Genomic DNA, 71,863 nt, shown 5'->3' with positions numbered 1-71,863 from the left:
AACCATATCTATGCCCGGACGAGCGACGACAGTGCTTGGGGCGTCGCATCCTCCCTGGAGGCGTCGCTTTGGAGGATCCAACGCCATGTTCTGGTGGCAGCTGTCTTAGTCGTGGCGGGTCCCTTCTTCGACAACAGCTGTGAAAACTTTGGGCCTCGAAAGGGGCAATAAAAGCGAGGCCTCTGCTCTTTTGATGCTACGCCGTTCTGTCTATAGTTGCGCTATGGTGGAATTAGAGCTGCTGCGTCAGAGCGTCCAACGAGCTTGGCAATGCTGATACGTGGTGGTCGTGGACGGGGATGTGAGGACTTCTAGACAGAGGCTGAGCTCTGTTTCAGGAAGTCAGAGTTGCTTCATTGCAGCATGCGACGAGATTGTCAATGATGACCCATTGGTAGACTCCGCGTGTGTTGTTTACGTGGTGTCATGCTTTTTGCCTTTTGTTTATTGGGATTCTCCTGTCGTCAGGTTTTTTCCGGTTAGCCCCAAATCAACCGCCAGTTATTAAGGTTTTTAAGTCTAATTTTTATCATAAATAAAATCAACTCTCTTCTATAATAATATCAGCATCACTGATACCATCCTTTCGGAAAAAAAATCACTGGGCCCAATCCACTTCGCAACAGATAGGAGGGAGGGCGGTCGAGTTGCTTCACTGACTTCTTCAGAATCTGTTTATTTCTTCTCCTCGACCTTTCTTGTGGCCTTTTAGTTTTTGCCGATTCTTTCTTGTAGCAAGGTAGCTAATCATGAATAGATTGTTCGATCGAAATTTTCCTTTGATTTGTTTTTATTTTCTGGATCTGCTAAGAGAGGCGCCGAACAGGGCTATGCTCTGCTCTGTATTAGAAAGTTGCTGCTCCAAATAATCAAGTGCTCTTTATTCCTCGTTTCTTTGTTTGCCATGTCACCGAATTACATTACATTTCTTTTTAAATATGTCACTGAGTTTTACAAACTTTTTTTTATTCAAACCTGCACCACGACGCAATGGTACGTATGAGCTTTTCTTCGGAGAATAAAGATGTTTAAATGGATCGTACCTATTGAATCGGTTCGAGATACGATATTGTAGGTATGATTCAGACACGGTACGGTCTGAGCCGAGATGGGTCGGGCCGGCATGGCACGAGGCCACGGGTCGTGCCTTCGAGTGCACGGCACAACACGGCCCAGCTGAGTCGGGCCGGCACAAGCACGATCCAGCCCGGGCTGATACGGTCCAGCTAGGCACGATCCAGCTCGGTACGTATGGACCTGATTATTTTATATTTTATTAATTTTATAGCTATTTTTTAATCTATTTTTTATATATATTTTAATTTTATAGATATATTTTTTTATTTTATTGGGCTAACTGTGCTAACAGACCGCACGTGTCGTTGGACTGTCTGTGCCTGGCATGCCCGTCGAACCGGCCGTACCGTCGGGCCGCAATCGTGCCCAGACCGACTCGAAAGGTATGGTGATAGACGGGCCGTACCGTGGATTGATGAGAGGCACACGGATTTACACGACATGACCCGTTATAGTAGTCAAGTTGTTCGAACCGTGCTGAGCCAGATCCGTACCGAGCCCATCGAAGTGGCCATTTGACCATCTGCAGAGGGGAAAATGAAAATAATAAAATAAAAAAATCCCACCTGCAGCCCACGCAATAGGAACATCTGCAGCGTGGGCCAGCCCACTAACTCGCACAACCCCCTGGACTTGGAGCCTCGAACCTTCCAGACCTCACGCGAAACACACAGTTTCCCCATCCTACCCTCAGCCGCAACTACACACCACGCACGCTATCCGGGGGCAAATCCGTAAAACCCTATGCCGCGCCGCTCGCTGTTCTCCAATTAAACCCTAAACCCTGCTGCTGCGAAGGAAGCCACCGGAGGCAGAAGCATCAAGCACGCCCCGCATCAACCTGCTCCCCAGGAAGAAGGAGAGGTGCTCGCGGGCTGCGATGGCGAAGAGGTTGATCCCGTCCCTGAACCGGGTGCTGGTGGAGAAGCTGGTGCAGCCCAAGAAGAGCCCCGCCGGCATCCTCCTTCCGGAGATCACCAAGCAGGTACCCATAGATCTTGCGCTTTTCCCCTTTTCGGTGGCGGGCGCGGGTTGGCTTTTGCCTGTACGCGAGCGGCCTTCGTGGCGTGGAATTTGGGTCTGTAGATCCGGGTGGGGGAGTTGAGATCGTGCGTGCCAGGGAAAGAAAATTGGTGCATCGCAGCTTCTTTGGTGGGGAAAGTTGTTGGTTTGCGTAGGTGGATGTTGTGAGCACTAGACACAACATTAATCAGTCTTGTCGATGCCCAAATTTGTGCCCTTTCTAGAAACACCTCTTGTATTGTTCCGTGATCATACCTTTAATCCGAAGGTAGCTTCAATGCATGAATCGGTTCCAAGATTAAATCTTTTGAACTGTGTATAGAAAATTTTAGGACGTCACTTCTGTTTCCATAACATGGGCTTACCTGCCCCCCAGGCATCCGTGGTAAGGCAGGTTTACAGGGCCGTTAAGAGGCTTCAAAATATTTTTCGGCTGAACAGATTAAGAAGTTTGGGCCACTAAATAAATGTTGTGATAACCTTTTTCGAACACATCGAGAAATAACATTTGTCTTGAGTTACTTTGCCTAGCTTCTGCTGCGTTCCTTTCGAAGCACAGCTTGATGATTTGTTCTTGTCCACGTGGGTTTTAGAAGTAACAAGATTTCATTCTTGTCATAGTAGGTCTGTTTTCTTATGATTTGGGGGGGGGGGGGGTCTAATACTCTAATATATCCCTTTATTTGAATGCAGCTGAACGCTGCTAAAGTCATAGCTGTTGGTCCCGGTGAGTGTGACAGGGATGGCAATCTGATCCCTGTATCTCTGAAGGATGGTGAAACTGTTCTACTTCCTGAGTATGGTGGAACAGAAGTGAAGCTCGCTGAGAAAGAGTGTGTAACATTTCTATAAGTATCATATTAACATGGCACTATGTTTTTACCCTTTTTGTTGCTTCTAATTTCATCCTAAATGAGAAAAATCAAGCACGATACCTTAGAAAAAACCGACTTGTAAACTTGCATTCTAGAAGGTAATATAGTAGTCTGAAGAAGCACCTGGTGAAGCACAAGTGAAATGCTAGCTGGGTTGCTTCAACCAAGACGTTCTAGAGCTTAAGCTTGCTTAAGCTGGCTTATATACATTCAGGTGCATATCAGTTGCTTAATTCCATAGGCATAGTTGAGCAGTTAAGAAAAATTGTTTGATTTTGCTTGTCTGTCCGTATTTTCTAGGTAGAGCTAAAGGTCTTGTAATTATTTTCCGCACTATGTTATGGTGCAAATTTAAACCTCTACATCAACACTGTATCATATACAGTTTCTCATGTTTGATTATATTGGTTGAATTTGTGTGGGTGGTCTAATCTGCTGGCCGCTTGAAACTTTCAGGTACCTTCTTTTCAGAGAGCACGACATACTGGGGAAGCTTGAGGAGTAACTCCAGACGGTCAAGATACCAAGGCTGGAGTTATTTCAGAGTGAGATGCTGGAGTGTCGCCACAACTTCTTTTGTGGGGGGACAAAACCCTTGTGAGAATTCGATGACATTGCCTAACATTATTTAAAATGATGCAATCGCTTCTTATTTAAAATGATGACATTTTCCGAATGAATCTGTTACACCAGTCCAAATCTCAGTTTACCATTCGATTGAGCTAGTGCATGCCACTGAGATATCGTCATGCTATGTTTTCTGCGTCATGAATATGCTTGCTAGAATGTCTTATTAAGGAATTAAGTTTCTTACGGTCGCACGATAATTATGCTGGCCTACTGGGTGCAGAACATGTGTATCGTTGCTAGTAGTATCGTGGTGTTGTAACGTGAAATATTACAAGTGTTTTTAGACTGGCATCTGCATGTGGACAGTTTGGATGGTGCGGCGTATGGTCTATCCAGCATGTCACTGGCCACAAACTGATACGCAGCTTTGGTGAGATATCCTGTCCCACGAGATGTGCTTGGACGGATCAGGGCAGAGATGGAGGTGGCGTCGCAGGAGGCAAACTAGTTGGAGTTGTAGTGGTCCCCATTTCCACAGCATGCGATCAGAGCAGCTTCCTAGGTGAACCCTGCGATCAGCAGCAGATAAAGAAAGATGGTCACTCATCGGTTCAAGTTCAATCTGTGCTTTGCACTTGCGAGATGAGGTTCAACTTGTGCTTTGCTCTATGGGGTTATGGTATGGTTTTTTTTTTTTAAAGTTGTGCCGTGAGTTTCTTCTTTGTGAGTTGTGGTAAGATATGATTTTGGATAAAAATTTTTTAGCCTCAAAGATAATATGTGTAGTCAAAACAGTCTTATTATTTTCCCACTATTTTGAAATCCAATCTCAGAGTTAAACATACCTCATCTGTGCATATTTTGATCTTAATCAAAATTAAGTTCATCTTGATCTAGACTTTAACTTCTTTATGCGTTTGTCTTTCGTATCAACATCCTTTATAAGCTTTTAAAAGAGTAGGGTAATTTCAAATCGACCAACGACTTGAGCATGCAAAGTTTGAAGTTTGGTAAACTTATTCATGATCACAAGATAATTATAACACTTCTCATCCCTAGCTCTAGACCTAAATAAGTCAAGTTTAGAAGATGAATATTTTAGTCTAGAGAGTTTCTAACTAATAAGAGCGTTATTCGAGGTATCAACCTGAATAGAAAGTTGGTCATAGAAAGGTGATATCTTAGAAGAATTAAGCTCAGGATCGTTGTCATTCTCGTCCGTCATGAAGCAAAAACCAATGAAGTTCTTATTCTTCCTCTTGTTCTTCACGGGTGGTTCCTCCTCCGAGCTTTCCTCATTGCTTGAGTAGGTGTCGACTTCGTTGAGCATTGCCACAAAAGCTTGAGATACCGTCTTGACGCCTTTTTGACCATCTTGTCGCGGTTTTTGTAGAAGGGTTTCTTGTTCATCTTGTGTTTGTTGTGGTCATAGCCGTGATCCTCATTCTTCTTGAGCCTTGGACAGTCTGCTTTGAATTGAGTGGTGTCATCATACTCAAATAGGCACCAGAATCACCTCTCATTCGGTCTCTTTTGTTGTTGTAGAAGCAGGTGAATTTCTTCACGATCAAAGCAAGATTCTCATCATCAAGTGTGTCCACCTGCTTCTCTATAATAAAAATCAATGAAGACAAAGTAAAGCTACAAGGTGAAGAGTTAGCACAAGAAAAGTCAACTCTGGCAGGACTACCATCACTAGGTCCTGAAATCAATGCTATGTTCTGAGATAGGAGGTTTCTTAGGACTATTCAATCCGTCTTTGCTATCTCGATTAATTTGAGCTTCCTGAAGAGTTCATTACATGTCAATGTGTCATAACTGGATGAATCTCCAATGCTCAAGATCTCCGCTTCCCTATGCTACAGTCAAGAGTATAGAGAAGTTTGATGACCCTCTCATAATTAGAGTACAGCAAAACTCCAGTTGATCTAAGATTGCTAATAATTCAATTAAATTGAGCAAATATGGCACCCAAAGACTCTCTGGAGGTTTGTACAAACATATGATATTCTTGGTTGTTCGTGTTTTGGCACCGAGCCTTGATTTGGTTAGTGCCCTCATGAAAGACACTAAGAGTAGTCCAAATCTCTCGAGCAGTACAGAGGTGATGAACCCTATCAAACTCATGTCAACTCAGACTAGTAAACATTATATTACTAACCTTATTGTTGGCCTCATATTGTTCAATTTGGAATCGAGAAGTACGGACAATAGGCCTCTCATATTGTACTTCTTTGGCTTAGAAGATAAGCCTCAATGCGCATATTCCAATAACAGAAGTCATGACCTTCAAAGAGTAGGATCTTCCCATGTCTTTCCATTGTCGCAGATGAATCACAAAGCCGGTTAAGATCAACAAGTAATCAAACCGGTTTTGATACTAATTATAGGACTAAGAATGATGACTAGAGGGGGGTGAATAGGTGCCTCATAAATTTCTTTGATGCCCTTCTCTTATTCTTATCACCCAACACACTCAAAACAAAGTGGAAGCAAAAACCAGAGAGAAACTGGTTGCTAAAAAAACTCCAAGTATGACTATCATGGGTGTAAATTAATTATAGGTTCCAGTGGCACATATCTCATAAGTCATCGTCATAAAAAGATAGCAACTTAAAGAAAGAAACCTTTTCTCCAAGGAAAAGATCACTGAAAGAAGTTCTCTAAGTTGATGATATAGAAGTAAGAGAATTCAAGACACACTTGTATATGTTTATATGTGAATTTTATATCTCTAACAATAAGAAGAGCAACTTCCTAAAGTGGGAAATCTCAGCTCATCAACAAAAACAAAAATCACAACAAAAAGGAAAAACTCGCAACAAAGTAAGGAAGCTAATAAAATGTAACTAGAAGGAGATGAACATAAGCATTGGAGGAAACATGCACTTCATTTCTTGCAAATGTCAGCCCTCTTTTTGGAAGATTACAAGATATTTTCCTCACAAAAAGTTCTCATTTATTACAAAAGCTACGCTCCCATCTCTTCTTTCTTCTAAAATCCTAGCATACAAACTCGAGTAGTGTCTAGCTCAAGCCTCCCACATAGCTCTACCTATCTATTTATAGGTTTAGGGAGGTTGCTTAGCCCTAAGTTTCATTTTTCCTGAAATACCCATCTCTTCTAATGGCATCCTACCTACCACCAGGGCATTTTAGTCCATTTTTCGTTCCGTCCATCAAATGGCTATGGTGCCTTCACAACTTAGTTTTGCCTCGACGCGAACTTCGCGATGATGCCACGTACTCTCCATCCTTCCATAATTTTGAGGCCAAACCACGAAACCACCTTGGACGCTTCTCAAAGTATGACCTACTGCTACTTACTTTCACCTCGAGCAAGCATCCTAATGTCAACATATGTACTTCGTCTTGCGATCTTAACCACCGGCATGTCTTTTCCCCTCCCAATCCCTCAGGCCACCTTGTCACTTACATTGGTATCTTCTTCACTTGACTTTGTCAACATGTCGTTTTTATCCTTCCTTCCATGATTTGCTTGACCTTTATGTGCACAGCTAAGACTACCCTTGACTCCGCCTAGCATCCTCAATCGTCTAGCACCAAGCACCCTACTTGACCCCGATCATCCCGCCATCGATCACTAAGTTGCATCCATCATCTCCACATCATAAAATAAGCACACACATATCTCCAAACCATATTCAGTTAGTTCCAAATCGAAATCTTCAGCTTAAGACACATCCTAGAAAAATTATGATGCCAGATGATCTGGTGTTTATAGCTTCTGAGAGTCGTACCATCCGGCGTGTACTTCTTCTCTAGACCAGCCATCTTGCAACCTCTCTGAAAGAAATGCTCCTGCGAAGCATCCTGTGTTCATCCCTTTGAACTCTAGACCATCCGGCGAGCACAAATCCACCAAATCCATTTTTCAACCTCTCTGCAAGAAAAGCTTAGATGTTCACTTTACTCCATCGTCGGACCATCCGGTATACACTTCAATCTTTGCCTCTAGGATGAAATACTCCGGCGTGTACATTCTTGCTAGAACGCATTTTGCGATCTCTCTGCAAAAAATAGTCTTGCGTTCTCTTCACTTCATCGCCGGATCATCCGGCGTGTACCTCTACTTTTACTTCTGAGCTAAAATGCTCCAACGTGAAGTCTTCCTGAGCGTCGGATCATCCAGCGTGTACAAATTTCCCAACGCCGGTCCATTCGACGTATGCAATTTTCCTGGCCTCAGAGACAAAATGCCAACTCTATTTTCTTCTCAATTTTGGTTAGTCATGATCATAGTTGCACTGCATAACCATGCTAATGCAATCCACAAATCAACAAACCAAAATAACAAAATTGTCAATCTCTCATTACATATAAATTAAGACACATTTCAACTTGATTTCTCAAATGACAAGATAAGACACTACCAACAATAATAGCATAATATAACCTTTTTTAGGTGAGTGACAAGTCCACACATACGAAACAATACCCCTGCCCCTGCTACTTAACTTTTTTTCCCTACACTCAGTCCATGCACCAACCTTGTTTCTACCTATTTAAAGAGATAACCCAGCAAAGAAGAGGGCACTCTTAAACCACAACAACTATTTGAAATTTCCCTCTATCCCCGACAATTTACAATCCCTAAGACATGTTAGGTCTACTTCTGGTACACGATTTGGTCACTCATGATGTGTATCATACATGCTATTGTAATTTGTGTTAGCTTGTTTAGGGTTAGGGTACATGGTCAATGGATGTTTCAAGTTGTACCGTAGGAGTAGGTAGCACTACTGCAGAGCCCCCTATCACTGTCAGCTCCAGAACCCCCTTCACCGTTGATTTTAGAGTCGATCTGGGTAACGGTCGTGGACTATCACTATCGGCGTGGAGGACCAGTAGTGAAAGATGTTTTCATTGCTGGCTGGAGCTTTCAGTTGGTAATGAAAATATCTTTCACAGCCAGTCCTCTATGCCGGCTGGTGGTTTCAGCTAGTAGTGATTCCTAAGGCATCACTTCCGGCTAGAGCCTTCAACTGGCAGTGTTCTACCTCTCCGGCCTCCCTCCCCTCTCCTCCCTGTCCTCTCTCTCTTTGTCCTCTCTGTCCTCCATCTCTCTCCTCGATCTCTCCATCTCTCTCTCTCACATACATGCATACAAGGAGACATATTTAATGTGAATCAATAATAAAGGCACCTTCATTAATACATAGTAATTCATATCATACAATGAAGATGCTAGACATCGACAAACACACATATATACATAGTAGTGCTCACAGGTCACCCCCCGAAAAATCGATCGAGTTGAGCCAGTCCAGTATCCCTCTACCTCTTCCGCAATGAGGACCACGTCTTCGCACAGACGGCTGATGGCATGTATACGTCCGCGGACACCGGGGGGAGGGGGCGATGGTGGTGGAGCGGAGGACCCAACCACGCCTGATTGACCGCAGCGTCGCATATGCCCTAAGCTCGCTGGAGTGTCAAAGACATTGAAGTCAGAAGCTTGAACGTCACTACAGTTTGAGCCTTCGGCCTCCTCTGTAGCGTACTGATGGGTCACCCTCTCGTGCTCATCCACAACACACTAATGGGCCAACATCTTGTCCTCCTCCTCCTGGGCACACTTGCGGGCACCGCTTCTGGCTCCTTTGCAGCGCACAGCTGATGGGTCAGTCTCTCATCCTCCTTCACCAGGGTATGCTTACAGGCCACTGCTTATTGCTCCTCCTTCGCATCATTGTTGCAAGGATCCTCCGGACCACGTGCACTAACAGTGTTTCTACCACGGCTCCTTCGAGATGATGGCTGGGGAGGTGGACTTCTTCTAGGAGATGGCTGAGGAGGAGATATTCGAGGTGACAGTGGCCCGGGGTGTTGTGGAGAGTAAAAGTTCTCAGTATCTATCCCGAGGGGAAACACTATGTAGGTCTTCTCCCACATGATGAATATGTGCTCGTTCTCTCCTATAGTATTTGTCCCCTCCTCTGTGTAGTAGTCCACCTCAACAAGACGGTATTGGTCAACTTCCTCATCTACTTTGACCACGGCGTAGCCCTCTGGTATCGGACGAGTAAGAAGCACTCATCCTAAGAAGGAAGCGCATTGATCATTTGCTCTAGCCCTCCATGTCAGGTGTGACACTCTCTCTAGTAGTTTATCTAGCTGTTGTTGCAATTGTCATTCTTTCCTCACGTACCCACGCCTGCCGACTTTGTGGGGGTAGACGTTATTCTTCGAGTTTTCTTTGATCACCTCACTCAACCTATGTGCTTCTTCCGACAACTTGCACTTCGCAAAGGCTTGCCTATGATCTTCTAGTTGTGGCTATTTGCTAAAATCTGGCGTTGTACCTTTCTGCACATAGGTTCTATTCCGTGTGCCCTTCCAATTCTTAAATGAAAGGCCCAGAATCATTAGCACCTAACACTTAACTATGTCAATATCTGTCTCTACAGGGAACTCGAACCTCTCTAATATCTTGGGCCATATGATGTCGTTCTTGATTGAATCAGGAACCACGTGTCGATCACCTCGTTTGCCAGTCCATAATCTGTAGCTGATGGGCACATGATCCTTAATAGCCATCCGTCTCTCTCAAGTGTAGCTGGCTCCCCTGCTGGGGGGACCTCCGTGATCACAAATCATCCCGTAGGAATCTTCGAGGGACCTCGAGCACGGTGCCGCTCCTGGGATTGCTCATTGTTGTGGCCCTCAAGAGCATCAGACATCTGAGATAAGCGAAAAAATTATTAAAAACCTATATGATAATATATTGAATAGATGCATTCTTCTACTTATGAATTACTTCATTGTCTCCATAGGTATCTGTTTGGTCTAGATTGAGGTAGTGGCTTGGGCTACCTTCTTCAAAGTTTGATGACAGCACTATAACTCATTCTGGCACCTAGGTCGGATCGGTGGTTGGTGATGCCATCCCTTTCTAAAAGTTCTGCATACGATGACAACGAGCGGTTTAGTATTTTACATATAGAGAGCTGAGGAAGGAGGGATATAGAGATAAAGCTGATGAGGGAGGGAGAGAGGCTATCAAAAGAGAGATAACCATGAAGGAGTTGATATGTAGAATGTATACACATACAATATTGTAACTGAGCACATTATGACCACATTTAACAAAAATAAGTCACATCTTATATAGCAAAATAAGAACAAAGGTATTGACAAGTGACACATTGATCTTACAAGTCACATAATCTTACATAGCAAAATAATGGTTACAACAAGAACTAGGATTATGATATCTTTTACACATGAAATCAAATTTCTCCTTATTTTCAAAGTTAGCCAATTTTAGCTCGGCATGGATGTTTTAATTGTTGTATGCCACAACAGCTTCCTGTTTGAACTTGTGTAATAACCATCCCACTCAAGCTTTGCATTCATATATATGGTCTCTAATTTCATCATTTGCAAAAAGAAAAACAAGTATAAAAATAGTGTAATTTTTAATACAACACATAACAAGAGTAAAAAAGAAATACGGCTTTAGTGTTCATAAAGAACTGGACAATAGTTGTATAAAAGTGCTCTCAGAAAATGAATAAAAATTGGTCCTAGGATAATCAAGGTCCTACCCCTAATTGTTCTATTGAGTACATCAACAACTGGATCATCAAGCAAAGGGAATATGTACTAGTACTATCGAGAACAGAAGAGGGGAAATACCCACAAGCATCATTTGAATACACAAAAAGACCATAAGCAGCATCTGTTCTTATCATTTGAACATACAAAAGGACCACAAGCAATATCCGTTCTTATCATTTGAATACACAAAAGGACCACAAGTAGCATCTGCTCTTATCATTTGAACATACAAAAGGACCGAGGCAGCCTATCTGTTCTTATCATTTGAACACACAAAAGGGCCACATGCAACATCTATTCTTATCATTTGAACACACAAAAGGACCACAAACAACATCTGTTCTTATCATTTGAACACACAAAAGAACCGATGCATCATATATGTTCTTATCATTTGAACACACAAAAGGACCACAAGTAGTATCTATTTTTATCATTTGAACACACAAAAGGACCACAAGTAGCATCTTTTCTTATCTTTTGAACACATAAAATGACCGAGGCAGCATATATGTTCTTATCATTTGAACACACAAAAGGACCACAAGCAGCATCTGTTCTTATCATTTCAACACACAAAAACATCATCACACAAGCATCTATTTTTATCATTTGAACACACAAGCACTGGCCATGAATCAACACGAACTTGTACTGAAACCCTAGGAATCAGAAGGGAGAAGGAGACGAAGGGGGAGCCAGGAGGCCTACCTCAATGTCAGGGTGGTTGTCCACGGTGGTGGTGGACAAGGACGCAAGGCACGACAAAGCAGGCTCCTCGGCATCAGGGTGCTCATTGGGATGGAGGTGGCGGGCTCCTCGGCGTGGTGAAGGTGGTCCTTAGCGACAACGGCAGTGGATGATGGCGCAGTGCACGGTAGCACGGGCTCCTCGGCGTCATGAAGGAGGCGTTGAGCTCCTCGGTGTCAGGGTGGCGGTCCTCGGCGACGGAGGTGGTGGACAACGATGCAGTGCATGACAATGTGGGCTCCTCGGCGTCGGGAGGCGATTTGGTGGAGGGCACATGCTAGGAAGGGAAAAATTATCTATGTGTTTGAGGGCACATGCTAGGAAGGGGAAAATTATCTACGTGTTTGAGGGCGCATGCATCGAGCACTTTTATAGGGGAGGACTTTCACTGCCGGCTCAAGATGAAGACCGACAATGAAAGGGGATCTTCACTGCCTGTTCAATAGGACAACCAACAATGAAACATATTTCACTCCTGGCCCAAGAAGTTCTTCGATTGTGAAACAACTCCCACTGTTGATTGAATATGTTCACTAGCAGCGAAATCCCTTTCACTGCAAGTTCAGGTACAAAAAAATTTGTTTTAGCTACGCACGTGTGCCCGCTGAGACTCGAACCCACTACCTGCCCCAAGTAAGACCAAACAATTAAACCGCTGCGCTACTCAAGTGTTTTTGAATTAGTTTGTACTATTTATGTTTATTAACATTCCGTTAGCCTGAAATCCTAATGCAAAAAATTTATTCAATTTTCTAATTCAATAAATAATTAAAATAAATATGTTCATACCTAAGTTTCTATATTGGGGCTTGCTATATACATTTTTCATCAATAAATATTTTAAATCATTAAAAAGTAAAAATAAATATGCTCATAACTGTAGCTAATGTAAATCATATAATATGCAAATAGCAATATGCTTGTGCTATTGCTAATTCATTAAAAATAAAAAATAGTAACACAAAGCAATAGTGCTTGTGCTATTGCTAATTCATTAAAAATAAAAAATCAATATGCTCAATAATAAAGACATATTCCACCATAAACTACAAATTGAAGCTTCCATAACATAAGTGAGGTATAATTGCATTTAAAATAAATTCATACATAGTAATTAATACAATTTAGCTACTTTGTCTTAATGATTCATCCTTCAGTATGATCACGGCGTACATATGGAGGTTCGTCGGTGTCTTCCATGGGACCTAGGTCGATGTCCTCTTCGAAAGGAGGTAGCACGTCGAATTGATTGTAGTCTTCGTTATCAACGACATTCTCTACTCCGATAATCCTTCTTTTTCCGTGAAGAACCACGTTGCGCTCCTCGTTAGCCGGGTTCGATGAGTTTTTGTTGTTGTCATTCCTAAATTTTTTCTTTATTATGCAACCCTTACATGCATGATATACATATAACGATAAATTATCAAAATTAAACAGCATATTCACCCTCGGGATCAACCTCATGACAATCCTGACGTCGTTCTCTAAAGAGCGATAAAGTGCATCGAAATGAGAATGAATGAAATGTCATAAGATGTGATCCAAACGACATGAAATATGGTAGAGATGTAGTACATAAGGTTATGAATGTAGTAGAGGAAGAATCACATGAATTGGAGCTCATTTGGCCACTTAATTAACCAACACATGCTTGTTGTTTTTAAATCCAAAATTATATGTGGTAGTTAAAACAAATTCACATGAGGGAAGTACTCAACATGGCAAAAGGTATTTTTACTGTGTAAGGTATACATAGAGAAGATATAAAAAATTAGTTTCACGTTTTATGATTTTTATTAGTTTCTATAGAAATTAATAAACTTTAAAAGGCTTAATCAAGATTAACAAAGAATTAGTCCTAAACAAGCATTTGATGATTGAAATATATTTTTCCTATACAAAGCATGAAAAAATAAGATTAAAAATCTAGATTGACCAATTTTGGATATTTCAAGATTTAATTATGGATTAACAAGTTACAACATATTTAATAAAATAGTGGTATTTCAGTGGACATTTCATGCATGCATGTATATTTATCATGTAGATCATGACAAAACAAAACTAACAAACTTGGTTTCATATTTTGTTTGAGCTCGAGATATTTTTCTACAAATTATAGATTATTTTAGCTGATTTATCTAATACTCCTTTCGGCATTTTCTGGATTTTTTTGACTTTGACCGGCTGCCGGCGGCGAACAGCGGTGGAGCTTGGCCAGGGAGGGCCAAAATGCTCAACGCACTGTGCCGAACTTGTTTAAGAGGTTGGTGGTGTCATGTACAGAGGCAAGCACAGCTGATGGAGACAATGGCGAGCGACGGAGCTAGGGTGACGGTGGTGGCGCGCTGCAGAGGGAGAGAGTGGAAGGGAAGGGAGCGGCGAGGTTCCCTAGACTGCGATGAAGCTCACTGTGTGTTTGGCTTGGGTAAAGGAGGCTCACGGGCCAAAGTTTGTTAGCGAGGTGGGTGAGCTTGCGGTGGTGGCTAGCGGAGCTCTGGGTCGATGACGGGCTACGATCGAACTAGAGCACACAAAAGATTAGGTATGACACTGTGAGGCTCAACGAGCAATGTAAGTGGACGGAGAGGGCTCAGAAGTGGTGATGCATCCGTGAGGGCAGCAAAGGTCGCCAGGGAGAATGCTGTGCTCGAGCTTGGGGTAGGGCCACTATTTTATACTGTACATATCACTACCGGCTCATCCCACCAGTCAGTAGTGATGTCCAGCTATCACTATCGGTCGGTGGCTTAAGCCGGTAGTGATGAGGCAGTTAGGCATCACTGTCAGTTCAAGCCATCAGAAGGCAGTGATTTCCCTTATCACTGCCAATTCATAAGCCACGATGGCTGGTTCTTCTCATGGGGCTTACCAACCGGCAGTGGTGGACTGACATATAAGCTCGGTTCTATAGTATGTAGGCAAACATTTGTACAATACCATACCCTACACGTGATATATTTCCCCGATCTATCATGTTAGTGCCAGGCCACAAGATTATTTCACATATTATCACTAGAGGAGGCAAAGTAAACAAAATTCAGACTTAATACCACTATTATTGCATGACTGGCACACATTGGATTCCTTAGGCGCATCACAGTAGTCTCTGCTGCACCACATTGCTACACTTTTAGAATGAAATGACAACTCATTGTTGCACATAAAATGACAATACACTGTTGCACTCAGTACCTGTCATCATTATTGCGTGATTGTTTCCCCTGATCAATACACCTACACTGCACCTCTCCTCTAAAAGGAGTCCCCCCTCCTTCAAACCATTCCAACAAACATATCCTACCGTAATCCACGAAGTTCCACACTGGCATGAGCATCTGTTATGCTCATGTGATCACCGTGCCAAGGTGGCAACATCTTTCGAAGTGGCCACCTACGGTACAAGTACTTCATGTCTCCCGACTTAGACCCTGATTTTATTGTGTTCCTTATTTCCCCTATTTCCAAACCTCAAATTTCATGCTCTCTAGGCTTTTATCAACTACAGATTTACTGCTTCAAGAAATGGATCGATATTGTGAGCCTGTCGTACAATAGTGACTGCATCAGAGAGGCCAAAATGAAAGGGGAGTATGCCCTCAGGATGGAGAAAGCATGCTAGAGACAAGACGCAAGTCGGGTGCAGCGTGAAGAATATCCGCAATGCGAACAGGAACACAAGTGGCAGGAGGAGGTCCTTCTCATACGGGAGATGGAACGCCAACACCATGAAGCTGAACATAAGAGGCAGAAGGACAAACTTCAAAGGTGAGAGGAGCTACTACTGAGGCGTGAGGCTATCCTTCATTCAAAACTAGAGAAAACATTTGTACAGACGGTTCAGAAACCCTGTACAAGATGCTTTTTTAAACCGTTTGTGGAAAAAAGTCTGTACAAATTAGATTTGTACAAACGGACTTTGAACCGTCTGTACTAAGGATTTTTACACACGGCTTATTACTGGAGCTGTTTGTACTAGGGTAATATTATAGATAACTCACAAGTAGAGCCGTCTGTGATATTCCAGGAACCAAACGGTAGGTTACACATTCTATCCCAGAAAGCAGTACAGCTGCAAGAGATGAGAATGTCTCCCCTCCAGACAACTCTCGGTTCAAAGATCTAAGAATCGAAGAAAAATTACCCTAAAGTAGTACATGAACCATTACACTGGAAATTTCACATTCACTTCCAGATTTCTGTCATGTAGTTTTTCACATCAATAAACTAACCACAAAGCACAGTGCAATCGCAGGAACAACATCATATAACATAAATGAGAATAATGGACCAGGCACTATTACTATTCTAGATTGATCGGGTCATTGTTCCAGAAGCACCACAATTTATATCGCAACCCAACTACAAACAAACCATTCATTCCATTTCACTACAACTACTGCCTTACCAGATAAACTAAGCCACAACTACCAACACCATCCAGCTACTACTAATATAGCTAGAGGCAACCTAAGACGAGGTGAACTTGGTGATGCCCTTGGTGCCCATGGAGACAGCATGCTTGGCGAGCTCCCCTGGGAGAACGAGGCAGACGGAGGTCTGGATCTCATGGGAGGTGATGGTGGGCTTCTTGTTGTAGCGGGCGAGCTTGGTGGAGCCGCTTCTCTGCCTTGGGCTTCTTCCCCGCTGGGCCTTCTCCGCAGCGAGCTCCTCCTCCACAGGCTTCTTTGCCGCCGGCTTCTTCTCCGCCTTGGGCGCCATGCGTGTGGCTCGGGTCCCACTCGGTCGGGTTTGGATCGCTGTGTGAAGGGAAGAGTAGAGGTGTGCAATACGTTTATAGACCAGGAGTGGTGGGTGTTGATTAGTGCAAGGGTAGCAACCGCGGATCACTGATGTGGCGGGGTGTGAGGCATTGGTTCTGCTTCAAGTGGACGACTGCGATGGGATTCGACGTTGATCGCTGACGTGGTCACAATGTGGGCAAGGCAGAGAGGTGAGGGCTCTCTTCTTTTTGGCGGTCTGTATTACATACGGCTTCATGTTTATTTTCTCATACGGCTCCAAACAAGGTCACAGTGTGTCCCACTTCTGCCTGGCTATTTTCTGAGACGGCTTATATTTGGAGCTATCTGTACTAATTTTACGGACAGGTCCTGTTGGAGTCGACTGTGATATTTTTTTTATTACAGATAGCTCCAAATATAAGCCGTCTGTATTAATATTATAGAAGGTTCCAAATGGGAGTCGTCTGTACTAAAAGCGTCCCACCACTTCTGAACGCGTATAGTCATCATTACATACTATTCATTTTTAGAGCCGTTTGTGATAATATTTGTACAGATGGCTCCATAGAACCATCTGAGCAGGGATGTCTCACTAAATCATTTATTTAGTAGTGGTTGCTAAGAAGAGAGGAGCATGAAGTGGAGTGTGCAAGAAGGGGGAAATATATATCCTCGCTCGACTCAGTAGAGTCTCTGTTGTATTTTCTTTTGCTTCATGAAATAAATCTCCTTATCTAAAAAAATAATTTCTTTTTAAAAATTACCATTTAAAAATTATATGGGGCTTGTGTGGTCACATTGTTTAAAGAAACAACCTATGTGGCCATGCGGTCGACACAAGGCCACAACAACATTGCCTTATGCGGTGGCGATACATAGTTTGTGTTGCAATTTCGTCAGTCGACGAAGCTTGTGTTGAGTAATCGTGTGCTAGTGTAACACCCTACTTTACAACTAAGTCTAATTATATGAAAATAGGAAATTTTGGCAGTATTTCCTCTATAGGGAGGTATAACTGACCAAAAAAAAGATCACAGACAGATAATATATGTATAACCAGCATATATAGCAAACTTCACGACGCTACCAGCGTCTTACCACAACATAAACAAAAAACAAACGACAGACCACCACAAACACAACTTATAACACCGGTTGAGCTATCGACATTATGATGAGTTAGTGTGTGCAGCTACCAAGACCCGTCCCCAACATGCACGTCAACATCTAAACATACCTGTAAAGATTTAATAGAGGGTGAGATGAGCTCAGTAAGTAACAGCTATGAATATAAACACATCTCACTTAGTTCAAAAGTATTTGGGAATTGAACATTCTTCTCCCATCAACAAGAAAAACACATGGTTTTAAAGAGAATATCATTTCAGAATATTTGTCGAGAAAGTAACGACAAACTTCAACCCGGTCTCCCACAAAAGTATGGCATTCAACTCCCAGAATTCTGTATTTTCCAGATATCATAAAAAAAATGTATGAATGCCATGATGCAACTCCATTTGAGAGCTGGATGATGCTAACATCTCATGCAACTCCATGTACCGGTACGAATCACGCACGATAGCAGTGATCGGCCTTTATCACCATATGAAGTGCATAAATGCATATGTATGCATGTGAATTGACGTCAATTCTTAATTTCCTTTTGAATGACTCATGATAAAAACCACAACTGATTCATGAAGACAAAGGTACAATCCAAATCTATAAGAAAAGCATAGATTTAAATAATCAAATACAACATCATCCATGATTTGAATGAATTAGAAAAATCCATATACTTCAATTTTATTTGCAAAAGAAGTAAGACATGAATATAAACATAGCACGGAATCACACCCCCCACGTTACATCCCTTTTACCAAAAGCGACGAAGAAAATTCGATCAAGAACGTCCGGAAGTGGTACCACCTGTACAGGTATATTATTAGCACTAAAACACATTTAAACACACATAAAATATGAAGCGTCAATCCTACGCCTGAAAACGTCGCATATACGCCTATATTTCGGAAAACCGAACAGAAAACTGTATCACATGAAATGATACACTATTTCCAATTCAGAGTCGAGCCAAAATTCTCACTAATTAGACTTTGCTCCATTGAAGGAAATGGATACTTCGACTCGGATGTCGTATCTTTGAATCAATAGCAATTATCGAAACGAATCAGGCTATTCATCACATGAAATGATACGATAGGAATTGATTGATTTGATTTAATCAGACCACAATCGTCTAGGAATTACCAAGGAATCACCTTCAAAGGATTGACGACGAATCCGACGAAATTACGAAATTTCCAACTTTTCCCTTTTTTCTGTTTTTTTTCTTCCCCTTTTTTCCTTTTCTCTTTTTTCTTTTTCTTCTCTTCTCTTTTCTTTTCTTTTCTCTTTCTTCCTTTCTCTTTCCTGGCTTCTTCTTCCTGGCTGTCTTCTTCGGCCGGCTGATGGCTACTTCTTCCTCGATCAGGCCACAGAGAGAGAGGGAGCGCGGCGGCCGACGGTGACGCACGGCAGGACGGCGTGCAGGCGGTGGCGCTGGTGGGCAGCAGCAGCGCAGCGGCACGCAGTGCACGGCACGGCGACGGCGGCGCGCAACGCAGCGCCCAGACGCGCGGTGAGCAGGAGCGGTGCGGCAGCGGCGCTCTGGCCGGCGACAGCGGGAGGTGTCGCGGCACAGGCGCGCGGCGATGGGGCTCGACGCGCGCGCGCGAGAGAGAAAGAGAGAGAGAGAGAACAGTAGAGACGTCTGGATGGATCGGGTTGAGGGCCAATCCATCCGGTACTTATCCCCCTTTTTTTAATTTTTTTTTAAAACAAGGAACGGTCTAAATTTATTGAGCTTGCTACGGGTCACAAAGTGCTCGGAACGGACATATGAATAGCAAAATGGGTTCATCTTGACGAGATGAACGCAACCACGGTCTCCGATCGTCCATACGAGCAACGGAACAAAAAGTCAAATTTTGGTCAAATCTCTCTCTTTTTTTCTCAAAAAAAATTCGGTATTATATTCTCCCCCCCTTAAAGGAATTCGTCCCCGAATTCTGTCGCTTCCATGGCAAGTAAGGAATAGAGGTAAAATATTTCAAAACTTATGACTCACTAGTCTCAAAGAGCTCAGGATACTCCTTGCGCATTCGTTCTTCAAGTTCCCAAGTTGCTTCTCGTTCTGATTGATTTGTCCAAAGGACTCTCACAAACTTGATAGTTCTCCTTCTTATGACTCGCTCTGAGGAATCCAGAATACGTACTGGGTGACACTTTACGGTTAGGTCTTTCTCTATCATGATTGTTTCAACATCAATTTTATGCTCAGGGTCTCTCAGATATTTTTTTAGCATAGAAACATGGAAGACATTATATACTCCACTCATTGAGTCTGGTTATTCAAGACAGTACGCCAAACTGCCTACTCGGGCTGTGATTAGAAATGGACCAATGTACCTCGGGTTAAGCTTTCCAGAGATACCAAAACGTACAACACCTTTGGTTGGCGACACTCTGAGAAGAACATAGTCACCAACTGTAAATTCTAGGTCTCGTCTCCGGATATCTGCATAGCTCTTCTGTCGACTTTGAGCAGCCAACAGGTTCTGACGTATTTGGTACACCTTTTCTGATGTTTGTTGAACCAAATCGGGACCAAGTAGTGATCTCTCTCCAACAGAATCCCAACACAAAGGGGAAACACACCTTCGACCATACAAGGCCTCAAAAGGAGCCATCCGGATACTTGCTTGATAGCTATTATTATAAGCAAATTCTGCTAAGGCTAGATGATCTTCCCAATTGCCTTTCCAAGATAAGACACAAGCACGAAGCATGTCCTCCAAAGTCTGAATAATCCGCTCAGACTGACCATCCGTCTGAGGGTGGAAGGCTGTGCTAAGAGAAAGTTTTGTGCCCAAGGCACTTTGCAAACTCTGCCAAAACTGAGATACAAATTTGGAATCCCGATCAGAAATGATCGATTTTGGCACACCATGCAACCTCACTATTTCTCTGATATACAAGGGAGCCAAATCATGTGCCGAACTGGTTGTCTTCATTGGGATGAAATGTGAGGATTTGGTAAGCCTATCCACGACAACCCAAATAGCATCTCTGCCTCGAGGTGAACGAGGCAACCCAACAACGAAGTCCATAGTGATATGTTCCCATTTCCATTCTGGGATTTCTAAGGATTGCATTAATCCTGCAGGTCTTTTATGCTCAGCCTTTACTTGTTGGCAGACACCACAAGCTGCAACGTACTTAGCAATATCCATTTTCATCCTTTTCCACCAAAAATTTTGTTTTAGGTCTCGATACATTTTGGTTTCACCTGGATGAATAGTATAAGGAGTCCGGTGAGCTTCTCTCAATATATCCATTTTCACATCTGCCTTCTGTGGTACACAAAGACGGCCTCCAAAGCATACCGCACCATGCTCATCCACACTAAACTCTTTTGATTTCCCCGCTGAAATTCTCTTTCAAACTTCTAAAAGAAGACGATCATGCTGTTGAGCTTCACGTACACGTTCAAGTATAGCAGATTGGATGATCATTTGAGTTTCTTTCTGCACAGTGCCAGGAAAGCAAAAAGATATCCCCATCCGATCCAAATCTGAATGTAAGGACATTATTGCTTTAGGTACACCTATTCTGCTAAGGGCGTCAGCTACCACATTTGCCTTTCCGGGATGATACTGAATTGTCAGATCATAGTCTTTGATTAATTCTAACCATCTTTGCTGTCTCAAATTCAGATCTCTTTGAGTGAAAATATACTTGAGACTCTTATGATCAGTGAAAATATCACATGACTCCCCATGCAGGTAATGCCTCCAACTCTTCAAGGTAAAAATCACTGCAGCCAATTCTAAGTCATGAGTGGGATAATTCTGTTCATGAGTTTTCAATTGTCTAGAAGCATATGCAATTACCCGACCTTCTTGCATAAGCACACAGCCAAGTCCGATCCGAGAAGCATCGGTGTAAACTGTGAAACGCTTACCACTCTCGGGCAAAGCCAAAATAGGAGCATTCACCAACTTATTCTTTAAGGTTTGGAAACTGACCTCACATTCATCAGTCCATACAAATGGAATGCCTTTTTGAGTAAGTCTAGTCATAGGTTTTGCAATAATGGAGAAATCTTGTACAAAGCGCCGGTAATAGCCAGCGAGTCCAAGAAAACTTCGAATCTCTGTCACATTAGATGGTCTTTGCCATTCTATTACTGCAGCAACATTCTTTGGGTCCACAGTAATACCATGTTGATTAATAACATGACCAAGAAATCTGACTTCTTCGAGCCAAAATGCACATTTCTTTAGCTTCGCATAAAATTTATTCTTTCGAAGAGCCTCCAACACTAAACTGAGGTGCACCTCATGTTCCTCTTTTGACTTGGAATAAATCAATATATCATCGATGAAAACCACCACAAAGACATCCAGATATTCATGGAGCATCCGGTTCATGGCTTCCATAAAAACAGCAGGGGCATTCGTTAGTCCAAAAGACATAACCACATATTCAAAATGCCCATACCTTGTATTGAAAGCCGTCTTCTCAATATCCTCATCTCGGATTCGCAATTGGTGATAACCCGATTGCAAATCAATCTTCGAAAATATCATAGCACCCCTCAACCGATCGAAAAGATCATCAATACGAGGTAGAGGATACTTGTTTTTGATTGTCACTTGATTAAGCGCCCGATAATCCACACAAAGCCTTTTAGTGCCATCTTTCTTTTCCACAAATAACACAGGGGCAGCCCAAGGCGACGTACTCAGTCTGATAAATCCCTTAGCAAGGAGTTCATCTAATTGCTTCTTCAATTCCATTTGTTCCATTGGAGCTATTCGGTACGGGTCTTATAAATAGGTTGTGTACCTAGAATCAACTCAATACGAAAGACTGGTCCTCGTTCAGGAGGTAATGCTGGAAGCTCACTGGGGAAAATATCAGGATAACGACACACTACTGGAATATCTTCCACGCGTAGAGTGACATCCTGCCTTTCAACCAGTGACCAAAGAGCACCAGATTTCCACATCCATCGGTTAGGGAAAATCCTGCACAACATGAAAAGTGCATATGGCAAGGCCTTCCCTTGGAAAGTAATCTCCCCTCCTGATGGAGCTCGCAAGGTGATGATTTTCAAAGAACAAGAGATAATGGCTTGGTATTGGGCAAGCCAATCCATACCAAGAATAACATCGAAGGACTCTAAATTGATTATCACCAAGTTAGTTGTGAATTCCTCATCTCAAATATTTATAACACACCCCGGGCAAACATAAGAACTGGATATAAGACCACTGGGGGAGTTAACTACCACAGATTGCCCAATTTGTTGTACTGATAGTCTCGCTCGTCTAACGAAGTCTACCGAGACAAAGGAAAAGCTAGCTCCAGAATCAAATAAAACATGTGCATCAAAGGAGTCCACGGCTAAGATACATGTCACTACGTCATTGTGACCTTCGGTCTCAGCACTAGGTAAAGTATATAACCCTGAAGGTGTCTGAGATGAAGAGGTTCCTGCAATGTGGGAAGAAGATGCCCCAACCACCGGCAATGTCGGTGTAGAAGTTCCCTGAGGAAGCATAGGTTGATGTGACCAGTAAGGTCCAGTGGGAACTGTAGAAGGAAGATAATACTGCATCGGTGGAGCCATCGGGCCAGTGATGACCGTAGGAGTAGGAGTAGCAGCCAATACATGTGCTGATCCCTTAGATGAAGAAGAACCCCAGAAGAAGAAGATACTGGTTCCCACCTGATACGACTGTTCGGGTTTCTGCGACACACCACATCCTTGTGGCCTGGACGACCACATACTGAACAGTTCCCCTTCCAAGAACATTCACTCTGCATATGTGAATCACCACACTTGAAGCACACCAAACCAAAACCGGGTTTAACCACTGTACGAAATTGGGTACTGGTGCCTGGAGGATGCATCTGAGAGGGTCCACCACGGTATGGTTGGTGATGTTGTTGTCCCTTATACTTCTTATGGATGGGACCACCAAAACGACTCTTCTTCTTTTCTGGTCCTTTACGCTAATCTGCTCCCAATGTCTTGCGAATATCATCAGTGTAAGATTGCTGCAACTCAACACCAGAAGCTTGTTCAACCATAGAGCAAAAATCTGTAACAGCAAAAGCACCAAGGACATGACGGATAAAAGGCTTCAAACCCTGTCTGAAACGTCTGGCCTTCTCTGCATCATCATGGGCTACATGAGGTACAAAGTGCACAATTTAATTAAAGCCCACTTCATACTCTGCCACTGATTTCTAACCTTGTGTATAGTTGTTTAAGTCAATTTGCATTTTGTCTAAAAAAGTAGCTGGATAAAATCTCCTTTCAAATTGCCTGACAAACTCAGACCAGGTAAGATCCCCATGGGCAACAGTTCTGGCTAATTGTACACCTCTCCACCAGATCTGGGCTTCTCCCTTCATCAACTGTATCACATATCTAACCTTGTCTCGAGGCAACACATCAAAAGCATCTAGCTGCATTTCTATATAAGCAAGCCAATCTGCAGCCTGAATTGGAGTTCCTGATCCATCAAAGGAGTCCAATTTCATACTGACCCATTCACGGAGCGTTACCCCACTAGTAGCACTCCCTTCAGGTATCTCACGCGCCACAGCTCTAGCAGCAGCAGGAGTATTTGGAACAGCCTGCCTCAATGCTCTTAGCTCTTCTTGTATCTCCTTCATAGTGGTCATTAGCTCTGCTTGACTGACACTTATTGGTTGAGAGGACTCAACCTCAGCGGCCGATAACTGCGCATCACCACGACCTGGGACTGTTGTACGACTACGACCTGCCTCGTTACCTCGACCAAGACCTCGCACCTTTGGCGGCATAGCTACAAACACCACAATGGATAAGTAAACAAGCACCAAACTGCAAACATACTTCAAACAAATGAACTAAAGGGAATATAGCGGAACAAGGCATATGAAAAGATATGCAAACCCTTTCCCATCCTACATGTGCACGTGTGTCAAGTTATTAACTTCTTATCCTAGAACCTAAAGCCTAGGCTCTGATACCAAACTGTAACACTCTACTTTACAACTAAGTCTAATTATATGAAAATAGGAAATTTTGGTAGCATTTCCTCTATAGGGAGGTATAACTGACCACAAAAAAGATCACAGGCAGACAATATATGATATAACCAGCATAGATAGCAAACTTCACGACGCTACCAGCGTCTTACCACAACATAAACAAAAAACAAACGACAGACCACCACAAACACAACTTATAACACCAGTTGAGCTATCGACATTGTGATGAGGTAGTGTGTGTAGCTACCAAGACCCGTCCCCAACATGCACATCAACATCTAAACATACCTGTAAAGATTTAACAGGGGGTGAGACGAGCTCAGCAAGTAACAGCTATGAATATAAACACATCTCACTTTGGGAATTGAACATTCTTCTCCTATCAACAAGAAAAACACATGGTTTTAAAGAGAATATCATTTCAGAATATTTGTAGAGAAAGTAACGACAAACTTCAACCCGGTCTCTCACAAAAGTATGGCATTAATCTCCCAGAATTCTGTATTCTCCATATATCATAAAAAAAATATGAATGCCATGATGCAACTCCATTTGAGAGCTGGACGATGCCAACATCTCATGCAACTCCATGTACCGGTACGAATCACGCACGATGGCAGTGATCGGCCTTTATCACCATATGAAGTGCATAAATGCATATGTATGCATGTGCATTGACGTTAATTCTTAATTTCCTTTTTAATGACTCATGATAAAAACAACAACTGATTCATGAATACAAAGGCACAATCCAAATCAATAAGAAAAACATAGATTTAAATAATCAAATACAACATCATCCATGATTTGAATGAATTAGAAAAATCCCTCTTTTTAGAAGTAGAACTCTAGACCCAAAACAAACGCGCTACCAAGCTGCGCTACATCCCTTTTCCAAATTGTTGTACAGTGTCTACTTCAATTTTATTTGCAAAAGAAGTAAGACATAAATATAAACATAGCACGGAATCACACCCCCCACGTTACTTGCCTTTTACCAAAAGCGACGAAGAAAATTCAATCAAGAATGTCCGGAAGTGGTACCACCTGTACAGGTATATTATTATCACTAAAACACATTTAAACACACATAAAATATGAAGCGTCAATCCTACGCCTGAAAACGTCGCATATACGCCTATATTTCGGAAAACCGAACAGAAAACTGTATCACATGAAATGATACACTATTTCCAATTCAGAGTCGAGCCAAAATTCTCACTAATTAGACTTTGTTCCGTTGAAGGAAATGAATACTTCGACTCGGATGTCGTATCTTTGAATCAATAGCAATTATCGAAACGAATCAGGCTATTCATCACATGAAATGATACGACAGGAATTGATTGATTTGATTTAATCAAACCACAATCGTCTAGGAATTACCAAGGAATCACCTTCGAAGGATTGATGACGAATCAGACAAAATTACGAAATTTCCAACTTTTCCCTTTTTTTTCTCTTTTTTTTTCTTCCCCTTTTTTCCTTTTCTGTTTTTTCTTTTTCTTCTCTTTTCTTTTCTCTTTCTTCCTTTCTCTTTCCTGGCTTCTTCTTCTTGGCTGTCTTCCTCGGCCGGCTGATGGCTGCTTCTTCCTCGGTCAGGCCACAGAGAGAGAGGGAGCACGGCGGCCGGCGGCGGCGCACGGCAGGACGGCGTGCAGGCGGTGGCGCCGGCGGGCAGCAACAGCGCAGCGCGCGGCGACGGAGCTCGGGGCGCAACAGAGAGAGAGAGAGAGAGAGAGAGAGAGAGAGAGAGAGAGAGAGAGAGAGAGAGACGTCTGGATGGATCGGGTTGAGGGCCGATCCATCCGATACTTATCCCTTTTTTTATTTTTTTTAAATAACGAACGGTGTAAAATTATTTGACTTGCTACGGGTCACAAAGTGCTCGGAATGGACATATGAATAGCAAAATGGGTTCGTCTCGATGAGATGAACGCAACCACGGTCTCCGATCATCTATACGAGCAACGGAACAAAAAGTCAAATTTTGGTCAAATCTCCCTCTCTTTTTTTCTCAAAAAAAATTCGGTATTACAGCCAGACACTGGTTTATTTTGAAAATTTTTAGGGCAGCATTTTATTTCTGCGAATACCGACCAAAAAATGATTATTGCAAAAAAATTCTCGTCTGGATCGGTTCTCTGGAAGACGGTGAGGTACCTTGGTGGAGTGCAACCCATTGTGAAATCTCCTGGAACGACGATCGTCTTGGCTCCTTGGTCGACCAAGACCTGGTTGTGCGTACGTGCGTGCATGGACACGATCACACGATCGATGTGAGACACCAGAATTGATTATGGGGATGTAGAAGAATTTGTGACTTTGTTAGGGTTCCGGTACGATGCTTCTTATCTACCTTGACGGTGTTTTCCATCTTCTCGACAACTCTTAGGACTAAGGACTTAATCTCGGCAGTGAAAGATCGGTTCTGCAGGATGAGGTAGCAGTAGTCGTTGTCTCCTAAGTCCCCACGACGAACAAAGAGCTGGACATGACGTCCCTACGTTCTGCAGCAGAAACGCAGTGCAGGGCCTGTGACTGTTCATGCGTATATATCACATCGTGCCACCGTTACGTTATTAAATATTCCCTCCGATCTCAAATATAAATCTATTTAGTTTTGTGCTATAAGTCAAATCTTTTTAACTTTTATTATCATAAAAAATCATATAGATTGACAATTTAAGATCGATGTTACTAAATTCATCATTAAAAATGCATTCATAATATAAAACTCTAGTTATTTAAAATAACATTTTTTATAAATATTATTAGTCAAAATGTAATATTAGAGACTGTATCGATGTGCTAATATACTTGTATTTGGGATCATAGGAAGTACTACCTTGTTCAATGGACACTACTACAAAACATGTCATCAGTGGCGGTTTAAAATTATCATCAGTGGCAGGTATTGAACTACCACTGATTACTCAGCTTTGATAGCCAGTGCCTATCAGTGCTAGTTTTGGAACCGGTACTGAAAGTTCCCATCACTATCGGTTTGTGGATCCAACCGGTAGTGATGGTATTTTTTAAAAAAAGAAAAAGAAAAAAGATGAGCTGTTGCGCTGCCGCACCCGCTCCTCGCCATGGCCGCTCCGCCGCGCGTGCCCTACAGAGAAAAATGCTGTGGCACGAAGGCCACCACTACAGACTCGCAACACCTAGGCTCGGGCTTAGCTGCACCCCTCGCCTCGCAGTAGCTGCGCCTCACCCCCGTCGCCTTGCGCTAGCCTCTAGTACTACTAATGACGATGGCGTGGGCTAGGGCGAAGGCACCCCCGGCCTGGATTCCTCTCACCTCCATGGATCTGGTGAGCTCGAGGTAGCAACGTGTGAATCCACCCACTACCAAGGCCACCTCCTCCATGGACCCCATTGCAGCCACCGTGTGCCTCCATGGATCCCGTCGTGGCCACCGTCTCCATGGATCCTGCCATAGTTGCTGCCTCCATGGATCCCACCGTGGCCATCGTGGAATGGTCCTCATCGACGTGGTCACGGGTGGAGCTAGCCTCCCACCTCGCCGCCAACTTCCCTATCCCCCACACATCTTCCAGACCTCGCCACCATCGCTCAGTGTGGAGGAGAACCAGAGAGAAGAGAGCCGAGAACGAGAGAGAGGATAGATAGAGACACTGGTGAAAGAGATAAGAAGGGGAGAGAGATATGGTTTGGCTCGGATGGGTGAGACATAGAAATATCTCGGCCTGAGTTGGTTTGGCTGGTTGGTACTAGTAATCATCAGTGCCAGTTCTTAGCGATTCCATCATAGTTTGGGCGTGGGAGGTTAAGAACTGGTAGTGATACATTTGCATTGTCGGTTCTTGCACAACCGATAATGATGAGCCACCATTTATGGACAATTCTGTAGTAGTGGGACCTGCAAGTGGAGCACATGTTTGAACCACTCCAGCTGCATGTCTAGTGAGTCGGGCGTTATATATGAACTGTACAACTGTATGAGGGCCGGGTCAAGCCTCATCTCCCTGAAGAAATTCATACTCACAGCCGTTGCGCCGACCACCGCGAAGTTCGCCCCATGCCGGATGCCCTCCACCTCCTGCCGCCGGCGAGGAATGGTGTCGAGAATGTCTGCCCCAGCGCCTCTGTTGTGTTCAATAGTAGCGATGCACATTTTAATTTGTATAGTACATATGTACATACGTATAGCGTGCGTATCAACTATGGAACCAACCAACATATGAGGTCGACGATGAGCCTTTTGTTGCAGAAGCGGCCAGTGGGGTGGTGGAAGAAGGTCTCACCGTATGGGTGTGTAGCGGCAGGCACTACTTCAAAACTAGTTATTACAGACGAATTTTAAACCATACCACAGGTTTCGTCTCTACAAAAGTGTATGTGATATTGACCTTGTTACACACGGTTTCAGCTTCGTCTATAACAAAGCTACACACAGACATGTTAGAGTCATAGATGGAGTTTTTTTTTAAACCATCTGTGTGACCCTTACCCCATATAAGCAAATTTGCTTCCTAGCTGCCCTCAAGTTAGGCATACACATTTTCATGATTCACAAATTAAATAACACATTGACACATTATTTAGAATACCGTTCACACATTGTTCATAACATCTATCACACATTATTCATTAAACAAAACACATGCATTTACATATCACAAGGGTTAAGAATATCAAGCAGATGCACATCACACATGGTTCATAACACATAAACCTACCTAGCTAAACACACTACCTAGCTATGCATCATGATCGATGTTGTCTTCCAAAAGTACAAAATGACAGATATTATGGTGATGCCACCTTCCAGAATGATGAAATGTGATCAATAAACTTAGGTCAATCGACACCGTCTTTCAAAAAGACGAGATGATAGACATCATCTTATCCTCTTGCACTTCAACACAATTTCAACCCAAGCGTCATCTTCAATGAGCAGCTCGCAGTCATCTTCAATAACAAGCAGGTTGTGTGTGTGGGAAGCCAAAAGAGCCTGGGGAGATGAGCGGTCAAATTTGAACAAGTTTGCAAGTCTTTAAATGCATATGGGTTTTGATAAAATCCATCTATGTCTATCATTCAGACACAGACGAATCTTACAAGAAACCATATATGATGATATCATAGATGGTTTTCGTGTAACGCCATCTGTGTCTATATGATAGTAACTTATGGATTTATAAAAACCGTCTGTGAGACGGCAGTTCTATTACATACATGTCTGTCTTAGCAATGTTCGAGGGTATTTTATTAGTGACTAGTCCTAACAAACCTTCTGTGACACATCGTCTACTTTCACTGATTATGTGGTAGTCGGGTGCGTTGGGGTAGAAGCTGATGAAGTTGCCGACGTTGTTGACAAAGTCATTGAAGCTGAACAGGCGCATGTAGCAAGAAGCATCACCACCAGCCGACACGGAGGCATACAGACCACTACTACAGGAAGGGTCATCCCTACCCTGCTTTCATTATCGGTTCAAAAATAACAGGTAGTGATAAGGTATCACTACCACTTCAAAAACCGAATCGACATATCTAACTATGAGCCATTAAAAACTAGTAGTGATAGTTGATATCACCGCTGGTTCACTGCTGGTTTGGAATAAGAAGGCAGGGATAGTCCTGATCACTACCAGTTCATAAACTCACTGATAGAATAATAAATGAGCAAATACGAACTGTATCACTACCAGTTCATAAGCTCATCGACAAAGCAATATTTGAGCCAATACAAGCCAGCAGTGACAATCCTTATCTCTGTTGGTTCGTATTCCAAACTGGTAGAGTTACTTTGCTGCCAGTTTGTATTCCAAACAGAAAGTAATACTATTGGTATCATTGCCGGTTCATATTTCGAACCGGCAGTGATAATCCTTCTATAAATCATGAGCCCACCTCCCTCACTCCACTCCCCATCTCACTTTGCTCCCATCTCCAGAATTCGATCCTGACGGGTAGTGGCGGTCGAAGTGGTGCGATGGTCACAATCACCACTTTGACTGTCTCTACCCCTCGGGTCCATCTTCCTTGTCCTCTGAGCCCATCGCTGACCTTGCGGCCTCCCTCATTTCCCCGAACCATCTCCCGGGCCCATGGCCGACCTTGCTGTCTCCCGAGCCTGTTGGCTCATCTCCCAAGCTCATCTCCCCATCTCCCCATCTTCGTCTCCTCCACTAAAAAAATGGCAAGTTGAGTGTCAAATATCATGTCAATAGGTAGATCTAAATGAGTGGCAGAAAACAAATTTGCTTCAAGATAATTATGTTTTCAACATTGTCACACCCTAATTTTCAGATTTCACAAATTTCTAAAATTTTCTAAGATTATTGAACAGCTTCACCAGTAGAATAGGTTTTAAACCTATTTTCATAAACAATCAATCAAAATAGGTTATTATTTTGTGTGCATTACATGCTGAGTTTTGTTAAGAGCCAGATAAATGCATTAATGTTCTTTTTCTTTTTCTTTCTCTTTGGTGTTTTGAGTGAAAAAGATTTTGAAAAGGTTTTTACAAAATTCTGTAGTAAACTAGTTAAGGATCTTAATGGATGGAATTCAAAATCTTTGAATTCATCACCAATTCAATCCTTGATCATACCCGATCCATCTCTAGTTCAATTCAAATCTTATCCAAATCTTTGTTTAAAGCCAATCTCTCCTCTTTCTCAAATTCTACCCAAATCCAAATTCAAATTCCTTATCTACTCCTATTCTTGTTCAACCTCATTTTTTGTTTCTCTTAAATTCACTCCAAGCTCAATTCAAATTCAAACCCTATTCAAATTTCTCTGCAAAAGTTTCTTTTTCTAAAACCCAAGATATGGTTTTAGTGTCATTGGGCCCAATCCTATCCACTCCCAAGCTCTTGGTTGGTACACAAGTCTTCCAGAAGCCCCAAACACAAAGGTTCCACGAAATCTGTAAATTTTCGCGGAGTCCTGGACAGCCTTATCTTCCCATGAAATTTCGGAGTTGAAAACGACCTCAAATACAAATCTTGACAATACCAAAGTTGTAGGTATCGTCGAGAGTTTTGATTTGAACCCATGTAAGTCCTCGTTTGGATAATGGAGCTAGGAGGTATGCCCCTCGAAATCAGTGTTACCCAGATAAGTCTGAGTTTAAACAATTTATCTTGTGGTGCATTTTTGAAAATTAAGATAGCGTTTCAAAATTTTCAATGAATACCAAAGTTGTAGATATTTTTGATTAATACAATTTAGAGTCTAGAAACGTCCAATTTGGGTCTGGACGATGGAGATACCATCCTTGAAATAGAGAGCTGCGTAAAAGGAAATCCTAACCGACTTGAACTCAAACCCGATTCGTGTTCGGCTTGGACTCCACCTCAACCAGCCACCCCTAGCTCTAAATAGGAGTTACACGTCCTCTCTTATCCCTATTCCATACCCTCAAACCCTAGACACTTCTGCTGCCCTGTCCGTGCACCGACGTTCGCCGGAGCTACCACCGCCGTCTGTGATGCGCTACCTCGTTGTCTTCTCCACGAATCCCCCTTCCTCGACCATTGAAGAAAGGTGAGGACCCCTTCTTATCCTCCCTTATTATTGTTTTATCATCATACTAAGTCACTAGCCAAGCCCTAGCCCGAGCTAAAGCCCGATCTACGCAGTCATGGTCGTCGCCGTCGTGGACAGCCGCGCCATCATCGATTGGCATCGATGTTCCCAGCTGACCAGAGGTCAAATTGCCATGCCCTTTCACCAGCGTATGACCCATGATGTTTCCCATAACCTCACCAACTAGGTCAGCCAGTAGAGCAGCCAAACCACCAGAATCAAGGTCGACATGCCATTGTCCGATTTCTAGACACGTTCTGCGCGCGCACCGGATTTGCATTCACGTTCCTCATCAATCCAAAAGCCGTATGGATACACCAACCACGTCATGGCATGTCCTATCAAGTCTTCTACGTGACCCCAGGAGCCCATCCCTGTCTGTGCAGCGACACGACCATAACACAATTGCCAACCATCACATATCTCATCTCTACTGATTGTTGTTCCTCTCAAGGGATGATCTACCAAAACCCATGTCGTAGTGTTGTGTTCCCAGGAAATATGAACATCTTTGTTTAAACGGTTTCTCAAATTTCATAGTCGATCTCCTAGAACAAGAGCATCTTTGTTGCTGCATCTGTTCGTGGTCACCACTAAACCTAGCAGCAATCATCGCTATTTTGCCGCTACCTCGGACGACCCCTTCCAAAACCAACCATACCATTGACTTAGTCTTTCCATGTTCTATGTTATGTTTCCCTCATTTCACTGAAACACCATCGAAGCCTGACATCGATGTCAGTGGCTACGCGCCCGATCGCCATCTCCGACGAAACCCGAACCACCGCCACTACACAGAGTCACCGATAGTATCCTTAACCTAGAAGCGCAACCTCTGGACATTTGATCCATCATGGGTGGTCGAGACTAGATCTCAGCGTATCCTTTCTTTAATCCAAGATGGTACTTGCATAGCATGCCAAGTCAGCACCACATCATCCTCCTTAACCTAGTCAGCGAAGTATGGCCTGCCTTACACTTCTTGAATCTTGCTCAATGATGTTGTCAAGCATGATACAGTAATTTTACAATAAAGCCTTTTCCCATAGGAAGATAGTTCCGGTAAATCAACATTTTCTTTTCAGTCTAATCCATCTCTCGAAAGTTATTCTCTTTTCATCTTAACTCCGATTTAGGCGATTCTTGCGTCTAAATTTTTCTAAAATCATTTATATCCAACCATAGTATTTTTAGAGTGTTTTTATAATGTTTGGTATGTTGTTCTTAGTGTTTTCCTTTGTATTATTTATCGGTAGTTCTCACGATTAGTCAATAACGTTCCGGAGCAGTTCGAGGGACTTCAAGACCAAGATTTCGACAACACTGAGCAGCATTGAGTAAAAAGCAAATGTCCTTCAACATTTTGATCCCAGTTTTTTAACGTGTTCTTTATTTCAAACATGCATGCTATTAATTTTGAATCCCATTTACTTATAGTACCATGTTCCATATATTTCTTGTCACCTAGCTGTCAGTAGTGGTTTATGTGTAGTTTATGCTTAGCTTTGCACAAGGGTATGGATGAGTTATCAATTAAACATGTTTAATGAACTATGCAACTATGAGTTGGGAATTATGGCAACCTATGTGGCAGCATGGAACTTAGGGATGTCGAGCAGAAGGTTGGTTGATGATGGTGCGTGAGGCACAAGTGTGTGAAACACTTTGGTAGGTGGTAGTGTTTGCTCGGTGTCCTAAGGACCGGTTCGTGGAGTAACAACCCAAGAATTATCATCCATCCACGAGACTTATATGGGTACGACCTGGCTTAGTAATTAGCGGATCCTCAGCATAGAATGAGCCACTGGTGGTTTAGTGGAAGGGAAGAGTGGTTCTTTCCGGAGCTACAAGGCGCATGAGGGGGCTTTTGGGTGGTGTGACTCTACTTTGATAGTGGTAAAACCTTAGCGGGCTTATTCATGTTGGGAGGATGCTTTGCAACAGCCTTGTAGTGATCTCCGGGTGACATACCACTAGTGTGTGTTCAGTGTTTATGCAAAACGACAACAAGGAAATCACGACTCGTAAGGAAAGCTGGACAACCTCTGAAGAGTGTACAATTTTATATATCAGCCATGCTCATGGTCATGAGAGACTTGGATCCTCATATAATTAGTTGATTTGGTTGGTTACCTGTGAAGGGTAAATGTCAGTGGATGGTTCTTGGTTACTTGTGATGGGTATCAAGTTGGTTGGTTTGGGAACCTGATGTGGAATTCAGGTAGTTGGAAAATATATGGAGATATTCCTAGGAGTTGGGAGTTTAGTGATGGTTCACATAGATAAATATGTTGCTTTTATAACTCTTTTTACGATAACATAGTTGGCATTTATGCAAATTTATATGTTATAGCCTATTCCTTTAATCAAGCTTGCATGTCACATATTTCCTACACTTACTGAGCACGTCATGTGCTCACACTTGCTATTTTCCCTATACCATGCGACATGTGTGGTGCTGCTCAGTGAGTGAAGATGTTGAAGATTATCAAGACGAGGTTGTGACATTCTAGGCGCATGTCTTCCGTTCGGTTGCTTGTGGTGTTGTTGGGCACCAGTGCTTCTGTTCCGCTGCAGATATCTTCATAGAAGACAATATATGTCCATTGTTGTAAGAGTTTAATATTTATTCTATAAAAGTATTGCTTCTGTTACTTCACCCATGACATCATTATATGTGTTGAATATCCTGGGCACACATAAGCCGTATCTGATTTTGTCTGTTAAAACCGGGTGTGACAGCCATTCATTTAGGTTTACTATTGTCACTCGAATAGCGTAATATGTAAAATAGATGGTGTGATACTTTTGTACTAGGAGATCTTTGATGTATGGTGTAATACTATAATACTAGATTCCAAGACGGAGAGCTCCTGAGCTGAAGAGCTCCTGGTATAGCAGTTTTGTAACATCCGTTCCTATTTGTCATTGCAGTTTCAAGAAGATTATAGTTTCAAATTAGGATCAAGCTTGAGCATGTAGATCAGTGTGCCTTGTAGTGAAAAACTGCTCTACCAGGAGCTAGGAGCTTTGAGTAGTTTTGCACCATATGGCACATTGATCCTAATATTGATTGAGATTCTACTGCAAATTTAGATATAAAATATTTTACCACGAACATTTCGGTATGAGATCTCTGTCTTGAGACATATCCCCATACCAAAGAGTTCATGGTAGAGTATATTTGCACATATAGATGGATTATCACTGTCGGTTATCACAGTCGGATCATGGTTTGAACTGATAGTGATACTTACTATCATTACCGGTTCTTAAGCTAGTAGTGATAATCCATTATTATCACTTTCGTTAATTCACTGCTGGTTTCAAAACCGATAGTTATAGTCTGTTCTGTTTTAGTGGGCACACATTGAGGAGGAGGAGAAGGCAAAGCCCCGAGGAACAACCCATGGCTCGATGCCCCTTTATTGCCTAGCTCTAACATATTAGCAAGAATGAAGACATACTATATTTACATGCCTCCTAAATTTCAAGCATTGAAGGTGAGATCATGAAACGAAGGACGGCAGATGTCGGTGGGGGTTAGGGTTAGGGGTTTCTGGATTTCAGGATTTGTGGAGTCCTCCATGGCTGCCAGACTTAAAAGAGGCTTCGGGAGAGGAATGTAGGCCATGCAGAGGAGCCGAGCGCGGGGACGCTACCGGCCGCGGGTGGCGGAAGATGGCCGGTGAGCGGTATCGGCGGCGGGGGAGGCAAGGATGCGGCCCAATGATGTTGGGTTAGTGCGGTGGCGGGTGGTGGGCGCGGATCTGATGGCAGGAGTGCTGTTGGAGATGGTCGGAGGTGGGCATGGTGGGGGAGGGCTGCGGGAGCGAGAGCTATTGCGCGACGGACGGTGGGAGGGGATGAAGTTGTCGGAAGAAGGAAGAAAGAAGGATAACCATCAGATCTTTATCGGATGGCTAATTGATCATCTTAAGAAAATATAAAAAAAAACAGACATATGATAGCATCACTCTTATATTTATCCAAGTCGCAAGCTAGCAAATGAAGAAATAATGAAGTGTTGACTGTTGAGATTAGGGAGTGCAGATATCCGTTAATTTGCATCTGCGGTGACAAACAGATTTGATCGATTATCATTAGGAATGTAAGTTTCCTATTTTCTATTAGGACGACTCTAAACTCAAAAAATGAACTAAAGATTGACTCACCTAATTAAGTTAAGAAAAAATAAACTAAGTGTTTACTCAGAACTATCTATTGGGTGGGGTGAATCTTCACATGATTATCATTGATCGATCTTCACATGATTTCCTTCTCAACGTCGATTACATAGTTTAGAATTTGCATCCTATCTATCCATGTTGACTAGCGGCCGTTTGGCATCAGATAGACCGATGTGCTAATATCATTCCACATTACCATGAGGCCGGTTAGAGACATACTCCAATTCTAATGCGTGTATTTGTCAATAATCAGGGTAAGCAAGTCCATCCTGATCGATTTAAAATTTTGGCACTACGACCTGGACGCGCACCGCGTTTGCGACTAGGTTATAATATACTGTTGCTTTGTGATCTTTGATTCCCATGATGATCGCACTTGCAGCGTGGATATATTTTTGTCACCAAGTTCATATAAAGCAGGTTAATTCGTGCAGGGGATGCGTTACGTGTACATGCAAGCTAAGTTCAAGATTTATTGTATAACTGCTGACCAAAGTAGATCAGCAAGTATTGGTCGATAATATTACTTGTTCATCAAGTATATATTAGCAAAAGTAGATTTAGGAGTACGTGCACATATGATACAGGTAGTTTAGCATCTGCATTTCGACAGTATGGGCGATGGTGCAGCGTATGGTCCATCTAGCACGCCACGCGCCACGAACCGATACACAGCTTCAGTGTAATGTATGCCATCCCATGAAATGCGCTTGGACGGGTCAGGGCAAACAATGGACGTGGCGTTGCAGGGGTACAGCGAGCCGGAGTTGTAGGGGCCACCGTCCCCGCAACACGCGGCCAAGTTCGTAAACCCTGCGATCAGAATAGCAGTTAAAACCATTCGACTTTCAGTGCTGTTCGCTTCATGTAATGCGCGCGAATTCAACAAGCTAACGTGATATGATCTGAAGCTAGGGTATATTAAACTTGCACCGATATGATCCTACCGTGTTTGGGAGGGTTACGGGTGATGTCCAGTATGGCGCCGTAGTAGTCGCCGTAGATTACCGTGACCGTCGTCGGGTCGCGAGGGATCTGCTCCAGCACGCGCTTGAGCGCACGGTTGTGGAGCTCGGCGAAGTCGTTGAGCCACCTGAGGCACCCGGCGGCGTCGTAGTCGCCGGGGTTGCTGCTCCGGAACTTGGCGAGGTACCTGGGTATGCAGCCCATGGGGACGTTTCCTGGGACGACGATCGTCTTCGCTCCAAGGCCGATCAAAACCTATTTGCGCATGGAAAGGCACACGAAATATAACTACGGATTTGTTGGTTTTGCTAGGGTTCAGGTGGGATTAATTGACGCCTACCTTGACGGCGCTTTCGATCTTCTGTACGACTTTTGGGACCAAGGGCTTAATCTCGGCGGTGAAGGACCGGTTCTGGAAGAAGGGATAGTTGTAGTCGTTGGCCCCGATCTCCCCCATCAGGAACAGAGAGCGAGACATGATGTCCTTGCGCTCTGCAGGAAGACCCTTGTTACGCATGTCAGACGTACGATGTTACTATTACAAAATCCTTTTTAATTGTCGACTCCAAAATATCTTTTACTGTCGGTTTTGAAACCGACAGTGGACAATGGATGCTAATAGTCCTAGATTATTACTGTCGGCTCAGTGACCGACAGTGAAGATATTATCATTGCCGACTGAAAACTTCAGTCAGCAGTGATAGTTAAGATTTCACTGTCGATTCATAACACGAACCGACAGTGATAGTATCACTGCCGGTTCGTGGCTAAAGTCAACAGTGATAGTCAAAGTTTCACTATCGATTTATAACACGAATCAATAATGATAGTATCACCGCCGGTTCGTAGCTAGAACCGACAGTGATAATCAAGTTTCACTGCTGATTCTTTTCGAATGATCTTTTAGTATCGATCTTTGATACGAATCGGCAGTGATACTTCATCACTATCGTCTCTCAAGGAATCAATAGTAATAGGCGATATATAAGTCTATTTCTATATTAATATATGTCACTTTGTTCAAAGTTTTTTATTTGTACGTGAGTGCTTTTAGCAGTAATATTAATTTGTAGACGCTTGGTAGGAGCCACGCGATGGTACAAGCATCGTGCTTGTATTTGGAGAAGGAAAAAACAGCTTTTCCTGTACACATAACACGGTGACACCAGTTACCTTGTTCAGTTGGCCCCAGCAAGTGTAGCACGCGCTTGAACCACTCCAGCTGCACTTCCAGCGAGTATGGCGTTAGGGTAGTCAGGTTGAGCCCCATGTCCCTGAAGAAGTCCTGTCTCAGCGCCGTCGCGCTGGCCACCGCGAAGTTGACCCCCTGCTGGAAGTCGTTCGCCGTCCTTCCGGTGAGGTACGGCGCCAAGAACGGCAGCCGCAACGCCTCCGCTGCGTACAAAAACGTTTACATTATATTGCCCAGCACGTCAGGAGTAATCGTATGCGCGCGTTGAGCGAACGAAGTACTCATACCTATGAAGTCGACGATGAGCCTGCCGTCGCAGAAGCGGCCGGTCGGGCGGCCGAAGAAGGTCTCGCCGTAGGGTGGTGCCATCACGAAGATGTTGGGCAACAAGCTGGCGAGGTTGCCAGCGTCGGTGATGGAGTCGCCGAAGCTGAACAGGCGCGTGTAGCAGGACGCGCCGACGGGTGCTGCGGCAGACACGGCCACGTCCGGGCACACGAGGAGGAGGAGAAGGGGAAGCATGGGCACCAGTGAAGAAGAAGCCATCGGTATCTGCTAATTGATCTAGCTAATTAGATCATTAACGAAATATATGGAAACTTACAGTTGCAACAAGCAGAGAGGAAAAAATATGTTGTGCTCGATGCATGAGTTCACGGGTTAAGCTTGTGTTGGGCTTCATATATAAGACTATACATGAGTGCAGATAGCGATTAATGTGCGTTCGCAATGATCGACATATATAACTGACGCCTATCTTGACGGCGCTTTCGATCTTCTGTACTACTTTTGGGACCAAGGGCTTGATCTCGGCGGTGAAGGACCGGTTCTGGAAGAAGGGGTGGTCGTAGTCGTTGGCTCCGATCTCCCCATCAGGAACAGAGAGCGAGACGTGATGTCCTTGCGCTCTGCAGGAAGGCAAGTACTTCTGCCATGTTAGGAGGGTACGTAGTTTCTCATTTACCCTTGTTACACATGTCAGACGTACGTATGTTACTACTACAAAACTCTCTTTTATTGGCGAATTCAAAACACCTTCCATTATCGCTTTTGAAACTAATAATGGACAACGAGCAGTGATGGTTTCAGACTATTATTGTGGCTAGGAGACCGATAATAAAAATATGATCACTGCCGGTTGAAGGTTTTACTGTCGACTGAAGGTTTCAGTTGGCAGTGATAATCAAGATTTCACTATCGATTCATAATATGAACCGACCGTAATAATATCACTACTGGTTCGTCGCTAGAGCCGACAGTGATATTCAAAGTTTCACTATCAATTCATAATATGAACTGACCATAATAGTATCACTACTGGTTTGTGGCTAGAGTCAGTAGTAATAATTAAGTTTCACTGTTAGATTTTTTCGAGTGATCTTTTAGTGTCTGTCTTTAATACGAATCGACAGTGATATTTTATCACTATCAGCTTGTAAGGAATCGGTAGTGATGGATAATATATAAACTTATTTCTATAGTAATATATGCCACTTTGTTCAAAGTTTTCATTTGTATGTGAGTCCTTTCAGCAGTAACATTAATTTGTAGACGCTTGGTAGGAGCCACGCGATGGTGCAAGCGTCGTGCTTGTATTCGGAGAAGGAAAAAAACAGCCTTGGCCCCAGCAAGTATAGCACGCGCTTGAACCACTCCAGCTGCACGTCCAGCGAGTATAGCGGTAGGAGTCCCTGAAGAAGTTGTTACAATGAGAATAGGGATTAGAGGGGTCTTAATAATTTTTTTAAATAGATAGTTTTTTTTATTTCTCATTAATATACCTCAAAACGTTTAAACGGAGGCAAAAGAATTCGAGAGATAAAGCAAGAAGACTAGTTTCATAGTAACATGACTCCATGAATAGAATATGAATCATATGTTCCATTCAAGACCATTTCATGTGTCTTTGTGCATAAAAATTCGTAACTTTTAAAAAAACTAGAGAAGATGGACACCGGACAAGATTATCCTCCAAGATGATAGTCTAGTGGTAAGAGGACTCAAGACCCACTCAAATACATGAGTATGTGAGTGTTTAAGCCACTAGCATCAAGAAAACCACCCTACAAAGGTGAAAAACTGCAGCTCAAAGAAAAGATCACCGAGTAAAGAATCTCTCCAAGTTGATGATCTAGAGGCAAGGGTACTCAAGACCCATGAGTATACACTCGTATGTGAGTTTTTATGCCTCTAGTAACAAGAACAACGACCTCATAAGGTGCTGAAATTTCAGCCTAAAAACCAAAACGAATATTAAAATCGAAAACCGAAAAATTTACAAACTTACAAGGGAACTAATAGAAGGAAACTAGAAGGAGGGGAATTCAAGCATATGCAAAAAAATATAAACTTTATTACTCAAAGAGGTCAGCTCTATTTTAGGCAGATTACAAGAACTTATCTCTCAAAAACTCTTACTTATTATATAGGCTAAGCACTCATCATTCTCTCCTCTAAAACCCTAGCTCTAAGGCTCTCAAATGGGTGGCACAAGGGGGCTCAAGTGGCTAGTTCAAAGCTCTCTCTAGCCCTACCGCTCTATTTATAGACCTATGAAACTTGGCCCTTAAGTTTACTAGCTTTTTCCCAAAATACCCCTCTCTTGTAGTGCACTCCTACCTACCATCGATGGATTTGGTCCATTTTCTTCTCCATTCATCAGACGGCCTTGGCGCCTTCACGACTTAGCTTCGCCTCAACGCACGCTTCGTGATGGTGCCACATACTCCTTCAGTCTTCCACGGTTTTGAGGTTAAACCACAAAACTTCCTGCATGCTTCTCAAAGCGTGACTCACCGCATTGCTTACACCTTAAGCAAGCACTTCGATGTCAACGCGTGTACTCCATCATGTGATCCTGACCGCCGGCAAGTCTCTCCCGCTTCTGATCCTTCGGGCCACCTTGTCATTTGCACTGGCATTCCCTTCGCGACTTTGTCAATATGCCGTCTCCATCCACCTTCAATGCTTTGCTTGACCTCCACGTGTTCAGCTAGGATCACCCTTGACTCTGCCCGGCCTCCTTGATCATCTGGCACCAAGCACTCTGTTTGCCCCCGATCATCCCGCCGTTGACGGCCAAGTTACATCCATCACCTGCACATCATGAGACAAGCAAACACATATCTCCAACTCTAATTCCAATTAGTTCATAATCAATATGCTTAAATGAAATCTCAAATCAATTCAAATCGCATCAAAGCTCATGCAAAACCGAAGATCATCAAACCAAATAAATGACAATATCAATCACTCATCACAAGAAAAACAAGACACATTTCAACTTGGTTTCTCAATCTCCCCCTTGATGAGTGCATTGACAACCCGTAAAGCACAAAGATTTTGGTTTGAAGAAATTAAAACAAGATAAGCTCATCCAAGTGACCAAAAACTCGAGAAAGAGCAAAATATGTCACTTGGCATGAGAAAGGTTGCAAAAGCCCTAAGAGAGGTAAAGACGAGCCAAAAACCTCAAAAGAGCAACAAAACTCAAAAACCTAAAACACATCCCTTGTTGAATATTTGAGCACAATATTTTTGGGCATATTTTCTCCTCCTTTGGCAATGCAAATATCAAGGATAACAGACTATGCAAAAGATGTGCAAATGAAATGCAAGCTTACAAAGCTTCACATATAGATCAAAAAACACTTGCAAGAACTAGAGATGTCAAAGTATTATGAGAAGTAAACAATATAACTTAAAGGCGCACAAAGTCTTGAAGTGAGTTCATATCACAAGCACCGGGAGTAAAGCAAGTTTTGATCATGTTGTTCAACTATCCAAAAGATGTCACCATAAAAGCATCCGTAGTTTCATGATCACTGGAAAGATTAAAGAAACTAGTGTTATGTCAAGTTCAAACTAGGCAACCAAGTTCAATCCAACGGGCTATGCAAACACCCACATATCAATCCAAGCCTTAGTTTGATAACATGAAAAAGAACATTCTTAGCACATTAAAAAGCACAAGTTAACTTTCTCATTTGATCAATTAACTATCCTCAGGTGAGTTTTAAGCAACCATGGGTTCACTTCTTTGGCAAACCATATGAAGCCTTAAGCCACCGTATTGGATTCAATTTTAGCTTAAAACTTGATCATTCATTTTATTAACTCAACATAGAATTTAAGATATGCAATTTTTCACAAAGCCAAAAAAGTTGTGCCTTTGTGACACAAAAGAGCACTTGTTTTCCTAAGGGTTAATCATGGGCTAAACATTTACATAGATAAAGGTCAAAGGCCCCCAATCCGCTGAACTGAACAAAGCGGCCTAGCACAAGCTTTTCACAAAACTTGCCCTAATTTAAGCACTAATTAAGCTAAAGCAAATACTCAAAGGTGACAAGAGATTATGTTCGTATTTTAAGTTCATTCTTTAGAAAAGACAAGCTTGCTCAACAAATTTTATGCCATGTTTCAGTAAGAGCCTAAGCTTGCATAAATTGTTATACATCCACTACACTTAGCATAAATTCACAACTAGTACAAGAAAGTGCAAAGAACATATAAATGAAACTTTTGTTAACATGATTATATTACAAAATGTTATGCAATGCAAATGGAATAAAAGTAAGATAGAGTATGTACAAAGGCAACTCTCTCTCACACACAATGCCATAAGGATGACACACACCAAGCTCTCCCCTCAGAAAGGCAAACCTTATTGCACCTAGAGGCTTGGTAAAGATATTAGCAAGTTGGTGTTTGGTATCTATGTTGCTCAACTCAATGTCTCCTTTCTCATTATGGTCTCTCAGGAAGTGGAATCTCTCATCTATGTGTTTGGTTCTGGAGTGTTGAACTGGGTTATTGGCTAAGCTTATAGCACTGGTGTTGTCACACAAAAGTGACGCGCTCTTGAAATCTAACCCAAAATCCCTCAAGGTATCAGCCATCCACAAAATCTGTGAGCAACAGCTAGCAGCAGCTACATATTCAGCTTCAGCAGTAGACTGTGCAACGCTAGACTGCTTGCGAGAAGACCAACACACAAGAGAAGTACCCAAGAAATGACAAGTACCAGAGGTACTCTTCCTATCAATTCTACAACCAGTAAAATCTGCATCCAGAAAACCTCGAAGAGAAAGCGAAGAGGAAGCAGAAAACCAAAGCCCAAACTCGAGAGTGTGCTTGAGATACCTCGGAATGCGCTTCACCGCTTGGCAGTGAGACATCCTTGGTGAAGCCTGGAAGCGAGGACACAAGAAGACGACAAAGTGGATGTCGGGTCTTGTCGCTGTCAAGTATAGAAGGGAGCCGATCATGCTCCTGTACTCCCGCTGGTCCACCTCCTCGCCATCTTCATCCGGATCAAGCACAGTCGAGGTAGCCATCGGTGACACCAATAGCTTTACATCGTTCATGTCGAACTTCTTTAGCAAATCCTTGGTGTACTTTGTCTGATGGACGAATGTACCTTGCTTGCATTGTTTGATTTGCAGCCAAAGGAAAAGTTGAGCTCGCCCATCATCGACATCTTGAATTCCCTACTCATAGTTTGTGCAAACTTGGCCACAAGTGCATGAGAAGAGCAAAAAAAAAAATGATATCATCCACGTAAATTTGAACAAATAAGAAATCATTGCTATGCCTAAGAGTGAACAAAGTTTTATCAGCTGACCCCATCACATACCCATGACCTAGCAAGAAAGACCTAAGCCTATCATACCAAGCCCTAGGTACCTGCTTCAGCCCATACAAAGCTTTCTGAAGCTTGTATACTCTATGTGGGTATTTGGGGTGCTCAAAGCCTGGGGGTTGCTTGACATAGACCTCTTCCTCTATGAAGCCATTTAGGAAAGTACTATTGACATCCATTTGATACAACTTAACACCCCGGGATGCTGCAAATGCAAGAACAATTCTAATGGCTTCTAGTCTAGCTACTGGAGCAAAGATTTCTCCAAAATCTATCCCCTCTACTTGAGTGAAACCCTGAGCTACTACTCTAGCCTTGTTTCTCACTATAGACCCATCCTCTCCCTATTTGTTTTTGAAAACCCATTGGTGCCTATAGTGTGAACATTAGGGGGTGGCTCTATAAGGACCCAGACTTGGTTTCTATCAAAGTTTTTAAGCTCTTCATGCATGGCATTGACTCAACTCGAATCAGATAAAGCATGTCCAACATCATGGGGCTCAAAAGAAGCAACGAATGCAGAATCAGTAAAATCAGCAAACTTGGACCTCGTTACCCTCTTCTCAAGATCTCCGATCATCATGTGTGGAGGGTGTCACTGCTGAATGTGTTGAGGGGCTTCATGCCTAGAGGTGAACTCCCCCTCAACCTGTGCGGGTGCAGGCTCGAGAGCAGCCAAAGTGGAAGTAGAGGCTGCAGGACCCTCTGCTGGAGTAGAAGAAGCAGGAGCCAGCTCTGGAGCAGGTGTGGTCGAGGGAAGTAGTGGATCATCCTCGTCATCATCGAAAGCTGGAAGATCGCCATCTACGAATATGCTCTCGCTCATCTCTTGATCACCTACATACTCAAAGGAAGAACTAGCATAGGGGGTTGATTCTTCAAAAGTCGCATCACAAGATTCCATGATGGTGTTAGTGTCAAGATTATAAATCCTGTAAGAATGATCATGAAGAGAATGCCCCAAGAAAATACCAACAGAAGAACGCGATTTGAACTTGTCAAGATTACCACGCTTTAGGATGAAGCAACAACAACCGAAAACTCTCAAATGTAAAACCTTCGGCTTCCTCCCAAAGTGCAACTCATAAGAAGTCAAATTTAAGATCGAGCGCAAGAAAATCCATTTAGAGATGTAGCATGCTGTGCTAGTGGCCTCAACCTAAAGCTTCCTAGGAGTCCTATGCTCATCGAGCATCGTTCTAGCCATCTCCACCAAAGTCATGTTCTTTCCCTCAACCATGCCATTCTGCTAAGGAACGCGTGGGGCAGAAAATTGATGTTCAATGTTATATTCAAGGCAGAAAGCATCAAAGAGATAGTTCTTGAACTCGATGCTATTATCACTGTGAATTGCTTTCAATGCACCAGGGAGTTCTGTGAACAATCTCAAAGCTAAACTTCGAAAGTGTGAAAATACTTTATCCTTGCTCACAAGAAAGAAGACCCAAGAGTAGCAAGAGAAATCATCAACAATGACAAGAACATATCACTTCCCACCCGCCGAACGAACCCTAGAAGGACCAACAATGTCCATATGGAGAAGTTCTCCCGGTCGTTCAATCATCACCAGATTGACTAGTGGGTGAGGAGCGGCAACCATCTTTCCATACCGACAAGGAGGACACACAAGGTTCTTCTCAAACTTGAGCTTGGGTAATTCTCGGATCAAGCCTAGGGCACTCAAATGAGTAAGCAAATCAAAGCTCATATGCCCTAATCTCCTATGCCACATCCAAAGCTCAGAAGAAGGTTGAGCAAGTAAACTCCGAGAAGAACTAGAAGACTCAGAAAAATCAACTCCAAAAACTCTCCCAACTCGAGAAATCTTGCAAATCAAAGCACCAGAAGAATCAAGAACTCGAGAATTATTGCGTTTGAAATGCACTTCCAAGTCCTCATGTGGCAACTGAGATATAGAGAGAAGATTGTATCCCAGATGCTCCACCAAAGCCACATCTTTGAGAGTGAAACTCTCATTCACCCTTATCATACATTTGGCTTTCACGCTTCCTTTCTGATCATTCTCGAATGTGATGTACACATGTCGCTTCACGGAGGTGAGGCTGGAGAACCATGATGAATATCCGGTCAAGTGCCGTGAACAACCAGAGTCGATGAGCCACTTGTTCTCCAGGCCTCCGCCTGCATGTACATATGAGAATAATAGAAGGTGGATGTCTCAGTACTGGGGTTAGTCAAAAACCTCCTAGGAATCCAGTACCGGGTCATCTGCCCTAAAGCAGAAACAATAGGTAACTCAACACCAACACGCTGGGGGCGAGTACCACGATGAGGAAAACATGGTCCGTGAAAGCGCTGGGACTCAAAGCCTCTTACACGTGGACCAAAATCATATGAGTCATGATAAAATCCACGTCGGGCACCACTTCTAGGAAGAGACTGAAAAGCACTAGGGACTCGTGAGTGGAAGCGAGGAAAAGACTCATGTACACCAACAGAGGGGCAGTACATGTCTCAGGTGCTCCATTCCCACTCACGCCGCTCATCTCTCCTATAGCGAAAGCAAAACCCAACCAAGTGAACATCTCTTTGGCAGTAGGTACAGTGGTAGCGTCTCTCGGGAACTCGACTATCGGTCACTCGGGGCTCTCTTACAAGCTCTCTCATCTTAGGCTGTGGAGTTCTTTTGGGTTGTGATGCGGGCTTCTTCTTTGTGGGTTGTGAAATTGGTTTCTTGATGGGTTGTAGTTTGGTATTGATTTTGGAATTCTCAGCTTCTAGGGTAGTAGGTGTGGTAAACATAGTCTTACTCTCCCCATTGTAAGCCACTCTCTCAAAACGCAACCCAAGAGCCAAACTCGCCTTGTTAGCACACATCTTGGTCTTGGCCAAGATCAAATTTATTTTCCCTTTGCCCTCTAAACACTTCTCCACCAGAGAAAAGAGATACTCATTCTCAGTCAGAAGCTTTTGAACTTGCCCTCTAACCCAGCTATGTTTGCTCTAAAAGATGGTGCAGGTGGAATAATTCGGTTGCACATCCTTAAAACTCCCAGCACTCTCCAATCTAGACTCTAGCTCCTTCAGGCGCTTGTCTTTCAGATTAACATCCTTTTCAAGCAAAGGGAAATTTATACATGCACCTAAGAGAGTAGACCAACACTCATTCTCAAGAAGCTTCTTCTCGGCACTCTCAAGCCAACTGGCGACTTGAGCATGCACATTATAAAGCTCAGCAAGTTCAACAATGACAATCAGGAAACTCTCACACTCCTCAATATCGGGCCTGACCTAAACAATGCAAGTTCAGTAGAGTCAGACTCATAATTAAGCCTAAGATCCTTCAACTCACACACAACTTTCTTAAGTAACCTATCTTGGCTAACGAGAGTATCATTCAAGGTATCGACTTGGATGGAAAGTTGGTCGTAGGAAGGCAATACCTCAAAGGGATCCAGCTCAGGGTCGCTGTTGTCATTGTGGTCGTCCGCCATGAAGCAGAGGCCAGTGAAGTCCTTGGTCTTCTTCTTGTTCTTTGCTTGCGGTTCATCCTCCTCAATATAAGAAGTGTCAATGTCACTGAGAACCACCATGAACGCCCTAGAAGCCGCCTTGGCCACCTTCTTGGCCATCTTGTCGTGGTTCTTCTTGAAGAAGAGCTTCTTGTTCTTCTTCTTGTGCTTGTTGTAGTCGTGGTTGCCGTCCTCCCTCTTCTTGAGTTGGGGCAGTCCGCCTTGAAGTGGGTAGTGTTACCAAATTCAAAGCAGGCACGAGAACCACCCCTCCTCTAGTCTCGGCGGTTGTTGTAGAAGCGGCACAAGAAAAACCAGTTGTAGACTGATTGCCACCACCAGATGCGGAAACAAACGCCATGTTGTAAGACGGGGGTTTCTGAGACCGATTCGAGCCGCCTTGGCTATCTCGGTTGACTTAAGCTTGCTGAAGAACCCATCACAAGTCAACGTGTCATAATTTGGAGACTCTTCAATGCTCAAGATCTTAACTTCCCATATGCTATGGTCAAGAGCATAGAGAAGCTTGATCTCTCTCTCGTGGTCGAATAGGGAAAAACACCAGTTGATCGAAGATTACTAACAATCCCATCAAAGTGAGCAAACATCGCATCCAAAGACTCTCCGGGGCCTTGCATAAAAATTTGGTATTCTTGGTTGTATGTGCTTTGGCGTCTGGCCTTAATCTGATTAGTGCCTTCATGAAAGACACTCAGAGTAGACCAGATCTCCCAGGCTGTACGGAGGTGCTGAACCCTGTCAAACTCATTCCGACTCAGACTTGTGAACAAAATATTTCTGGCCTTATTGTTGGCCTCATACTATTCGATTTGAACCTGAGTCAAGCGAGCAGCAGGAATCTCATAGTTGGAATCAATTATTTCCCATATTGCACTTCCTTGGCTTAGAAGATAAGCCTCCATGCGCACCTTCCAGTACGAAAAATCACGGCCATCAAACAGGAGAATCTTCCCACTTCTCTTCATGTCGCCTACGGATCACAAAACCGGTTAAGGTCCACAAGTGATCAAACCGGTTCTGATACCAATTGTTGGAATGAGAATGGCGACTAGAGAGGGGTGAATAGGTGGCTCAATAAATTTCTTTCGAAATAGATGACCTTTTCCTATTTCTCACCCAACGCACCTCAAAACACTCAAACGGAAGCAAAAGAATTAGAGAAACAAAGCAAGAAAACTAGTTCCATGGAAACATGACACTACGGATGGAATATGAATCATAGGTTCCATTCAAGGCCATTCTATGTATCTTTGTGCATAAAAACTCGCAACTTTCAAAGAAACTAGAGAAGATGGACACAGGACAAGGTTATCCTCCAAGATGATAGTCTAGTAGCAAGGGAACTCAAGACCTGCTCAAATACAAAAGTATGAGAGTGTTTAAGCCACTACCATCAAGAAAAATAACTCTGCAAAGGTGAAAAACTGCAGCTCAAAGAAAAGATCACTGAGTAAAGAATATCTCCAAGTTGATGATCTAGAGGTAAGGGTAAGACCTATAAGCATACACTAGTATGTGATTTTTTATGCTTCTAGAAACAAGAATAATGACCTTACAAGGTGCTGAAATTTCAGCCCAAAAACCAAAACGAAAATGAAAACCGAAAACCGAAAAACTTGCAAACTTGCAAGGGAACCAATAGAAGGAAACTAGAAGGAGGGGAATTCAAGCATATGAGAAAAATATAAACTTTCTTACTCAAAGAGGTCAGCCTTATTTTAGGAGGATTACAAAGATTTATGTTTCAAAAACTCTCACCTATTACATAGGCAAAACACTCATCCTTCTCTACTCTAAAATCCTAGCTCTAAGGCTCTCAAATGGGTGGTACAATGGGGCTTAAGTGGCTGTTTCAAAGCTCTCTCTAGCCCTAGCCCTCTATTTATAGGGCTAGGAAACTTGGCCCTTAAGTTTCGTAGCTTTTCCCTAAAATACCCCTCTCTTGAAGTGCACTTCTACCTACCATCGAGGGTATTTTGGTCTATTTTCTTCTCCATTCATCGGATGGCCGTGGCGCCTTCACGACTGAGCTTTGCCTCAATGCAAGCTTCACGATTGTGCCACATACTGCTCCAGTTTTCCCACGGTTTTGAGGCCAAACCGCGAAACCGCCTGCACGCTTCTCAAAGCGTGACTCACCGCCTTGTTTACACCTTAAGCAAGCTCTTCGATGTCGATGCATGTACTCTGTCATGCGATCCTGACAGCCGGCAAGTCTCTCCCGCTCCCGATCCTTCGGGCCGCCTTATCACTTGCATCGGCATTCTCTTTGCTTGACTTTGTCAACATGCCGTCTCCATCTGTCTTCAATGTTTTGCTTGACCTCCACGCGTTCAGCTAGAATCACCGTTGACTCCGTCCGACCTCCTTGATCGTCTGGCACAAAGTACTCTACTTGGCCTCAATCTTCCCGCCGTCGACCGCCAAATTGTATCCATCACCTGCACACCATGAGACAAGCAAACACATATCTCCAACTCCAATTCCAATTAGTCTATAATCAATATGCTCAAATGAAATCTCAAATCAATTCAAATCATATCTAAGCTCATGCAAAACCGAAGATCATCAAACAAAACAAATGACAATGTCAATCAATCATCACAAGAAACCAAGACATATTTCAACTTGGTTTCTCAGAAGTCTTAGCTCAGCGCCGTCGCGCCGGCCACTACGAAGTTGACCCCCTGCCGGAAGTCGTTCACCGTCCTCCCGATGAGGTACGGCACCAAGAACGGTAGTCGCAATGCCTCCGCTGCGTACAAAAACGTTAACATTATATTGCCCAGAATGTTAGGAGTAATCATATGCGCGCGTTGAGTGAACGAACTACACATACCTATGAAGTCGACGATGAGCCTGCCGTCACAGAAGCGGCCAGTCGGGCGACCGAAGAAGGTCTCGCCGTAGGGTGGCGCCAGCACGGAGATGTTGGGTGACAAGCTGGCGAGGTTGCCGGAGTCGGTGATGGAGTCACCGAAGCTGAACAGGCGCGTGTAGCAGGACGCGTTGTCGGGTGCTGCGGCAGAATGGCCACGTCCGGGCACACGAGGAGGAGGAGAAGGGGAAGCACGGGCACCAGTGAAGAAGAAGCCATCGGTATCTGCTAATTGATCTAGCTAAATTAGATCATTAACGAAATATATGGAAACTTAAAGTTGCAACAAGCAGAGAGGAAAAAAATATGTTGTGCTCGATCCATGAGTTCACGGGTAAGCTTGTGTTGGGCTTCATATATAAGACTATACATGAGTGCAGATAGCGATCAATGTGTGTTCGCAATGATCGACATATTTTCACATCAATCAGATGGGATAATCTTGTAAGTATTCTTTTGCAATTTTTTTTTCTCAATGTCGATTGATCAGTTTAAATAAAATTGACGCATTGGTTGACGAAACAACTGGTGAATAGTAGAAATATTCCGAATTTTTATTTAAAATTTTATCAACTGAGCACGTGTCACTCAAACACACAGCGGAAAGACTGTCAGTTGCACATCTAACATCTTAATTTTGTACTTGCTAGAAAAGTACTAGCATGTTGAGAAATTAAATGGAGAAGTGTCTTAGTTTGCATATGATGAGGTATTGACAACAGTTGATGTGTATTGAACTTGATTAGCATGTGTTTATGGATGCTTATTCTTGTTTCGAGGAAGACCATCGGTTTGACTTGGATATCATTCACTACGTAAAAAATGGACAAAGAGGACAATTTAGTGACGGGTCATTACCCTACCCGTCATTTATATCTCCTCTAGACGGGACCGGTTATATACCCGTCACTTATAACATGTAATAGGTGACGGGTAATAACCTATAACATAAGTGACGGTAATGAATAAAACTGTCACCTATAACCTGGTTATAAGTGACGGGTCTCCCCGCACCAGTCATAAGTAACGGGTCATGATACAACCCGTCACTTATGACTTGGCATAGGTGACGGGTCTTCCTGGGCCAGTAATAAGTGACGGGTCGTAATATGATCCATCACTTATGAGAAGTAATAAGTGATGGGTAGTATTATCACCTGTCACTTATTACTTAGATCTATTATAAAGTTGGCCAGCCACTATACGGTCTGAACAGTGGTCAACAGTACCTCGCGCTTAGTTCTGACGATTTTCTCCGGTTCAACTAGAGACTCTCGAATATTTTGTTAATTTGAAGTTTGAATTGGTGCTAGTTCTTTGAAGGTTTGTATCTCCCCCTTTCCTTCTCCTCTAATACCTATATGGTAGATTTGTTGTGCTTTGAGTTGTAATTGGTCATTTTGCATCTTTATCCAAAATCTTAGTACAAGTGAGTTGTATTTATGTTAGATTTGGTACTAGGTTTGTCCAATCTACTGCGAGATGCCACAGATCTACTGTATTTGTTGGGAATTTTTAACCGCGTGCTTAACCACGAAATTAAGGTCATTATTAATGAAGAATGAATGTTTTTACATTAATTGTAGATGACAGACAGAAGTTGCATATACCTCGAGACCCGGACTTGTACGGAATACCTGAGCGGGATGAAGCATTTCATGAGTGCTGCCTTGGGGGATATGAAAGATCGTGGTATAATGACAATGTATTGTCCATGTCGCGACTGCAGGAATGAAAAGAAGTTCCCGAAACCAGACAATATCCATGCACACTTGGTCATGCGTGGATTTAAATAGAATTATATATGTTAGAACAAACATGGCGAACAAGGCCTTAACGAGGGAGATGGATCGGGCCCTCCATGCCGACAGTGTGGATCAAGGATTTACACCCGATGAAATGGATCATGATCTCAGGGATGAGGACATATTAGGTTTGAATGATAATGATCTCAAGGATTTTGTGGAGAATGTGGACCAGATGGTGCGGGATGTTGAGCGGCATGACGAGTATAATAATGGTGAGTTTGCTAAATTCCAGGAATTTGTGTGGGATTCCAAAATGCCCCTTTATCCCAACTGTAAGGAGAAGTATACGCGGATCTTTGGGAACCTAAAGCTTCTACAGCTGAAGGCAACCCATGGTTGGACTGACAAGAGTTTTGAAGCATTGCTGGATCTGCTAAGGGACATGGTATAGGAGGGGAACTTGGTGCCTGAGGGCGTCTATGATGCGAAGAAGATAATTTGTCCTTTAGAACTGGAAATAGAAAAAATACATGCATCTAAGCAGGATTGTATCTTCTTCCGTGAAGAGTATGCAGAGCTGTATCAATACCCCGTGTGTGGAACCCATCGATATAAGCGTAGAAATGACGGTGGTGAGAGGGACAAAGGCAAGAAAAGTAAAGGTGGTCCTAGGAAGGTGGTGTGGTATTTTCTTGTAATTCCCCATCTAAAACGTCTGTTTGCCAATATAAAGGAGGCCCAATTGGTGCGTTGGTTTAAGGAGGATCGTAAGAACGACACAATGATACGGCACCCGACAAATTCCGCTCAGTGGCGAATCGTTGATTCCACATTTGGTTGGTTCACTGAGGAATTGAGAAATATTAGGTTTGCTATGAGCACAGATGGCATGAATCCATTCGGTAACATGAGTACCTCACATAGCACCTGGCCTGTTGTATTGTCGATCTACAACCTTCCACCCTGGCTTTGTAACACGTGAAAATACATTATGTTGCCGATCTTGATATCAGGACCGAAACAACATGGCAATGATATAGATGTGTATCTCAGGCCTTTAGTCGATGATCTTAAGAAACTCTGGTAAGAATGCGTCGATGTTTGGGATCAGTACAAGCAAGAGTACTTTACCTTGAATGCCAAGTTGTTTGTCACTATCAATGATCTGCCAGCACTTCGTAACTTGTCAGGTCAGAGTAAAAGAAAAGGTGAAGCATGACCCCATTGCTTAGATGACACATGCAGTTTGAGGTTGATGAACTCAAAGAAAATAGTATATATGCGGCATCGACGTTTCCTTCCTAGGAAACACCCGTACCGAAACATGGACAAGCAGTTCGATGGCACAAGGGAGAAAGCGTTACCTCCGAGATATTTCAGCGGGGAAGATGTCCACAATTAGGTTAAGAATATCAATGTTGTCCATGGCAAGTGAAATCAATCCTCTAAGGATGATGAACAGTTAGGAATGTGGAACAAGAAATCAATACTATTCGAGCTAGAGTATTGGGAAAAATTAGATGTTCGTCACTCTATCGACAACATGCATGTAAAGAAGAATATCTGCGAGAGTCTGATCGGTACATTGCTCCAAATGAAGGGAAAAGGAAAGGATCATGAGAATGCACGAGCTGACCTTGAAGAAATAGGCTTAAGGTTGGAGCTCCATGCACAAGATATGGACAAAGGAAAACACCTACCCCCAGCAGCTATCACTCTCTCCAGGAAGGAGAAAAAAGAATTCTGCGAGTTCTTGCACAGTGTGAAAGTTCCCTCCGGTTACTCATCCAACATCGCAAGACTTGTCTCGGTGAAAGAGCTAAAAATGAATTTCGCCATGATGAAGTCCCATGATTGCCATGTGATGATGACGTCACTGCTCACGGTAGCAATTAGGAACATCCTCCCAATAAAGGTTCGCGATGCTATCCTGAGCCTGTGCTTTTTCTTCAATGCAATTGAACAAAAGGTGCTCGATCCAGACTCGTTAGAGGAGCTAGAAAGAAGACACTTTGAGACTCTATGTATTCTTGAGGTGTATTTCCCACCATCATTTTTTGATATCATGGTACATCTCACTGCTCACCTCGTGAAGGAGATACACTACCTTGGTTCCGTGTTCCTGCATAACATGTTTCTATACGAGAGATATATGGGCATTCTCAAGTCATACGTAAGGAATCAAGTCTTTCCTGAGGGATGCATCATGCAGGGTTATGTGACAGAGGAGGCATTGGAGTGGTCTGTTAATTACATTGACCCAAATAACCCAATTGGCGTGCCTAAGTTTCGCCGTGAGGGGAGGCTCATAGGTGTGGGATTTCTGGGGAAGATGGTAATAACTTCTGATCCGAAGGCTTACAGCCAAGCTCATTTCCTCGTGCTGCAACAAAAGAGCGAAGTGTGCCGATATGTCAATGAGCACAAGCAAATGCTGCTTGAAGAGAATCCAGGGCAGACTGATGCTTGGGTTGCGAGGCAACATATGCGAAGGTTTATGACTTGGTTCCGAGATTGAATCAGACAATCCAGTACTCCTACAAGTGCTTTGATAAAAAAAACTGCCATCGGACCCTATATACACAATTATAACATATCAAGGGTACGATATAAACGGATACATATTTTACACGGTTGCCCAAGATGAGAAGAACATACACTAGAACAGTGTTGTCCGTATAGAAGCTTATGACAACGACATGCAGGGGGGCACATACTACGGTCAAATAGAGGAGATCTGGGAGCTGAACTACTTGGGATTCAAGGTAGCCCTATTTCGGTGCCGTTGGGTACGTGGGGCAAAGGGCATCACTAATGACAAGTATGGGTTCACTAGCGTTGATCTCAAACATGTCAGATACAAGTCTGAACCCTTCGTACTCGCTAAAGATGTTCGCCAAATCTTTTATGTGACTGACACAACAAAGAAGAAACGCCATGTGGTTCTCGCTGGGAAAAGACGCATCGTTGGAGTTGCAAACGTCGTTGATGAGGAGGAGTTCAATCAATTCGATGAAATTCCCCCTTTTTCTACTGCAGTCGTGCCACGCCTTTTGCCGATCGAGGAAACTCCATACATCCGTCCCGACCATGACAAAGGGATCCATGTCAAGAAAGCATGAAAATGGCGAATTTGAATTTTAGTGTGAAATTTGTAATATTAATGTCAAATTTGTAATATTAATGTCAAATTTGTAATATTAATGGCAAATTTGACTTTTATGTTATTTTAATTGTTAATGTTAATGTCAAAATTGAATTTTAACTTTCAAGTTATTTGAATTTGTAATATTATTGTCAAATTTGAATTTTTAATATTAATATCAAATTTGAATTTTTACTTACAATAGGTGACTGGTGATATTAATAACCCATCACCTTTTACTTACAATAAGTGACGGGTGACAATTATAACCCGTCACCTATCACTTATATGTACAGGATAGGCTGAGTCGGAGTAAAAGGTGACGGGTGATATTGATAACTCGTCACCTTTTACTTACAATAAGTGATGGGTGACATTTATAACTTGTCACCTATTACTTATATGTACAGGCCGAGTCGAAGTAAAAGGTCACGGGTGATATTAATAACCCGTCACCTTTTACTTACAATAAGTGCCGGGTGATACTTATAGGTGATGGGTAATATTATCACCCATCACCTATGACTTATATGTACAGGCCGAGTCGAAGCAAAAGGTGATGGATAATATTATCACCCATCACCTATGACTTATTTGTATATAACCCTAGCTAGTCCCCGCGCGCGCAGTCTCGTTTTGCCTAAGTCTTTTTGCCTGCACAAGCTAGGGTTCGTCGTCGCCGTCACCCCCCACCCGCCGCCACGAGCCATCGCCATCCACCCATCGCCGTCGACCCGTCTCCCCGTCACTGCCGTCGCCCCATCGCCCGTCGCCCCTCGCCCCATCGCCCGTCGCTCCATGTATGTACTTCTCTCTCCTTCTCAAACACCCTTCGTTCTCCTCTCGCTTCCCTTAGTGAGTTTAAAGGAAAAACGTACGATTCCATGGGACAACCTTAGACGAGAAGTGGGAACAAATGTGTACGGCAGGCTTGCCCTTTGGGGAAGAACTGGATAAAGGACCTTGTTATTAGTAGCAAGCTAAGGATTAGAACTTAGAATATATATGTTGCCAAAACGAGCAAGCAACATGTAATTAAATCCCTGCAAACCACATGAACATGAAAGCTAGTCTGAGGCTACCTCTTTGATATTGATGCTTATTGTTATTGAGTTAGAGAGGAAAGACTGTATGGCACCCTCTATGGATGGAGTACCTCAATAAGCATCGACGCGAGGAAACCAGACAATTCATGGAACAGTATGTTAGGTACTTTCCATGACACCGTAGTTCAGATAGGTTATTCGTCATGGTTTCAGGCCTTTTCCTGCGGTATCAGTCTGACTGGAACGCACCTCATCTAGTACTGAAAAATCCTCATCTACAGTAATATATTGAAGAAATAACCTAAATACTCTATCTATTACTATCCATGGAAAAAGAAAAAAAAATCATTTTTTGACTTTTCCATGTCTCTAGAATGCAGTTAAGGATAGTTTTTACTATCATATATAAATGAACAACATTTTGAGAGAAGAAATAAGCGCGTGCGGGCCTATTGATTAGACCAAACCCACAGTGGGCCCATTTATTTTTGCACTCCGATCCGCAAGCAAGTAAGGACGTGTTTGGAATCTTTGTTGGGTTTGCCTCGCCTCACCTGCGCAAGCAAGCCTATGACTTGTCTGTATATAACTCTATTTTTAACATATGTGCATATGATCTAGTGTTAATATTAACAATAGCCATATGATACTACTTTGTGGAGTCAAGAGAGGAAAATAATGATCTAATTATTTTAAAAAGAGAGATTGAAAAATGACTTAAAATACTTTATTAATTAATCTTAGAAGGAAAATCCCCCCCCCCCCATTTTTTGCCTCAAAATTAAGAAGAAAACAGCAGGAGTGTCAAACATTAGAAATTATTAAGTAAAGAAGGTTTTGATTCACAACATGCCTCGTGGTTGGGTTGGACCTTGCTCACCTTGGTTGCTTTCATTTTTCTTTCATTTTAGGCACAAGTACTAATTTTTTAAATACATGGAAACTTTTATTCAACGGGTTGAGGATGTGCGGTTTACTTCACACGTATCTACATTCTATAGTTTTGCTAAGTACTATTTTGTGCACTACAATCGGGATAATTCGACTAGTAGATTTAAGAAAATCGTTAACCTTGATTCTTTTTCTTTCCTCTAAGAAACCATGGGGAAGAAGAGGACTGTCACCCTAAGAAACCAAAAGCACAAATGATGCTAGCACTAGAGGCCACTCTGGCACAAGATGGGGTGGATAGGAACCCAAACCCGCACCCGACGTCGTCCTCCATAGCAGCGAAAGACAGTATCACAGCCCGAGCCCTGACCTGTCATCAAATCGGGAGAGCCAACATCGGGTAAGTGACGAAGAATACAACCTCGCCGAAGAGGTATTGATACGAGCGAGTCAATACATTTTATACTTGTTGAATGGAGAAATATTCTTTGTTTATGTCAACTCCCCTTTTTCTCTCTAGATGGCAGCAACGTAGTCTCCAAGCCAGACAGCTGGTAGTGTTGCACGCGCCTGAAAGCCAAGGACACAAACACAGTGGCTGACGGACAAGGTTACCATCACAGGAATCGATACTGACGGGCTGCCTACAGATGAAAAGGCCCTGAAAAGATTCTGGAGGGTCGCAGGGCTCATTGCTCGGGAGAGGGTGCTGATAACGACTAAGTTCAATGACCTTAGTGACGAAGTGAAGAGGGACTTGTTCAATAATATCGTCATGGAGTATCTGGAGTACCCTGGAAATATGAGCGAGCGTCAAAAGAACATCGCGATCAATGTAGCAATGAAAGCGATCGTGAAACTTCACCGAAGCTTTAAGAGCAAGCTTGTGAATCGGTACTTAGTAAAAGGGGTGGCACCCTATGAGAGCTACAAACACTTGAATCCGAAAGATTGGGATGCTTTTGTGCAGATGAAGAACTCAGAGCAGTTCAAGAAGGAGAGTGAGAAGAAAAAGCAGCTTCAGGCTAAGAACAAGCATGACCACAGGACCGACACAGCCGGTTACGCTGGGACAAGGGCGAAATGGCAGGCAGAGGACGAGAAATTAGCCAGAGAAGTCCGCGAGAATCCTTGGAATCAATTCCCAGGATGATCGCGGTCATATTTGCGTGCAAGGGGTGAGCTGTCCGATAGCGGGGAAATCACATTCAGAATCAACAAAACCCAGGCAGTCACAGAAAAAGTCAAAGAAAAGCCAGCCGAAGCCAGCCAAGGTTCTTTCATTGGGGTTAGGGAAAGTGATGTTCTCACAGCGGTGCTGGGAAACCCTGAGCACCCAGGTCAAGTGCGAGGTGTATCAAGTTCCCAGGGCTGGAAATATGGCTTTCCCGAAGACATCGGGATGTACAAGAAGAGAAAGAGGTCGGATGTAGTGGATGTGGATGCATTGACACGGGAAATCATCCAGAAAGTTTACTCAAGCATCATGGGGTAGCTTGCAGCAAAGGAATAGAGATTTTCATGCCACAGGATTTTAGCTCTGGAGCTGTAGGGAAGAGTAGCTGTGCCTCCAGGGTGGTCGAGCAACAAGTAGCTGCTACCGAGACTGAGCCGGATACAATCGACCTGTTAGAAGGGCCTACGTCCTGCAACCTTGTAATCAGTCCTGGCGGATATCACATCGAGGTTGCAACGAGCCAAGTGCTTCCAGGCATCCGTATCTTACATACGGTCCCGATACGTGCAAGCTATGCCGTGGTTACGGTGGATATGGTACATAGCAATGCCACTGATCACGTGTTGGAGGTCCCCCCCCAATGAGGAAGTCATAACTCTCGGTGAAGCTCTTCATCAAAGGATCCAATGGAAGAGAGGAGACATCATGGTCTCCAGTGAATCCCAGTATGGACGAGCTCCAAGTGCACCGCCGCCATGCCGGTCACCTCCTGAGAAGGCAGCTTCACTGCCTTCTCCTCCTCCAGAGAAGCTGGCTTCACCGCATTCTCCTCCGCATCTGACAGCCTCGCTTCCAGACCCAATACCGTCTCCCCCAGAGAGCCCAAAAAGAAGAAGGAAAAGGAGGTCGAGAAGAAAGACTCTATGAAGCCCCTACCGGAGATGTTGAAGACCATTGTACCGGTGAAGTCGAAGTCCATTGTACCGATGAAGAAGTCCACAGATATTGCACCAGTGTGGACTCAGGCCAACATGAAAATGAAATAAGGGAAGCCCTTGATGACGGTAGATGAGCTAGCAAGGGTAGGAAAAGCATGTATCGACCTGCATAATTATTACGTACAGGCTTGTAGAGACAGCAATGATCAATCCATAGTCGTACAATACAAATGACGACACTTCTTAAGTAATCAAAATGGCTACTTCATTGTGGGTTTCAATGACTTATACGACCTCTTCAACCTTGATAGGCTGGACGTATTGTTATTACGGGTCTTTACATTGTAAGTCCCTTGATACTGGATATTTATTAATTAATACCATTAAGACTTGAATCTAACTGTGTCCTTATCAGTAGACACTTGATGAAAGAAACAAGGAAGAATAAGGATCCCGTCGCATTTCTTGACCTTGAGGCCATTACAATATCGGTCATCCAACTTCACCCCGACTATGCTACGAATCATGTGGCCAGGGCAATGCAGCAATACTCAAAAGTGAAGTACCTGATGGGCGCCTACAACACCGGTGACCATTGGATCTTACTTAACATTTGCCTCGAGTGGGACTTGGTGTTCTACGTCGACTCGTCAAGACCAACATCTGCAAAAAAAAAAAACTTAGATCACATGATTACAGCATTGTAAAACAACTCCTTGACACGTAAGTTCTGCCTGTCTTAGTTCACATATTAAACTTTTCTAACATTTAAAGGCTCCATAATCGATCCCTCTTTATACTGGGCTTTCGACAAGTACCTTCGAGCTAACCTGACTACGACGCGAAAGCCGGTCGTAGGCTGACACACAAGACCAGGTACGCGATAAGTGCTACCAAACAAATTACCAAATATTCTCTGTTGCTGCTTTTTCTCTTTTCATCTAACAGTAAAGATTTTTTTCAGCAGTGCCACCAACAACCACCAGGCAACACCTATGAATGCTATGTTGCATGGAACATACTCCTCATGCTCCGAGCAAACAATATCAAATCCCCCGATGTAAGTTCAATACAAGATTATTCATAACTAATTTTGGTAATTAGTTTAATTCTATGATAACATGATATTGGTTACGTGTTAAATTATGCAGCAATACAAGTGTATGTTTCTCGACGCCGGTGCACTCCCGGATATTCGACGATGAATCGCTGAGTTCATGGTGTCTAACGCTATCAGCCCACAGGGCGAGTTCCACTATAGAAGCCTTAAGCTGTGAAGTCTTAAGTAATTATGAGTTGATCGAAACTTTGTAACATTTGTGATTCTATAATGAATACATTTGAACTTTGTAATATTTGCAATTCTGTGATGAAGCAAGTACTCCTACAAGTGTGTTTGTTGATATGTATTTGGATGCATTGCTATTGTTTGTAAGGAGAAAACGGCTGCCAAATCCTAGCTACGTTCTGGAATGCAACAAGGAAGTAGCTCATTCCTACCGAGCAAGAGAAACATAAGTGACGGGTAAAATATCTATCCGTCACTAAAGGTTACCTGTCACTTATGTCCTTCTCCCACTACATAGGTGAAAGTCATAAGTAACGGGTAATATAGCTACCCGTCACTTATAAAGAACATAAGTGATAGGTGTAGAAGTCACCCATCACCTATAAAGAATTTATAGGTTACGGGTAACCTAGTTACCCATCACTTATTATACATATAAATGACGGTTGAAGAGCTCACCCATCACCTATACATTTCTCCTCAGCACATGGGAGGCGGTCATAGGTGACGGGTAACAGTTATTATTCGTCATATTTGTTCATCATTGGTGATGGGTACGAAATCGTCACCAATGACTAGTCATCAATGACGCGTTCGGAGTGACGCCCGTCACTTATAAATATTATCACCTGTCACCCATATCTTTTCCCACATAGTGATTCCACGTTACCATGAGGCCTGTTAGAGACATACTCCAATTCTAATGCGTGTATCTGTCAATAATCAGGGTAAGCAAGTCCATCCTGATCGATTTCAAATTTTGGCACCGCGTTTGCGACTAGGTTATAATATACTGTTGCTTTGTGATCTTCGATTCCCATGATGGTCGCACTTGCAGCGTGGATATATTTTTGTCACCAAGTTCACATAAAGCAGGTTAATTCGTGCGGGGGATGCGTTACGTGTACATGCAAGCAAGTTCTAGATTTATTGTATAACTGGCTGGCCAAAGTAGATCAGCAAGTATTGGTCGATAATATTACTTGTTCAGCAAGTATATATTAGTAAAAGTAGATTTAGGAGTGCATATATGATATGATACAGGCAGTTCAGCATCTGCATTTCGACAGTATTGGCGATGGTGCAGCGTAGGGTCCATCTAGCACGCCACGCGCCACGAACCGATACACAGCTTCAGTGAAATGTATGCCATCCCATGAGATGCGCTTGGAGGGATCAGGGCAAACAATGGACGTGGCGTTGCAGGAGAACAGCGAGCCGGAGTTGTAGGGGCCGCCGTCCCCGCAACACGCGATCAAGTTCGTAAACCCTGCGATCAGCAGCAGTTAAAACCATTCGACTTTCAGTGCTGTTAACATGCTAACGTGATATGATCTGAAACTACCATGTTTGTGAGGGTTACGGGTGATCTCCAGTACGGCGCCGTAGTAGTCGCCGTAGATTACCGTGACCGTCGTCGGGTCGCGAGGGATCCGCTCCAGCACGCGCTTGAGCGCACGGTTGTGGAGCTCGGCGAAGTCGTTGAGCCACCTGAGGCACCCGGCGGCGTCGTAGTCGCCGGGGTTGATGCTCCGGAACATGGCGAGGTACCTGGGTATGCAGCCCATGGGGACGTTTCCTGGGACGACGATCGTCTTCGCTCCAAGGCCGATCAAGACCTATTTGCGCATGGAAGGCACACGAAATATAACTACGGATTTGTTGGTTTTGCTAGGGTTCAGGTGGGATTAATTGGCGCCTACCTTCACGGCGCTTTCGATCTTCTGTATGACTTTTGGGACCAAGGGCTTGATCTCGGCGGCGAAGGACCGGTTCTGGAAGAAGGGGTGGTTGTAGTCGTTGCCCCCGATCTCCCCCATCAGGAACAGAGAGCGAGACATGATGTCCTTGCGCTCTGCAGGAAGGCAAGTACTGCTGTCATTTTAGGAGGGTACGTAGTTTCTCATTTACCCTTGTTACGCATGTCAGAGGTCCGTGTTACTACTACAAAACCCTCTCTTATTGTTAACTCCAAAATATTTTTTATTGTCGATTTTGAAGTCGAAGGTGGACAACAAGTAGTGATAGTCCCAGACTATTACTATCGGCTCAGGTATCAACAGTGAAAGTATTATCATTGCTAGTTGAAAACTTCAGCCGGCAGTGATAGTCAAGATTTCACTATCAATTTATAATACGAACCAACAATAATAATATCACTGTCGGTTTGTGGCTAGAGCCGGCAGTGATAGTTAAGATTTCACTATCGATTAGTCGACAGTGACAATTAAGTTTTACTGAGAAACCGATGGTGATAGATGATATATAAACTAATTTTTATAGTAGTGTGTGACACTTTGTTCAAAAAGTTTCATTTGTATGTGAGTGTTTTCAGCAGTAATATTACTTTGTAGACGTTGGTAGGAGCCACGCGATGGTGCAAGCGTCGTGCTTGTATTCGGAGAAGGAGAAAACAGCTTTACCTTGTTCGGTTGGCCCCAGCAAGTGTAGCACGCGCTTGAACCACTCCAGCTGCACGTCCAGCGAGTATGGCGGTATGAGAGTCAGGTTGAGCCCCATGTCCCTGAAGAAGTCATGGCTCAGCGCCGTCGCGCCGGCCACCGCGAAGTTGGCACCCTGCCGGAAGTCGTTCGCCGTCCTTCCGGTGAGGTACGGCGCCAAGAACGGCAGCCGCAACGCCGCCGCTGCGTACAAAAACATTAACATTATATTGCCCAGAACGTTAGGAGTAATCGTATGCGTGCGTTGAGCGAACGAACTACTCATACCTATAAAGTCGACGATGAGCCTGCCGTCGCAGAATCGGCCGGTCGGGCGGCCAAAGAAGGTCTCGCCGTAGGGTGGCTCTAGCACGGAGATGTTGGGCGACAAGCTGGCGAGGTTGCCGGCGTCGGTGATGGAGTCGCCGAAGCTGAACAGGCGCGTGTAGCAGGACGAGCCGCCGGGTGCTGCGGCAGACACGGCCATGTCCGGGCACACGAGGAGGAGGAGGAGAAGGGGAAGCACGGGCACCAGTGAAGAAGAAGCCATCGGTATCTGCTAATTGATCTAGCTAAATTAGATCATTAACGAAATATATGGAAACTTACAGTTGCAACAAGCAGAGAGGAAAAAATATGTTGTGCTCGATCCATGAGTTCACGGGTTAAGCTTGTGTTGGGCTTCATATATAAGACTATACATGAGTGCAGATAGCGATCAATGTGCGTTTGCAATGATCGACGTATGTACACATCAATCAGATGGGATAATCTTGTAATTATTCTTTTGCAATTTTTTTGTCAACGTCGATTGATCAGTTTAAATAAAATTGACAAATTGGTTGACGAAACAACTGGCGAATAGTAGAAATATTCTGAATTTTTCATTTCAAATTTTGTCAACTGAGCACGTGTCACTCAAACACACGGCGGAAAGACTATCAGTTCACATCTGACATCTTAATTTTGTACTTGCTAGGAAAGTACTAGCATGTTGACAAATCAACTGAAAAAGTGTTCTAATTTATATATGATGAGGTATTGATAACTGTTGATATATCTTGAACTTGATTAGTATATATTTATAGATGCTTATGCTTGTTCATGTCTAACTCGAGTTGGTTGTATTTGGAATTGTCGAATTCTTCTATGTACTCAGAAAAATTACATACAGTAAAAGTTTTGGTGTGAACATTGGATGTTCTTGTGTTCACTGGAAATTCTGGCGTGTGCAGTGTATACTCGTCGGATTATTTCTTGTAGAGAGCAATTTTTTAGGGAAAATTATTGATCAATACATCGGAAGGTCCGGTGAGTATAGTGGCTATACCGAAGGGTATCGCCAGAGCATTTTCAGTACTGAAGCAAAAATAAAAGCAAACATCGAATGGTTCGGTGATGGACATTGAGAGCATCGGAGTATTTTTTGCAGAGAGAAGATTTTTGGCGCATATTTGATTATGTATGCTGGATAGTCTGGTGCTGAGATTGTAAATACCAGAGAATGCACTGGACCTTTTGTTGCAGAGAGGTTGCAGAAAGGTGGTTCGGTGGATTAGCACACACCGGATTATCCGGTGATGGATATGAGATCATCAGAACCTTTCACCGAACCTTTTCTTGCAAAGAGCAAAGTTTTCTTGAAACAGATAGTGTTACACTCACCGAATGGTCCGATGTTCAGGAGCATAACACAATAGAACATCTGGTGTTCACGTTTTCTGCAGGATGTGCTCTGAGTTGAAGTTTTTGATTTTATGCTAACTTGGAGATGTTTTAGAGTGTAGAAAAATATGTTTGCTTGTTTCAAGTTATGTAGGTGACGGATACAACTTGGCGGTCGGCGGCGGGTGATTAGGGCTAAGCGGACGCTTGATGCTGGATGATCAAGGAGGGTCGGATGGAGTCAAAGGTGATCCTAGTTGTACACATAAAGGTCAAACAAAGCATGAAACGGAGGATAAATATATAGCGTATTAACAAAGTTAAGCGAAGGGATACCGGTGTAAGTGACAAAGCGGTCTGAGGGATCAGGAGCGAGGGAGACTTGCCGGTGGTCAAGATCACAAGACAGAGAACTCGCGTTATCATCGGAGCATTTGCTTCAGGTGGAAGCAAGTGGTGGCTAGTCACACTTTGAGAAGCATGCTAGGATTTCACAGTTTGGTCTCAAAACCGTGGGAGGACTGGAGTATATGGTACCATTACAAAGCTTGCGTCGAAGCGAAACTAAGTCATAAAGGCGCCACGGCCGTCCGATAAATAGAGAAAAAAATAGACTAAAATGCCCTTAGGTGTCAAGTTTTCTAGGCCTATAAAAATTAGGGTAAGGATATGGGAGAGAAGTAACTAACCATTTGAGCCCCTTATGCCACTCATATGAGAGCATTATGCTAGGATTTTAGTAGAGAGGAGGACGAGTGCTTAGTCTATGTAATATGTGAGAGCTTTGAGAGGAAAATAGGGCTGACCTCATTGAGTAATAAAGTTTATTTTGTTTCATATGCTTGAATTCCCCTGCTTCTAGTTTCCCTCTCTTTGTTCTCTTGCCTTGTGTGCAAGTTTTTTCTTTCCGGTTTTGATTTTCTTTTTGGTTTTTGGGCTAAAATTTCAGCACTTTGTGATGCATTCTTCTTGTTGCTAGAGGCATAAAATTAACATACACACAATTATGTGATGGAGTCTTGAATTCTCTTGCCCCCTAGACAATCAACTTGGAAAGTTTCATTGCTTGGTGTTTATCTTTTCTTGTTTCTTTGCTAGTTGTGATTTTTCGAGTGCTAAGACACATGTATTGATCTTAAATGGAACATATAGTTCATATATCATCCATAGAGTCGTGTTGCCTTGATTTTCTCTTGTTAAAACCTCTCTCGATTTTTGCTTCCACTTGAGTTTTGATGTGTGTTAGGTGATCCAAATAGGAGAATGTCATCGATTTTGCAAGAAATTTATTGAGACGCCTATTCACACCTCTCTAGTAGCTAATCTCGTTCCTACAATTGGTATCAGAGCTGATTTGATCACTTATTGACCATAGCCGGTTTTGTGATCTGTAGGTGACATGGAGACAAGTGGGAAGATTCTGCTATTTGATGACCGTGATTTTTCGTACCGGAAGGCGCGCATGGAGGCTTATCTTCTAAGCCAAGAAAGTGCAATATGGGAAGTAGCTGATTCCAACCACGAGATCTCTACTGCTCGCATGACTCAGGTCCAAATCGAACAGTGTGAGGCCAACAATAAGGCCAGAAATATTTTGTTCACTGGTCTGAGTCGGAATGAGTTTTACAGGGTCCAACACCTCTGTACTGCCTAGGAGATCTGGAATACTCTGAGTGTCTTTCATGAAAGCACTAATCAGATTAAGGCCAGACGCCAAAGCACATACAACCAAGAATACTAAATGTTTGTGTAAATCCCTAAAGAGTCTTTGGATGTGATGTTTGCTTGCTTTGATGGGATTGTTAGCAATCTTTGATCAACTGGTGTTTTGCCTTATTCTGACCACGAGAGAGCGATCAAGCTTCTGTATGCTCTTGATCATAGCATATGAGAAGTGAAGATCTCGATATTGAAGGGTCTCTAAGTTACAACACGTTGACTTGTGATGAGCTCTTCAGTAAGCTCAAAACCACCGAGATAGCCAAGGTGGTTCGGATCGGTCTCGGAAATCCTCTGTTTCAAAATATGGCGTTGGTTTCTAAACCTGGTGGTGGCAATCAATTTGCAGCTGGCTTTTCTTGTGCTAACACTTCATCGAGTAGATTTATTTTGTCTTCCTTAGTTTCCGTCATAAAGGAGTACATGAATGCACTGGACAATGAGGACTTTGCGCTGATCGTGAAGAAGTTCACCTGCTTCTACAACAATCACTGAGACCAGAGGAGGGGTGGTTCTCGTGCGTGCTTTGAGTGTGGTGACACTACCCACTTCAAGGCGGACTGCCCCAAGCTCAAGAAGAGGGAGGACAGCAACCATGACTACAACAAGCATAAGAAGAAGAAGAACAAGAAGCCTTTCTTCAAGAAGAACCACGACAAGATAGCTAAGAAGGTGGCCAAGGTGGCTTCTAGGGCATTCGTGGCGGCTCTTAGTGACACCGACATTTCTTCCTGCAATGAGGAGAGCTCGGAGGAGGATGAATCGCAAGCAAAGAACAAAAAGAAGGTCAAGGACTTCACTAGCCTCCGCTTCATGGCGGATGACAACAACGATGACAGCGACCCCGAGCTAGATCCTTTTGACGTATTGCCTTCCTACGACCAGCTTTTCATCCAAGTTGATACCTTGAATGATGCTCTCGTTAGCCAGGATATGTTACTTAAGAAAGCTATGCGTGAGTTGAATGATCTTAGACCTAAGTATTAGTTTGTCTCTACTGAACTTACATTACTTAGGTCTAGGCCCGATGTTGAGGAGTGTGAGAGTTGGCTGAACTTGGTATTAGTTTGTCTCTACTGAACATGCATTGCTTAGGTCTAGGCCCGATGTTGAGGAGTGTGAGAGTTGGCTGAACTTGCCGAGCTTCATAATGTGCATGCTTAAGTCACCAATCGGCTTGAGAGTGTCGAGAAGAAACTCCTTGAAGAGGAGTATAGGTCTACTCTCTTAGGTGTTTGTACGAACCACCCTTTATTTGCAAAGGATGTTGAACTGAAAAACAAGCACCTGAATGAGCTAGAGTCTAGATTGGAGAGTGCTGGAAGTTCTAAGGATGTACAGCCAAATTGTTCCATCGGCACCATCTTTTAGGACAAACTTAGCTGGGTTATAGAGCAAGTTCAAAAGCTTTTGACTGAGAATGAGTACCTCCTTTCTCTGATGGAGAAATACTCAGAGGGAAAAGGGAAAATGAATTTGATCTTGTCCAAGACCAAGATGTGTGCTGACACTACTACAGAAATAGGCTTATATGCCAACCCATCACTGCCAGTTTCTTACGAGCCAGCAGTGATAGAATATCACTTCCGGTTCGTATCATAGACTAGCACTAAAAGGCTATTCGAAAAGAACTGGTAGTGAAAATCCACTATCGCTGCCGGCTCTAGCCATGAACCGGTAGTAGATGATAGCTTATTTTTAAAAAATTATAACTTTTTCATAAGAAGTTGGATGGGGACAAACTTTATATTAAAGTTGTAGCCCTTGATGAGATCTACAACTTTGTAGTTGAAAACTTTTTCATTTGATATCATTTAGATATCCAAATAATCATTTAAAATTTTAGACAGAAGATATCAAAAGGATTGCATATGCTAATGGTATTACTAGTACTTCTGTGGTGGGATGGTAAGGACGTATCGTGCGAGTTGAGAGGTTTCAAGTTCGAGTGCCACGAACTACATGTGTGTGTTTTTCGCGTGAAAAATAGTGTGACTTGCGACGGCGCGGACGTAGGGGTTCCACGGGTGCAAAAAATATATTTTTTTTTAATTTTTCTAGCCACAAAAAGATCGATTCGGCACTCAACTATCACTGCCGGCTGAAGCCTTCAGCCGGCTATGATAACCCCTTCACTATCGATCCCCGGAATCAATACCACACCACAACCTATCAAGAAACACATTCCTCAACCCACAAAGAAGAAATCCGCACCATAACACAAGAGATCTCCACACACTAAGATGAGAGAGCCTGTGAGAGAGCCTCGAATGACCGGCAGACGAGTTCCTGAGAGACGCTACACTGCACCTACTGCCAGAGAGAGGGTCATTTGGTTAGGTTTTGCTTTTGCCAAGTGGAGCACCCGGGATATGTATCGCTCCTCTGTTGGTGTACTTGTCTTTTCCTTGCTTCAACTCACGAGTCCCTAACTCTTTTTAGTCTCTTCCTATATGTGATACCCGATGTGGATTTTACCATGACTCATATGGTTTTGGTCCACGTGTAAGAGGATTTGAGTCTCAGCCCTTTGACGGACCACGTTTTCCTCTTGTGGTACTCGCCTTCAGCATACTAGAACTATTTTACCTGCACCTACTTTTACTACTTCAAGGCAGATGATCTAGTACTGGATTCCCAATAGGTTTTTGACTAACCCCAATACTGAGTCATCCACCTATTATTCTTCTCATATGTAGGTGGCAGGTGAAACCTAGAGAACAAGTGGCTCATTGACTCTAGTTGTTCGTGCCACATGACCGTAGATTCAGTATAGTTCTCTAGCCTCACCCCCGTGAAGCGATACGAGTACATCACATTCGGAGATGATCGGAAAGAAAGGGTGAAAGCTAAAGGTCATTCTTCTTGTTGCTAGAGGTATAAAATTCGCATATATATACTTATGTGATGGAGTCTTGAACTCCCTTGCCTCTAGACAATCAGCTTAGAGAGTTTCGTTGCTGGGTGTTCATCTTTTCTTGTTTCTTTGCTAGTTATGATCTTTCGAGTGCTAACACATATGAATTGATGTTAAATGGAACATATGATTCATATACTATCCGTGAAATCGTGTTGCCTCGATTTTCTCTTATTAAAACTTCTCTTGATTTTTCCTTCCGTTTGAGTTTTGAGGTGCGTTGGGTAATCCAAATAGGAGAAGATCATTTCGTAAGAAATTTATTGAGTCGTCTATTCATTCCCTTCTGATCGCCAATCTCGTTCCTCCACGTATAATACCTAGCTCTGCCCTAGAATCCGAGAGATGTTATTTTGGATGTCAACATAGTCTGAAGTCGAAGATGCTTTTCAAGGCAAAGCCATTCATTAGTCTCTTTCACAACACGTTGTACTGGTAGGTTTCAGTACGTGTGAGACCATATTTTACACTCAGTTTAGTCATCTTAATGCTCACAGCTCAAAATGTGACGTCTTCAAATCTCCAAAGATCATATAAACTACCCGTAGAAAATCCACATAGAATAATCCTCGACCGCGACTGAATCATCACGATACCAAATTTCAGAAAAAAACCATATATAACATACATTATATGTAGTAGTAGGAATCAAAGGACGATCGATCGTTTACCAGAAGACATGCATGCCTAGATGCATGCCATGCCGTTGGATGGGACGATAGAGACCGGTCTGCAAACGGCGCCAACGGGTTGGCTTGCATCATTCAACATCGTCGTGAGGTTTACAGATTGATAGCACTCGTCACATGTACAATTGCTATTCTAATGCTTGTTCAGTCAAAATAAAGGTACGCGAATCCACCATGATCAATCTTACTGTGCCAAGATCATCATATCTTAAGAAATGCAACTATAATGCTATTCTATTATCTCCAGCAAGGACCTAGACACATGACTTGATTCAGAAATTAGAATTATATGTGAACAAAAACATATTGAAATTGAATCTGACTAAGTCAGGCAGTTGTTGGCAACAATTCAAATCACTTACGATTTAATTGACTGGTAGCAAACAGTAAGTGGACTTGAAGACAAGACCAGAAATAACTTGTAGATTAAACTGACTTAAATTCAGTCAATACACACTAGAACTAACCTGGAAGAAGCACTGAAGCTAAAATTACAGAAAATCACAAGACCAAAAAAGATACATGCATATGTAGGTTTCGATACTGAGCTGACCTAATAAACTCAGCTGGTAATAAGCTACAACTAAAACGATATACGTAGGATCAAGATATTCAAGAGGGGTGAATTGGTTTCTAAAAATTTTCTAACCTTAAAAACTGTTGCATTGGAAAGTAATAACCTTAACCCTAGATGTGCACTAGTTTCTAGGTGAATGACATGAAAGCTCAATTAAGCACTATTTCTATTCTAACAAAGCAACCATACTAAAAGAAACTGAAAGAATATAAATATGGGAATTAAATGCTAGAATTAAATTGCTCAAAGTAAAGAGAAGGGATAAGGAAACTCGAGGTATCGAGGAGTTAGCGCTAGCCCTAGTCCTTGTTGGAGCACCCACGCAAGGGTATGGCTCACTCTTGATTCCGTGCAAGGGACTAAACGCTCTCTAGCGGTAGTCCTTCTCCACTCCAGATCAGTGGACTCTAAACCGGTACATCTTCATCTTGGGGCTTTAGCAATCACTTCACTATGAAGCTCCTTAAGACCAAGCATCACTAAGCCGACTAGATGATGCCAATCACCAAGAGTAACAAACTAAGGACCTCACTTGATTGGATGCACACTAGGTACTCTCCTAGCACTAATGAGACCCTTAAGCTTGCAATTAAGGAACCTAAAAACCACTCAAATGCTTCTTCTTCCTATTTACTCTCAAGGATGTAAATGAGTTCAACCACTAGCCAAGATGACCTTCATGGCGCAGAAAGAGATGCATTTATAGCCAACTACCACAAACTAGCTGTTACCTCTCCACTCAGAAAAATACACTCTTCGGAAGTTCCGTTGATATCTATTCTCTTTTCATCAGAATATTCGATGAGAAGTCCAGTGCAACTTAGGAACTAGTCGTTATTGTATGGCACACTCACCAAATGATCCGGTGAGGTTTGAAAGCACACACCGGAATATCCAGTGAGTGTACCATCTTCCACTACTACAGAACAGTACATCACTACCGGCTCTAAA

General features: G+C 43.1%; 4 protein-coding genes and 1 pseudogene across 5 annotated transcripts; 1 reads left to right on the top strand and 4 right to left on the bottom strand.

Annotated features, from left to right (window-relative positions):
* The first annotated feature begins 1,844 nt into the window (after positions 1–1,844).
* Positions 1,845–4,273, top strand: LOC133912573 (10 kDa chaperonin, mitochondrial-like). 2 transcript variants are annotated; one of them, XR_009908822.1, is made up of 4 exons: positions 1,845–2,062; positions 2,794–2,933; positions 3,432–3,572; positions 3,912–4,273. XR_009908822.1 is itself a non-coding variant. In XM_062355388.1 (3 exons), exons 1-3 carry the CDS (start codon positions 1,958–1,960, stop codon positions 3,478–3,480), a joined length of 294 nt encoding a protein of 97 aa, XP_062211372.1. In that variant the 5' UTR covers positions 1,845–1,957; the 3' UTR covers positions 3,481–3,776. The 2 variants fall into 2 exon arrangements, 1 of the variants encoding a protein (XP_062211372.1); XM_062355388.1 differs by lacking the exon at positions 3,912–4,273 and having other exon boundaries at positions 3,432–3,776.
* A 12,076-nt stretch (positions 4,274–16,349) lies between these two features.
* Positions 16,350–16,601, bottom strand: LOC133911045 (histone H2B.7-like). The gene has a single exon (XM_062353270.1). The coding sequence runs from the start codon at positions 16,599–16,601 to the stop codon at positions 16,350–16,352; it is 252 nt and encodes an 83-aa protein (XP_062209254.1).
* Positions 16,602–36,905: 20,304 nt separating this feature from the next.
* Positions 36,906–39,355, bottom strand: LOC133911044 (GDSL esterase/lipase At1g31550-like). Its single transcript, XM_062353269.1, has 5 exons — positions 38,943–39,355; positions 38,637–38,858; positions 37,804–37,955; positions 37,445–37,718; positions 36,906–37,310 (listed from the first exon to the last, which is right to left on the bottom strand). Exons 1-5 carry the CDS (start codon positions 39,199–39,201, stop codon positions 37,090–37,092), a joined length of 1,128 nt encoding a protein of 375 aa, XP_062209253.1. The 5' UTR covers positions 39,202–39,355; the 3' UTR covers positions 36,906–37,089.
* LOC133910561 (GDSL esterase/lipase At1g31550-like) lies at positions 39,334–60,212 on the bottom strand (annotated as a pseudogene).
* A 1,621-nt stretch (positions 60,213–61,833) lies between these two features.
* LOC133911043 (GDSL esterase/lipase At1g28600-like) lies at positions 61,834–64,047 on the bottom strand. Its single transcript, XM_062353268.1, has 5 exons — positions 63,634–64,047; positions 63,328–63,549; positions 62,608–62,759; positions 62,250–62,523; positions 61,834–62,174 (listed from the first exon to the last, which is right to left on the bottom strand). The coding sequence occupies exons 1-5, from the start codon at positions 63,893–63,895 to the stop codon at positions 61,954–61,956; spliced, it is 1,131 nt and encodes a 376-aa protein (XP_062209252.1). The 5' UTR covers positions 63,896–64,047; the 3' UTR covers positions 61,834–61,953.
* Between the last annotated feature and the right edge of the window lie 7,816 nt (positions 64,048–71,863).

This window comes from Phragmites australis, chromosome 3 (genome assembly GCF_958298935.1).
Source record: "Phragmites australis chromosome 3, lpPhrAust1.1, whole genome shotgun sequence".
In the NCBI taxonomy this organism is placed as follows: domain Eukaryota; kingdom Viridiplantae; phylum Streptophyta; class Magnoliopsida; order Poales; family Poaceae; genus Phragmites; species Phragmites australis.
Note: the sequence above shows the minus strand (reverse complement) of the source record. Positions and strands in the feature narration are given on the sequence as shown.

What these genes read in the sequence shown, in the direction of transcription:
- LOC133911044 (XM_062353269.1), bottom strand. Translation starts at nt 39,201, where the DNA reads ATGGCTTCTTCTTCACTGGTGCCCATGCTTCCCCTTCTCCTCCTCCTC. An exon ending in GCTCATCGTCGACTTCATAG is followed by an intron (nt 38,859 to 38,942) that starts GTATGAGTACTT and finishes TTTTGTACGCAG; the next exon opens with CGGAGGCGTTGCGGCTGCCG. An exon ending in AGATCGAAAGCGCCGTCAAG is followed by an intron (nt 37,719 to 37,803) that starts GTAGGCGTCAAT and finishes ATGCGCAAATAG; the next exon opens with GTTTTGATCGGCCTTGGAGC.
- LOC133912573 (XM_062355388.1), top strand. Translation starts at nt 1,958, where the DNA reads ATGGCGAAGAGGTTGATCCCGTCCCTGAACCGGGTGCTGGTGGAGAAG. An exon ending in TTCCGGAGATCACCAAGCAG is followed by an intron (nt 2,063 to 2,793) that starts GTACCCATAGAT and finishes ATTTGAATGCAG; the next exon opens with CTGAACGCTGCTAAAGTCAT. An exon ending in GTGAAGCTCGCTGAGAAAGA is followed by an intron (nt 2,934 to 3,431) that starts GTGTGTAACATT and finishes TGAAACTTTCAG; the next exon opens with GTACCTTCTTTTCAGAGAGC.
- LOC133911045 (XM_062353270.1), bottom strand. Translation starts at nt 16,601, where the DNA reads ATGGCGCCCAAGGCGGAGAAGAAGCCGGCGGCAAAGAAGCCTGTGGAG.
- LOC133911043 (XM_062353268.1), bottom strand. Translation starts at nt 63,895, where the DNA reads ATGGCTTCTTCTTCACTGGTGCCCGTGCTTCCCCTTCTCCTCCTCCTC. An exon ending in GCTCATCGTCGACTTTATAG is followed by an intron (nt 63,550 to 63,633) that starts GTATGAGTAGTT and finishes TTTTGTACGCAG; the next exon opens with CGGCGGCGTTGCGGCTGCCG. An exon ending in CCGTAACCCTCACAAACATG is followed by an intron (nt 62,175 to 62,249) that starts GTAGTTTCAGAT and finishes TGCTGATCGCAG; the next exon opens with GGTTTACGAACTTGATCGCG.